We start from the raw sequence: 72089 nt of genomic DNA on the forward strand, positions 1-72089 counted from the left end.
TCCTTCAAGTACTTGCCACCCTCCTCCAGCAGATGACGGAAGCATCCATATATAGCAGAAAAAGGGAGGCGGTCATCTCTCTTCTCCTTGCCATGTCTTAACACTTCATTTTTAGAAAGAGATTGCAAGTGGAATTCTGGGAACAGCTGGATGTGTCCAGCTGGTGCTCCTTCTGTTCTTTGGACCCATCCTCCCTCACAATTGGAAACTGTCAAGCTCCCTGAGAGCAGTCTTTTGTTTTGGGGATCTCAGGTTCCCTCAGCTCAGTCTGAAGCCATCTTCTATGCTTCATGGAGGCATCTTGCACTCCCAGTGTCCTGTCTACTTTCTGCTCCAGAAAAGTCTGTGAAAAAATATTCCAGACCTCAACACCTCTTCCTTCTGCAAACCCTGCTTTATTCTCATCATTGCAGATCTCTGAAACATCCTTCCACCCAAAAATAGGAGAAAATATTTCAAAGACATGGTGAGAGAAAAAGAGAAAAGTCAGTGAAAAATTAAAAACTATGCTTTAAAGCAGGAAACTTTGCTTTCTTAGGGCAAAAAATGAGAGGTGACTTTCCAGAGAAGCCCAATAACTAGCGGCTAATGTAAGGTGATTAATTGGGCCAGAAAATATGAATTAAACTCTGAAATTTGGTACTCAGAGCTGTGTACATCTCTAGTTTATTTTTGACAAGTAGTTATAAGGTTAGCATTGCGGTGCACACACTTTGTGATCTTTCCCTCTCCTTTCTCCCTTAAAAAAAAAAAAAGAAAAAAAAGTTTCTGACGTTGGATCCTGATTTGCTGCCTTGGTCATAGGGCCATCTTTTCAGCATTTGTTTTCCAGGACATTTTTTTTCTACAACTGAAATGAGATTCCATGTCCATTCTGTCATCTCTTTCTTTACCTGCATGTTCCCTCCCAGTCCACACTACTAAAATTTTGGGACGAGCCAAATGACATGAACCCTCCCACTGCTCCCAGATGATGGAAATATGCACAGGATACAGAAGGGACAATTGAAAAGGGGAGAGAGGAAGGGAATGATTGAAAGTTCAAACCCAAAAACCAAACTTAGGCACTTCCCTGGGACTCCCTCTTCTTTTCCAGTGTGTGAATCTGAGATCATACAATGCTTACAGAACCCCAAGGACACACAGGTTCCGAGCAGAGTCAATACCCAGTCTCTTCTCATAGTTTTGAACTCTGCTCTTCCCTGCTGATTCCTACCACAGGAGATGGAGGCCAACATAATTAACATTCTGCTTCATAAGAACCACTGGGACAACTTGATCTGTGTCCTCTGCAATCTGAGGAGCAAAAGAATAAGCACTTGATTCATATCTGGACAGGCAAAAGGCAAAATGCCATGACTCTCTAGTGGTGTATGGGGAATGATTGAAATTGTCACATGAACTTTCCAGGAGCCAGTCCTAAGCTTCAGAAAGGGGACTCTGCCTGGAACACAGTGTGGAAGAGCAATTATCAGCTTGTAAGCTAGTAGGAATTTCATTCAACAATTAGGCAAGACTGTTGATATGCAAAATGTAAACCCAGCACATATAAAGAGTGCTATCCTGAGCTCACAAGGTGAGGTCTACCAGAGGTGATGTGATGATGAGCTATTCTGTGGGGTGACAGGGGTTTGTATAGGAAGATGATGGTAGTGCAGTGCTGGCCTTACTGATACCATACAAGTTTGAAAATTCTGCATTTATTTGCTGTATATGTTATTTATAAGTGATAGTGTCAAAAACCCTGAATTATAGTTAAGTATACATTGTATATCCTATTTCTTTCTTTCTTCCTTTCCTCCTCTTCCTTCCTTCCTTTCTTCCTTCTTTCCTTCCTCTTCCTTCCTTTCTTCCTTCCTTTCTCTTTCTTTCTTTCTTTTCATTTTTGTGTTTCAACTCAGGGCTTTGCATTTACCAGGAGATACTCTACCACTTGAGCCACTCTTCCAGCCCTATGTCTTATTTTTTTGGGGTCATTTAATGGATAAGAAAATCAACAAATCAAAGGACAAGAGGAAATGCATTTCTTGAGATAAGGTAGCTAAACTCTAGGAATATCATTAAACTAAAATAGGTCTCATTCCCATCCCAGGCACTCTTTATAGATGGGTTTTTACTATTGCAATAAATGATCCTTGGAGGCCTTATTAAAAGACTTAGATAGTCTGTGTACAAAACTGAAATATTTCTGGTTCTCTATCATCTTATGAATCCTTAGTCACACCATCCCATTCTCAATTATTTAAAGCATTATCTCCAACAAGTTTGTAAGTTTCTTTAGGGAAGACCTGTACCTGTCATTTTCTTCATCTTCCAGAGGGTCTTTATTTTGCATAGTCATATTAGAAAATAAATTATCACTAATTTATAATAAATTTAACAGTTCACTCTGCCCAGCCCTAGCCAATTATGTTTTAGTGATACCACATTTTGTAACATGGAATGATTAATGTTTAAATGATTTAATGCAGAGCATGATTCATAAATTTCTATAGTGTACAAAGTGCAACGATTGCCTAGTAATCTGACCTATAGTTGTTCTTAAGCTGTAAGGGTGAGACAGAGCTGGTAGGAACAAAGAAGAGAATTAAAAGTCAACCTATGTCTAATAAACACAGCAGCAGCAATACCTAACATACATTAGGGACCTTTAATTTGTCACATGATATTACTTAACACTCAACTCTGTGATGCGGATGCTGTAATTATCTTGGCAAGACTGAACATGCCGAAGCCATACAGTTCTTAAGTGAAAGAGCTGTGATGTGAGTTCCTGATGCCTAAACCCCAGACTCAACCTCCACCTCACCTAAGGCTGCCTTCTGAGTCTATCATGGCTTTTAGTGGAAAGTTATAGCCATTCCTAATATTAGCCAATTCAAGAATGAGAAAACTAAGCAAGCATGATTGTTTGGCACTGTAGAGACAGAGATGAGAAAAAACTTATGGACGCTAAGGATGAATTTCCCCCCAATCCAGAGAATCATAATATTTTCATTTCTTTCCCTAGACTGGTCTCTGAATGCAGTCATGTGGAAGGTGGATGGATGAGGCCCAGGGTGAAGCTTTACTGCTAGTCCTTGTGGAGGATCAACCCTGTTCTTCACGTCACCCACCTGTGGTTTCCTCTAAAGAGTATGAGGATTAAGAAGACAACTAAAAGATGCACACCAGACCGTGCGTGAAGATTCTCACCCTGAGACAAAGCATGCCTCTTGATTGCAAAGTAAGTGCAGTAGGACCAAGGAGCAGGCAGAAGAAATCCAGAACAGTCTGAGGTGCTTCATAGTCAATTGCCAGTCACCAGAGCCAGGGACAAGATGCTAGGATCCTCCTGCTCTGGAGTCTGGAGGTAGAAACAGAAATTTGGTTCATTTCAGTAAAAAACAAACAAACAAACAAAAAACCCCTATGCTTAGTGTATAAGTATAACTAGGAGTGGGAAAATGATGGAAATGCATTATATTCAAAATCTTGAGTTTATGAGCTGTAAGTCAGGCAAGAGGAACAAGAGAGCAAATGGTTCCTCCATTCTATTGTTCAAGCAGGGACTCCATCAGCAGAAAATCTATCATGAAACCCATAAATTGTGACATCTTTTTCAATAAACTGTTTGGTAATAGAATAAGAAAAATAGCCATAACTTAAACTTCTAAGGGCGATATCACCTATCTATATAGGTAATGAAAGGTTTTCCAATGTTTCTGAAGCTAAAATAAATGAAAAAACATTCATCTGCTTTTGGGTAAATAGGATGGATACAGATGGTTCTATATGTCTCACAAAAACGTTCCCAGAGAATGCTTTTGTGGTTGTTCTTAATTATCCTCGGAAATACCTAATGAAGGCTCAAAAAGAAAAATGGTGCCGAGAATAATTTTCTGTTCAACACCATGACAGATAATTAGGAAATGTTTCTTGGCTGGAGAGGCACGCAAGGTAACAGGTCAGCAGAAATTTGTTTAGCATAGAAAGACAAAGTAACGAGAAAGGAAAGGGGAAAATAAGCTGAGACCTTCTGACAAGTGGTCAGAGGTGGAAGCTAAGGTTCAATGGGCTGTTTTCATTCCAGGATTATTTATGTCCACTAACTGGACAGAGGTTTCCAGTACAAAATTGGTCACCTTGAAATATAGCCCCCACTTTCTAAAATCCTATTTTAATACCATGAAATTGGCCTTACAATAAAAGGGTCTTCTGACATGGGAGTCTGTTTTTTGTAGTCCTTTTTTTAGGTAGTCTTCTTGGTCATGATTTACAAAAACAAGTCAATTGCTCATCTAGGGGCAGTGTACATGATTGATCATCCAAAGGAGAAGGGAGAATGGTGGAATGACAGTTCATGAAAGGGAAGAAGATGTGATCACAAGCAGGTCAAAGATGTTTTCATCTGTAATCATTTTGATACATATTGACAAATTGTCCACCAGATAAGGAGGGAAAATTTATAACCCTATACTAATGTCTCTTTTCCAATTTATAATTTAGTACACAAAAACATCTTATTTTAATTTATAATTTTTATTTGTTTAGTATACTTTATAATTCCTCTTTTGAAAATTGCCTGGTTACATTCACCTATTTTTCTAACAGTATGTTCATTATTTCCTGTTTATTGGCAAGAATTTTTTATATATGACATTAAGATAAGAACCCATTGAAATGTGTTAGAAACATTTTTCCATTCAATATCTAGTAAATATTTACTAAGCATCTACTCTGTGCAAAGATACATACTGAATTCCATAAGTAACTTGGGGAAAAAGTCAGGTACTCTTTGAAAAACACTGCTGCTCACAAGCTCCTAAGAGGCCAAGCTGAACAGCAAGATGCAATGGATCATCTAGCATTTTTAGCAGAAAACCCGTGAGCCAGGTATTTTATATCCAACCAAAATTCATGTGTTCAGGTAAGGAGCCATTCTCAGTCACCCCAGATTCAGGAAACCGTATTTTTCATGAAAAATTAGCTGAAGATGTCTTTTAACAAATTAAAAAGTGAAACCTACTGAAGAATTTAAGGAATGCGGGAAACAGTATAAAAATACGAGGTGAGGCTGGGGTGTGGCTCAGTGGCAGAGCACTTGTCTAGCATATGCAAAGCCCTGGGATCCATCACCAGCACCCCACAAAAAATTATCACTGTCGCTGGAAGCCAGATCATCCGTAGTAAAATATTTGCTCATATACTTACAAAATTACAAAAAGTGACTGTAAATGTTCAAACCTATTTCTAAGGTGCATGTGTGTGCGTGTACACTTTAGAAATAGGTTTGAACATATATGTATATGGTGGAGTGTGGTGAGGCGCAAGAAATGTTCCCCCAACATGGCACCTGAGCATATTGAGTGTTTTAAGCTGAAAGAAAGAAAACAGCAGAGGCACTAAGGTCTCTCCAGACTTTCTTGAAGACCCTCAGGTGACAGGTATGACCAGAGGAAATGAATGTCCCACAGAGAGGCAACAAAGAATCTGAACAAATAGCCCTTACTGTTTTCCCAAGCTTTTTTTACCATTAGGTCACACCCACTTTTTGTCCAATCGTATTTCTACTATCTATTCATTCTTTGTTAACTCTAAGAATGAAAATAGTTTCCTCCCCTGGGTCTTCAAGTCTTCATTTCTGAAGGTTCCTGTGTCACATAAAACTTTAGCTAAATAATGTGCCACACTTTTCATTTGTTAACCTCTCTTTATTTTAGGGGTGTCAGTCAGTATACCTCACAATGGTTGGGAAAAGAGATCACTTTTTCTCTCCTATGTGTGTGTTTGTTTGTTATTGGGGGGGTGGTTTGACGCTGGGTCTTCAGCCTGAGTGCTCTACCACTTGAGCAAAGTCATTTTATCTTTAGATTATTTTTTCAGATAGGGTCTCACTTTAGCCTGAGGCCAGCCTCAGACCAAATCCTCCTACCACTGCCTCCCTGCATAGCTGGGATTACAGCCTGAAGTGCCATATCCACTGTCCCCTAGGTAAAAATTTTAAAACATGAATTTTAAAAATGTAATTCCTCTTAAGAACAGAAATTATTCATAGGGTGAAAAGGTGAGAAGTGAGGATAGATAAAAGTATATATGAAGCTTTCCTATGTCACAGAAGTCTAAAAATTCAATAACCACAGGGTTCAAGAACTCCAAAAATTCAAATGTAATAATGAACAAAAATAATTTAAAAGATACACATGTCCTCCAAAACACTGAAGAAGAGATGAGAATAAAGAACACATAGTCCGTGCCAAAAGGGGTCATTAAAAACAGGCTAGTGTTAAAAGTAAAGGAAAAACATGGACAAAGGTGTATTGAAGAAGAAAATGAAATAGGATGGTAATGCTATATTCATATAAAATACAATCCAGTGCAGAAAACATTGACAGGACAGGTAGGGCTCCACTACATTGTCAAGGGTACAATTCCTGCAGGCATCACTGTACCCATGGGAATTCTTCATGCAATGAATGTCATTGCATCAGTGCTAATGAAGTAAAAAATCATTAGTGTTCCCGGGACAAATTAGCAAAACATGACAAAAATCAATGTAAGCTGGGAAAAGCAAGAAAACTAATAGCACTGATGAATTAGGAAAGCATGTGAAAATGATCATCATATTTTTCATACTATAGGAGAAAGAAAGCGCTACTAAGACTAAGTCAGAGAAAAAAAATACAATGAAGACTCACAAATATGCAAAGCCATTTCCCCCCCTCAAGAGCTATGTCCCTCAGTGCGTTTGCCATTTTGTAACTAACGCACTCCAGAGTCTGAAGGCAGCCTGGAATGCAGCTGCTAAAAGGGCAGTTTCAACCCAACCTCCATTTCTGTAAATTCCTGAGACTGAACTATTTCTCAGCAGTGCTCGAGGATGGAAAATAACTACCATGAAACAATCCCTGGAACCCAAGATTCTGCTAGAGAAGAAATATGTCAGCTCTTCATTCTTGGCCCCCTGTTTTGCTGTATGCGGCTCAGAGGAAGGAGAATCTCATCTCCTTTTAAAAATCATCCCAAACTTCAAAAATAAAAGGTGTGTCTTTTTAAAACCAAAAGACTTAAAAAGAAAATTAGGAACAGCTGGAGCAGACCGCTACCCCTTTTTGAAGATTTTTTGGCTGTACTGGTGTTTGAACTCAGGGCTTTGCACTTGCTTGGCAGGAGCTCTCTTGCTTGAACCATGCTTCCAATCCTTTTTCTTCTGGTTGTTTTGGAGATAGGAGCTTCCTTTTTGCCCAGACTGGCCTGGACCACAATCTTCCCACGGTAGCTGGAATGACAGACATGCAACCATGTCCAGCTTTTTTCCATTGAGATGGGGGTCTCGTGATTTTTTTTTTTCCTGAGCTGACCTAGTACTGCGAGCCTCCCAATCTCAGGCACCCAAGTAGCTGTTTTGTTTTTATTTAACATCTCGCAATTGGCCCATTTAAAGTATAAAATTTACTGGGTTTAGAATTTTTAGAATTTTTAGAATTCTTTTATATTCACCTTCATAGGAATGTGTGCAGTACAATCCCTACAGTCAATTTCAGACATTTTTGTCACCTAAGAGGAAACACTGTACCCTTTAGCCACTACACTCCTGCCTCCCCTCGCCCCCTCCCCAGGTCTAAATGGTCTCTAATCTACTCTCTCTGTTCTGGAATTTCCTGTGCATGGAGTCATACATTTGCAGCTAGTTTTTTCACCTAGCACCATATTTTAAAAGTTTACCCATGTTGTAGCATGTACCTGTACCCCATTCCTTTTTATAGACAATATTCAGCTGTGTACGGATATACCATATTTATTTATTCATCACCCAGTGGACATTTGGGTGCTTCTACTTTGGGTTATTATGAATAGTATTGTAGAAGCATGTGTGTTTGTTTCTCTTGGGTTTATATCCCAGAGAGAAATTGCTGGATGATATGGTAAGTCTGTTTAATCCTTTGACAAACTCATGTACCGTTTACATTCCCACCAGTTGTGTAGGAGATTTCCAGTTAATATCAGACTTCCAGAGTCTAATGAGCTTACTGGGTGTGAAGTGACAACTCACATTGTACTTTGATTTGCATTTCCCTGATGACTAATGGCGTTGAGCAATTTAAGCAATTTGTATTGCTTGGACAAGTGTTTATTCAAGACTTTTGCCCATTTTTATTTGGCTTGTCTGTTTATTATTGAGTTGTACGGGTTCACTATACGTTCTAAATACAAGTCCATTATCAGATATGAACTATGCAAATGTTTTCTACTATGTGGTGGTTGTCTTTTGATGGTGTCCTTTGAAGTACAAGTTTTTAAAATCCTGATAAAATCCAATTAATTGATTTTTTTCCCTTTTTTGCTTATGCTTTGGGTATTATATCTAAGGATCCTTTGTCAGATCAAAAGTCAGTAAGATTTACCACTAAGTTTTTTTCTAAAAATTTTGTGAGTTCCATTTTAAATTAATTTTTGTATGTGGTGTTAGATAAGGCTCCAACTTCACACTTTTGCACATGAATATTCAATTGTCCAAGCATCATTTGTTGAAGGTTATATTTCCCCCATTGTATGGTCAAATCACCTATCCAGAACTCACACAGGTATGTGAGTTTCTTGTTTTGGTGCTGGACATCAAACCCAGGGCCTTGCACAATCTAGGCAAGAGTTACTGCTGAGTTATATCTCAGGCCAATTTACTTTTGAGTCAGATTTCACAACTGTGTCTTTCAAATATTACTGTTCTAGCTGTAGCCCATAAGTCTGGCGTCTTGGCCCTTCTATCATTATAAACTGTCTCTATTCGTAAATTTTTGTACTAGATTATATTTGGTCTGATATCAGTGTGGCTACTCCAGCTTTGATGTTTCAATGATAAACATCATTTATTCTTCTGGCCTTACACTTTTGATGTATTTGTCTCTTCAAATCTAAAAATGTATTTCCTATAGACAAAATCTATTTGAAGCAATTTTTTTTTTTTAAATCCAGTCTGGCAATCTCTGCCTTTTGATGGCATTATTTAGTCATTTCCATTTAATGCTATTGATGTATTTGAATTATATCTGTCATTTTACTTCTTGTTTTCTAGAAGCCTTATAGCTTTTTGTTCCTCTACTCCTCCTTTTACTGCTTTCTTTTTCCATTCAGTGAGTATTTTCTAATTACCATTTTAGTTCCTTTAATGATTTGTGTGAGAAAATATTACCTTAATTCCAGCAATACCTAGAAATGTTACCTCTTTGTAGCTCTAGTTCCTTTCCCCATTTTTTGTGGTATTATAGCTATAATTATTGCATCTATCAATGTTGCAAATACAACAATACAGTGTTATGATTACTTTCCCATCTGTAGTCATTCTCAAGAGCCCAAAGCAGCTTTGATGTCACCTACCTCCTTGTGCTCTTATTGGTAATTATTTATACATTTATTACCTTATATGGTATAGGCCAAGCCATGTATTTTATGTGTATTATTTCATATGCTGTATTTTTTAAATCAGTTAGGAGGAGAAAGAAGAAAATATGCTTTTCTACTGTCTTTTGTAATTACATAATTATCTTTACCAGTGCTCTTAGCTGTTTTGTATGGATTCAAATTATCATCTGGGGTCACCTATATTTAGCCCAAAGAACTTGGATAATATTTCTCTCAGATTTTGTTTATCTGGGAAGGTGTTTTGTCTTAACTTTTGAAAATAGCTTTGCTGCATAGAAGAGTCTTTGTTGCTTTTTTTTTTTTTTTTTTACTTTGAGCATTTTGAATATGCTACCCAGGGCCTTCTTATCCCCTACTGTTTCTTCTGGGAAGTCAGATATTTATTTCACTGGGTTCCCTTGTAATCATGGAGTCATTTTTTTCTCTTGCAGCTTTCAACATTCTCTCCTTGTTTATGACACTCAGCATTTTTACTATGATGTGTCATTTGTGAGTCTCTGTGTTTATTCTACTTGAATTTGTTAAACTTCCCATGGGTAGGATTTTGTTATTCAATAAATGAAGAACTAAGGGCTTGGCATGGTCGTGCATGCCTGTAATTGCAGCTACTTGGGAGCCAGAGATTGGGAGGATCACAGTTTGAGGCTAGCCTGAACAAAAATTCAATAAGCCAGGTGTAGTGGTACATATCTGCCAGCCTAGGTTTACAAGAGGCTTAGGAAAGAGGATTGCCCTCTAAGACCAGCTTGGCAAAAATGCAATGCCCTATCTAAAATATAACTAAAGTAAAAAAATGGCTGGGGGGATGGCTCAAATGATAGAGTGCCTGCCTAGCAAGCATGAGGCCCTGAGTTCAAACTCCAGTACTGACAGTAAAATAAAATAATAAAGAATCTTTCATAGATGATTTCTTTGAATATTCTTTCTGTCCTTTTCCCCTGGCTCCTTCTGCTACTCCTGTCATGCATACATTCATGCACTCAAAGATGTCCTATATTTCTCTGAGACTTGTTCTTATTCATTCTTTTTTTCTCTATGTTCTCCAACTTATACTAGCTCTCTCCACCTGCTTTCAAGTTCACGTATTCTTTCTTCTGTCAGTTCACATCTACAGTTCTACAGTTGGACACCTGTGATCATTTTTTATTTCCATTATAAACTCAGTTTCTGTTTGGTTCTTTTTACAATTTCTATGTCTTTATGTTCTTTACTTGATGCAACATTATCATAATACTTTCCTTTACTTCTTTAACTATGGTTTCCTTTAGTTCTCTGACCATGTCTGTGATGGCTACTTGGAAATCTATTTCTGATCAATGTAACACTTAGTCTCTTTCATAGTCAGTACAGCAGCCTCCCTTATTCACAGCATCACTTTCTGCAGTTTCAGTAATTGTAGTAAACTCAATCTGAAATTAATAAAAGGAAACTTTCAGAAAAATTCATTCATGAGTTTTAAATTAGGTACCATTCAAGTAGCATAATGAAATTTTATAGTGCTCTGCTCTCCCTGGATACGAATTATCCCTTTGTCTAGTGTATCCACCCTGTATATGTTACCCACTTAGTAGCTGTCATGGATATCACTTCAATCCTTGCAGTATCACAGGTAACCTTAGATAGTTGCATAACTCTATGTCACCATGCCTGTCATTTACACTACTTCACCTTATCATGCAAGTGTCACACATCATTACAAAAAAGGTGAATGTGGTACAATATATTTTAAGAGAAAGAGATTAAAGTCACATAACCTTTATTATAGTATAATATTATAATTCCTCTATTTTGTCATTATTGTTAATAGCATACTGCACTTCATTTATAAATTGAAATGTTATGTGCTGATGTGGGGTGTTATGGGCCAGTGTCAAGGGTTCTTGTCCTCACAGGCCAGAGAACTGGCTTGTGAGGGAGCTGAATGGTGAGCCAAAGCTGGTACACAAACTAGGATTTATTAGAGAGAAAGGAAAGACTACAGCCAGAGCAGTGCAGAGGAAACCAGTGGCTTCCTGCTCAGGTGAAGGCTGGGGTTTTTATGGGCACTTTAACTCTGGGTTTGGGTAGGGGTTAGGTGGGTTCTTTCCATTGGCTGTGGATTCATGGCCTCTCTTAAATGAGCTGGCCTCTTTACCCCTTATTGGACAGGGGGGAGGACAACCTTGAAAGCATTTTGTTTATCAGCCCCATGGCAGACTTATGAGGCCCTGTATCTCCTCCTCAGGGTGCAGGAATGCAGATTTATGAGCTCCTCAGAGTGCAGAGCTCACAGTGCTCTCCATGGGGAACGGGATACTCACTCATCTGTCCTGTAGGTTCCCAGACCCAACAAAACTTTATCATATGTATAAGAAAAAAACACATAATATACAGAAAGAAAGTTTGATAATATCTGAACTTATTCATCCACTAGAGGTCATGCATCATAATCCGTACAGATAACAAGAGACTGCTATATATGTAGTCTGCTTACTCCCCTGCCCCCCCCAGTTAATGGGCCATATTTTCCTGTTTTTTCTCATATCTCATAATTTTTTGTGGGAAACTAGATATTTTAGATGATTTATTGTAGCAACTCTGAGTATGGGTCTTCCTGATCGGGGACTCTTTTCATTATTTTCTTATTTATTTGTTTAGTGATTGGCTGGATTATTTTAGCGAGTCTATCTCTTTCCATTGCTGTGGTCCTGAGGTGAGGCAGAACATCACTGTGGCAGAAGCATGGTCTGAAGTGGTTTGGTTGGAAGTGTCACCCATGTCAAGGGCTTGGTAACTAGCTGGTTGTACTTTTGAGAAGTGATTGGATTGTAAAGGTTCTATCTGGCTGGAGGAAGTAGGCCACTGAGGCCACAGCTTTGAAGGATGTATCTTGTCCCTGACCTCTCCTTTCTGTCTCTGCTTCCTGGCTTCCATGAGGTGAGCACCTTCTTCTCCTACATGCTCCCACCACCATTATGTTTTGCCTCACCTCAGGGCCATAGCAGTGAATCCAGACAACCATGTACTGAAACCTCTGAAACTGTGAGCCAAAATAAACCTTTCCTCTTTTAGGTTGTTTATCTCAGGTATTTTCTCACGGTGACGGAAGCTAACACATCTTCTACCATGTTCAGTCTCTGATGTTCCTTAGGGAGACGCAGTTTGGGTGAGCCTCCAGTCACCCAGGATGACAATAGTTTGAGTAGGGCTCTCTTTCCATGATACCACCTAGCTGTTTAGTTCTATTCAATGCCAATTGATAGCGCTAATGTGCCCTTGGTCAGAAAGTGCTCTCCAAATGAATCCAACCAAATTCTGACTCCTTTAAAGGAATAGTTTTTATGGTCAGTGCTTCACTTGGGCTCAGACACCAGAGGCCTCCTCCTTGATATATCAAGTCTCTGTTCTCTCCCTGCAAGCTAGCAGCACACCTGGAGTTTAGCTTCCTCTCAGCTGTCTTTCACCATTACCTCCACTCTCCCCAAGAGTACCTCTAGCCTTGAATTTCTTCACTCTGTTGCAAAAAGAAGTCAGTTCCTTGGATAGCGATTGGGAGTTACGGTTATGTGACCTGTTTCTTCACCAGGTAAAAACCTGGGCCAAGGCTCTGGAGCTGTGAGTGGGAACAATGGCAAGCTTCTCTTAGACACCCTCTTTCTAGGAGTTGAGCACTTAGACAGGGGCACAAAGCTGGTCTGCTCAGATTTATCTTCCTGGTGGAAACCATTGCCTTGTGAGCAGGCCAAGAGTGATGGGAACCCCAGTATTCTCAGCACAGGGGATATCCAAGGTAGAGCTTGGGTGAGGCGTGGGTGGGAAAAAGAAGCCCCACCTCTCAACTGCACTCACCTGGGGCTCAGCCTCAGCAATAAGTAGATGGGGGAAGGCTGAGAAATGCTAATGTCCAGCTCCCCCTTGGAAGAAGGCGATCTGGCTAGGAGCTGGGGCAAGAAGGGAGGTCTCTGTTTGGCTCCAGCAGTTGAATGGAGTCTCAGCCTCACTGAACTGGGAAGCAGGAAGGAGATGCAATCTTGGTTTACATAGCACAGACTCTCACCTTTCTTAACAAAATTTCAAGAGCATTGCTGCATAATTGTTTCTACATTTGTGTTTGCATTTGTGACCATTTTCAAGGCTTCAAATTGTCTCTAAGTTTTCGCCAGTTTTACTGGGGAGTGGTGTGTTGTGCCCCTCAGGCTGCCATGCCAGAAGTCATTTGTTGGCCTCTTTCCTCTCCAAACTTTACCCAATACTGGTGAAGGAGAGAGTAGCCATGGATGGTCATGCTAGGGCCAGATCTTGCTCAGAACAAACACCGAGCACAGACTCTGTAGCTTGGTAAATGGCTAAGAAGATTAGAGAGCCTGCTGTGATTTTCATACAGTTTGAGTGTGTCCCCCAAAGGTTCATGAGCTGGAAACCATGTCCCTAGTATGGCACTTTTAAGAGGTAGCATAACCTTTAGTAGGGCCTAGTTTGAGGTGATTATTGTCATGGGGTGCCACCCACAGAAGGATTAATGCTGGTGTTAAAGGGTGAGTTAGCTCTCAAAACAGCAGATTGTTACAAAGCAAGGTTTCCCACAAACCTGGGCCCTTCTGCACCCTGCCATTTTCCTTTCTGCCTTTTCACCATGTGATGTTTTTGGGTCTGGGAAGCTAAAGGACAGATGAATAAGTATCCCATTCCCCATGGAGAGCACTGTGAGCCCTGCACCCTGAGGAGCTCATAAATCTGCATTCCTGCACCCTGAGGAGGAGATACAGGGTCTCATAAGTCTGCCACAAGGCTGATAAACAGAATGCTCTCAAGGTTGTTCTCCCCAATAAGGGGCAAACAGACCAGCTCATCTAAGACAGCCTGTGAACCCATGGCCAATGGAAAGAATCCACCTCACCCTTACCCAAACCCAGAGTTAAAGCATCCATAAAAAGCCCCAGCCTTCACCTGAGCAGGGAGCCACCGGTTTCTGGGCTCTGCTGCACTGCTCTAGCTGTAGCCTTTCCTTTCTCCCTAATAAATCCTACTTTGTGTACCAGCCTTGGCTCACAAGTCAGTCAGCTGCCTCATGGGCCAGTTCTCTGGCCTGTGAAGGTAAGGACCCTTGACACCGGCCATGACATTGTACACTGGCAACAACAATGCAGTCAAGGGGCCCTCACTAGAGGTCAAACCAATGGAGATCACCCAGTATTGGACTTTCAGCCTCCAAAACTATGAGTCAAACATTAGAAACTGTTGTCTTTATAAAGCACTTAATGATAGGTAACAAATAGACATAAGCAGTGGCTGTAAGAGGGATAAATTCCAGGGTCTGTCACAGAAAAACAAAAACATTAACCAAACTCCACAGGTGTCCAGTCTCTGTTAAGATCAAAGTAGCAGAGGCCATGGCTACCACAGGATGCTTTTAAATCCATCACTCACCTAAAGCTTACTCCTTTCTTTACTCAGGAGTAAGTGGCACAAATAACCACAGAGGTTAACGTCTTGACCATAAAACTGATCCCAGGGACTTCACTTTCTCTGTGAAGAGGTGTTACTGGTTGTTCATATTTTCCAGCTTATAAACCAAATTTGAAAAAGTCCTTTAGCTTCAACAATTTTTGGGTGATTTTCTATGGTCTATTACTATACCAGGGAGAACAGAAAAAATGCACTTGGTACATCCTCCAGAGCTACAAACTTCATTCTGAGAGAATGATGTGAACATGTTCTCTTAATCATTTGTCAACAAATGGGCAGCAATGGTTTGTACAGCAAACCAACTTTGTCGAAACCATGAGATGGAATTCTACTTAGCATCTTCTTTTTTGAAGGAAAGCAGTTATGAATTCTAAAATGCCCTACATTTATTTTGTACTCCCTATCTTTTGTCAAGTGTCTTAGTACTTTCCCTGGGATATTTTCATTCCCTTCACTTCATCCTATTCACTGAAAAGTTTTAAGTGCTAAAGACTGAACCATAAAAAGAGTAAGCTGTACCCTATGCATCAGATGGACTGGAGCTGGGGATTTCACACAGATAATATCTTTAATTTAGCAAGACAAAGATCCAGCCCTGTAAGCTTCATCCTAGGGCAGCACTAACCTTTCTGGTAACACCTAGACTCCAGTTATTTATTATAGCAACTGAAAACAGACTAAGACAAAGCCACATAATACATGATGGCATTAAATGCTCGAAATGTGGGTGTGAAGTACCTCACTGTCCAGTCCCTTTTTGAGATCCACCCTAACACAGTATGCTGTGTATTAGACACTGGGTCATACTTATAATAGACTACAGCAGATAGGTTCTCTAGGACTCCAGGAAGGGAGATTGGAAAAGATCATGTACAAGGGCATTGGTAACACATAAGCTGTTTCTACTCAGGTGTTTTTAACACTCCTTTTTCTTTTTTTGTCTTTTCTTTTTGGTGCTAGGGTTCGAACCCAGGGCCTTGTGCACGCTAGGCAAGCACTCTGCCACTGTGCTACACCCCACCCACTGTTTAAAGCTCTTTTGCTCTTGCTGGGCCCGTGGTTTATGTGAAGAAAATACATTTCAAATTTCAACTAGAGCTAGTGCAATTATTCTGGAGACTAAACTTAAAAAATCTACTAAATTTTTTAAAATATAAATTTCCTTTTTCTTAAAAACATCCTTACATGAATTTAACAATCGGACAGACCTCAAAAATTCAGCAATATTCATGTATAAGGATATCCCCATTGAAAAATGTTGGGTAATAGTAAAAAGCAGGACACAACAAAAGCCTTTTGATGGGGAGCTGGTAGATAAAAGTGTGTGCAGCCACACAGTCGAATTCTGTACAGAAATTTAAAGAATAAGGTGGAACTAGCTCATGAAAAGGAATGCAGTGCATGCTGTTATAGAATGGTCTTCTGTTTCTATCAGAAAACAAGATGGAGAACAGAGCTGTATGATCCCTTCTGTGTAAATTTTAAAAATACTTAAGTGGATGTATATGTATTGGATATTGGTTTTTTTTCTGGAAGAAATCATAAGAATCTATGTGTTAAGGTTACTTGTGGTAAGAGACTATGTGGTGAGAAAGAGGATTTCAAATTTTATTGATCCTACTAGTTTCTCTAGATATGGTTAGGGTGCTATAATCCTAGGTATATATTACTTTTTTTCCCTCTTTTTCCTCTCCACACCCTCCCTCTCCTTTTCTCTCTTTCCTCCTCCTCCTCCTCCTCTTCTTCTTCTTCTCCCTCTCCCCCAAACAACCAGGACCTTGTGCATGGTGAGCTGGCACCCTACCACTGAGCCACGCCCCAGCCCCTATATCACTTTTTCTTTAAAATGCCAACAGAGATTTGGAGGCCACTTTTAGTGTTCCTTGTTCTTGTCTGTACTAATTTTAAGTGAAATGTCATAAAAGCAAGTTTATGGAATGCAAGTGTATGTTTTCAAAGCATAGACTTATGAAGCAAAATTCAATTTCCTCATCACTTAGTGTCACATGTATCTCATGGTCCTGTGTGCCTCTGAGTGTGGGAGGAGCTCTCTGTCATGGATGTCCAGGCAGAAGAGCATCTGGTGCCTGAGGGACTGCACTCCAGTTGCCCGGGGAGCAGCGGCATCTGCATCCCCTGGGAACTCATTGGAAATGCAGAATCTCAGGTCTACAGAGTCAGAATCTGCATCATCCAGGTTTCTGGATGACTTGGGAGTGTGCTCAAGTCTGAAGAGCCCTGGACTAGTTCTGAGTTTTCATCCCTGGTTGCCCACTGGGATCATCATGGATGTGGAATACCAAACAAGTGAGGTGGGCCCTGCATGGGAGGTTCCAACGTGCCGTCAGGGCTGAAAGTCCTGGATAACAGTCAGTATTTCCTTCTTCCATGCCTTCGCATGCTCCTCTATCACTCCCATATGGGGATTTCTAGGTTCCAGTCACATGCTTTCCCCCATATCACCTGCTTTAATCCCTACAATCCCATAACCTTGTACTTGGAATACTCATTTTATGGATATGGAAATAGAACCCCTACATCTGGGAAGTGGCAGAGGACAGGCTCAAACCCAGGCTTGCCTAACTTCTGTTTTCTTAATTCTATTAGAATAGTCTTTTGCTTTCCTTGACTCTCTCACTGAAATGTGACTTGTTGAGACTTTTGTTAGAATTCTTTCTTAATCTCTGGTGCCCCATTCAATACAGGGCTCAATAAATACTGAAGATTATCGCGTGCACCACAAGCTCATCAGATGCACACGACAAGGCTGGTGAGTAAGAGTTATGAGGACATGCAGCCCAGAAACCTGGAGCTGGATGACACAGGTGGTCTTTCCTCTATCTCAGGATGGTGCTACGAGTTCGGCTGGTGCTGACTTGTGTTTTATCTGGAAGCCTGACCACACACCGCCATCATTCAGACTTTTCACCATATCATACCTCAAAGGCTACGCTTCTCATGTATATCCCCTATATATCAGAACAACTCAGGCCATGCTTCTGTGTTCTCCATACGCATCATCAGAGAAGCAAGCAACAGACTGAGGATGGAGGTAAAGAGAACCCTTGGGTTCCCTCCAGACCATTTACAGCCTCCCTTCCAGCTATGAGTTCCAGCTCTGTCCAATCAGCAGGTGTTTCACACACGCATCTGCAGGCACTGTACCTGTAAGGCAGCTATGAGCTTGATCCCCTAGTGCCATGCTGCAACCCAAATCCCCAGCTCTACCTTGCTTTCCATCAGAGCTCTTCAGCTTACCTGAACATGTACCTTGTACCCTCACCCAGGTCCCACGAAAACCCAAGAGACGTCAGTGAGTTACTCTGATGTTTATTTTAATGCATCTTAGTCCACACAGATGGTATGAAATCAGAAAAAGCAAAGCAAAAATAAACTCAGGAGTCTTAGCATCAGAAGGGCACCGTATATACATCTACAGTTGGTGGCCAATACAAATCATCGCCAGACAGTCCTTGGAGGCACAGAACACTCTAGACCCAGCCAAGCCTGGGAACTCACAGTCCCAAGGGTCTAGACACTTGTCCTGATGCTTTGACCGCAAGAAAAATACGGAGTGATGAAGGCTTTAAGATTAATTCATTACAGTAACAATAGCAGCCTAGCTAGGTACAAAAGCAGTTATAAACCATTTATATGACACAGAATTATGCAGGTCTCCATTCTACTTTAGGTCATAAAATTGTTAATTGAATTTCCAGTGAGTCGTTTAGATGATTAGTGATCATAAGGAATGGTAAATCCATAGCACCATTTCAGATTTGTTGTTTCTGATTTCTCATTTCGACGTGTGACCCAGATACTCCACCTCCAAGGGCATGTGTTCTAAAGCCACAGCCATGTTTTTGCTGAGGGCTCCAGTCAGGGTGTTTTGTCCGTGCGTGCTTAAGGCTCCGCTCGGAGAGTCAGGCAGTGAATGTTTCCATGTCAGGCTTTTGACCACTTGGGGTCTGTCCCCACACTTAGGTTTCACTATGAGGTGGAGTGGGAGGGAGGTATCTTTTTTCAGACGAATGGGAAGGGGCTGGTTGGAGTTATTTTATTTCTGGGCAAAACAAAAGATTGAAAAACAAAACAAAAATACCGAGCCCGATTATACGGTTAGGTTGTAAAAGTTCCTTAGCTACTTCTTTACGGTTCAACCCGAGGCTGATGGTCAACATAAAAAGCAAACAATACTATGTACATGTATGTAAAAAGTGTTATAAATAGGTTTTATAAACCATAGATATTATATACATCTTCAATCAACAGAGACCCCCCCCCAACTGCTTTCAGTTTGGTTTGGCTTGAGTTTGGGTGTTTTGGCTAGCTCTTGTTGTTGCTGTTTTTTGTTGGTTTCTCTCCTCTCTCCCTGCGTACGCTCAGAGCCTAAGACTGATGGTCCAAGGCACCTCATTCGCGTTTCCGTAAGATCACGTAAATGACACCGCTGAGAAGGGCCAAGGGGAAGGCCACCCAGGCCAAGATGTAGGTGAAGCCGTAGGAGTAGTCAGTGTTGAGATGCCAGCCAGAGTGCCTGACGGTGTAGATGGCAGCCCCGCTCATCACGCACAGACCTGGGGGTGGGGGAGAGTTCACAGCTTGATTATATGGCCAGCATGTAAGCTTCCTTCTTTATGGTTCAACGTGACATGAATGGCCAACATAAAAACCAAGCAATGCTAAGTACATCTCTGTAAAAAGGGCAGTCATTACATACATCTTCAGTCCACAGTGACACCCCCAAAGGCCTCTCCACAGACCCCCTCCTCCTCTCACTGACAACACTGGGCAGGGATGTTTCTAGCTCTGGAAAGAGTCTGCTTCTAGGCTCAAGACTGAGAGGAGGCAGCTGGGAAAGATGAGAACAAGGAAAACAAGCTGCCCTCCACTTCCAATCTTGGCCATGACCACAGCCTCTGAGGGTCCTCAGCACATTTTCTCCTCCATTTCTCTTTCTTTCATTGTCATTAATCTCTAGGTCACATGAGGTGGCCAGTGAGTACTCAGGCTTCAAGGTAAGCCTACCTATCCCTTTCCAAAAGTGGAAGTGTGTGGAAACCTCTGAACCATTCTATTGATGGTCAGTAGCATGATCCATAACCAACAGAGGTGAAATGAAATTGCATCATTATTGGAGACAGAGTTTGGCAAAGGCTTTAGGCTCTGTGCAGACCACCACGGCCGTTAGCAGTGTTGCACCACGAAATCCAGCAAGCAACGGATGCTACAGGCACTGCTGGTCAGACGAAGGACTGTAAGAAGGGGATAGGTGACATGAGGAGGAAATTGGGGAGTAAGAAGACAATGCAGGCGTGAAGTGAAGTTGCAGAGGAAAGACCAGATCTACTCCATTTGGGACCCCAAGGTTAGGCCTGAAGCCCAAAACAGATAAAATGGCACCACTACATAGGTAGGTCCGGCCACCCCTCCATGGCCCACCAATGCTGCCCTGTGGTGTGAGAAGTAGAAAGGCCTCTACCTCAGGCCCTGTGCAGCAGCCAAGCTCAAGTTCAACAGCCCATGCCCACATGAGCATTGGCATCCCTCTGCAGGGAGGGGTCCAGTGACATCAGAAGCACATCCTGGAGCTACACAAAGCCTGTCTGTTCCCTCCTGAAAACAGGGTCTTTGAGAAACTCTGAGAGACTCTATTATAAATCCACAGGCCGTGTGGGATTTATGTGGTTCCAGAACTCCCAATGCCGGGACCACCTACATCTAACCTCACTGCTATTTGGGCTGCTATCACCCTGGACACTGCAACTTTGTTTGACAAAGTGCAGAAGTGGGACTATGTCACACTAACCGTCCTGATAACATTGTGCTCTGCAACTCAGAAGAGAGCACTCCCACTTGCCTGGGAGTTGAGGAACTCTGTTGAGAAAGCTGCAAAATGATCTTGGAACTTCAGTGGGACGGGATCCAGGATCTGTTGCTACCTACAGAAAGTGCAGAGGGCAGCAACCACGTCTGGGTTGTAGGAAACTATGGCTGGTGTATGGCTGTTTGGATCTGCTGGGACACACTTGATCTGCCTTGAGGCCCAGGATATTCATGCTCCCTGGCTGACCCCTCCAAAGTGCTCATTCTCATCTTCAAGGAAAATTGAGGGCTGGGGTGGAGAATAGCTCAGAGGTAGTTCACTTGCCCAGCATACTCAAGGACCTGGGTTTGATTCCAGCACTAAAAAACACTAGGAAACAAGCTGGGTATGGGGTGCACACCTGCACTCTCAGCTCTCAGAAGGCAGAGGCAGGAGGATCTGAATTTGAGTTCAACCTACGCAACACAGCAAGACCCTGTCTCAAAGCAAAACAAAAAATTGAAGCTGTCTCTTGAGCTGCGTTTGACCTATCTACAAATGGCAGGGTCCTAAGGAGGAGAGCGAGTCCATGGGATACAGCACAGATGACAGAGGGCAAGAAGGACAGCCCAACCCCACATGTAGCAGGGTTTCTCCATGAGGTAGCTAACCAGCCACACTGGCATGGCAACATAAAAGTGTGGAGAATTCAGGCCACAGGAGCAGGTACCTGTCTCAGGATGGCTAGGTCTACAACATCCCCCAAACAGTCTCAAAAGCCCTTTGGAAGAGAAGGTCTCAAGGCCCTTTAAACTGACAGCAAACTCAGCTAGGTGACCTGAGCCCAGGGCCTTTAGAAGGGAGCCATCCATGAGGCCAAAGGCAGAGGAAGCAACAGAAGGAATGCTCTGTGCTTCCTTTTCATCTCCATTCCCTTGGGTTTAATAAACAAGCAATGAGTACCTACTGTATTCAGGCACTGTCCTAAATGCAGAGCGCATGAGAGAAGTGAGACAAGCCCCTACCTTTTAGGGTGTCCGTGGATACTTTGGGTGCAGTCTGATATGATATAGAGGGAGAGAAAAAAGTGCACCAGATATAATGAGAGCTCAAACAGGCACTGAGTCCACACTGGGGTGCTGGAGAATCCTCCAGCAGGAGGAGATGGTGATCCACAAGCAGGAAGGAAGGTAAACCCAGGAAGAAGGAGGGGCAGGGATGAGGCTAAGAAGACTGAAAGCACAAGGAGGAACGTATCCACGATGAGTAAGCCTAGAAAGAGCCACTCAGGGTCAGGAAAGACAGGGTCTGGGTGACATGTTGAGGAGGCTGTGATGGGAAGCCTTGGGGGACCCTGAGCACAGGAGATATGTGAGACTCTTTTTAGAAAGATCACTTCAGCAATTGTGAAGAAAAATGGATTAAGGAGCGGGGACGAAGCAGGGGGCCAGAAGGTGCCCAAGGAGACGTTTGTATAGCAGCAATGGTGTTAGTGAGCAGAGAGAAAGGAATTGACATGGTGCCCATGGAGGATGCCACACGACAGCGGCACTCAGCAGTGGCAGGGTCTGGGGTGAGGAAGAGAGGAGAGTGGGGCAGGACCACCTGATGCGTGATGCGTGAACACAGGTAGCTGGGAACACAAAGAAGTCTTGGAAGCCAAGGGAGGGAATGCGAGTTCAAGCATGGAGAGTCACCAGTATAGAAAGGAGAGAGTGATCCAGAGAATTAAAGACTTTCCAGTGTACCTTGGTGGCCCTGGCTGAAGCATTTTCATTTGAAAGGTGGCAGCAGAAGCCAGAATGAGATTGGCTAAAAGGGTCTGGCGAGAACACCAGGATGGCTGGTTGGTGGGAGATCCCCAGGGCCATGAGATAGGGCAGGAGGAAACTGGAAGACTTTTCATCCTGAGAGGCTGGGCTCTACATCTCACCTAACTGGAGGCCTCTCTGTGATCCTGTTTCCATCTCCAGGATCCAAATGACCATCACTGCCCAGAGAGCTACCAACAGCGCTACAAGGATGGCCAGGGAAACATCTAGAATGACTCATTCTTGAGCAGGGCTTCTAAATGTGATATCTGGTTTAGATCATCTTTGACTCACTCAGAACAGAGAGGATCATGGTGCTTTCCTTAACCAACCCCCAAATTCTTTCATTCTAAATGCCCTACGTCTATTAATAATCCGTCCAAAACAAAAGAAATGAAACACAGGAAAGGAGAGGCTCACAGGACTCTCCTGCCACTATCTTTTCTGTTCTCTTCAATTATAGCAACTTCACATTTGACCTGAGTTGGATTCTGCCACGGAAACATAATTACCCACTCACCCAGTGGGTGACTGTAGCCTTCTATGTGCCCTGCATGGAGCTAGCTGCTGGTTTATAAGAACCCAAACCAATCAAAACGTCTGACTCCTTCTTTCTAGGTCTGTATCTGCATGACTTTCTGGATGTTTTCCCGTCTTGTTAATCCAGCCCATCAGAGTGAAGGATGACTGCTCTCTGGGAATGACTGGGCTCCAGGTCCTAAAACTAGGAATGAGTCCAAAATCCCAGGCATAGGACCAGGATGCTCCTCCTCTAAGAAGGGGACTTAGCAGTCATGAATGGAGTTAGCCATTCTATGGAGAATGTCCTGGAAGACCTCACAGTGAGATCAGGGCAGCTTAATGGCTGCACCAACAATCCTAGGTGCCTCAGGGTCACCAGGGAGCAGCCCCACCCTGAGCTATTAAATGGAGCACCCCGGGGTGGGGCCTAAGCATGGGCTTTAAAAAAAATTTCCCCAGCTGATTGTGATGGACAGCTAAGGTTGAAAAGCAGTGAACCAGAGGGAGGTGCCTTTTGCCATCCTTTCAGGGAACTATCCACCCAATGTGTGAACAAGAAAGCCAGTGGTGTAGTATGAACTTGAGAAGTGATGATATGGCAAAAGAGGAAGACCTCTAACCACACTGAGCTGTGATGCAGAGGAAGCAGAGACAATTCTTAAACCTACAGTCACCCCTTAGAGCCCCACTTGCCTGTCACCTGCCTTTCCTGCAAGCTCACCTGGATGATGCATAAAGACCCCAGTGGGCTCTTGAAAGCAAGCTGTGCAGATGGCCCAGCCTGTGACACCTCCTGGGAAAGAAACTCAGTAGAGATTCTGGTAGCTTCCATTAAAAATGCTTCAGGTCTTTGACCAGGTATCTGCCTTGCATGGAACCAAGCTATCATTGAAGCACATGCTTAGATTTTGTACCTCATGACCATGGGGCTACTTTCTCCTTCCTTCTTCCCTCCCTCCCTTTTCCATTTCCCCTTTTCAATTCCTCTCTTTCTCGCTCCTTCCTCCCTTCCTTCTTCTTCTTCACCCTCCATCTTTCTTCACCTCCTCCTCTTTTTCCTCCTCTCCCCCATCCCCCAATTTCTTTCTCAATTATTTCAGTTTTTCTGATTTCTTCCTTGATGTTAAGTGGCTGCTTCCCAGGTTTTTCCCAATTCTCACCTCCAACCACCCTCTTCTTATTTTCTCTCTAGTTTCTACCATCTTAACAGGCTATGTGCTGGGGACCAACATGACAAGGTTAATTTAGAAATGTCCCATGCTAAAGGAATCCAGAAGTCTCTAAGTCAAGTCCCTAATTCTTACTTCTCGATTTTAGTAGGAAGACCCAACAGCAACTTCAAATGAAACTGTAGAAATCAGGTTCCCAGGAGACCACTCTTCAATCGTTCTGCCTGGGGTCAACAGCTAAACACGGAATATTCTTAGCAGTAGAAGTTACAACTGCTATTTTACATCAACATTTCTGGATCTCAATAACTTCCTGTTTAAATATGGACTGCTCAACTGACAAACTGGTAACTGAAAATGAGGTCTCGTGAGCGATAAGCAGCTAGATTTGAAGGGGGTAAAGGAGAAATGAACCACGTGCTTTTAAATTCAGAAGTATTTATGGCAGAGTTCTAAAATGTTTGCCTTGAGTTCAGAGGAGACTCAAATGGTGAAACAAATCTGAATTAGTAAACAGACTTTGAATGTTCAGAAAATCTCCATACTTAAGAGTGTGTCTTGCTGAATCAAAATTCTTTAACACACAATATAGTTACATGTGTGAACAAACAGTTCTTATATATGCACTTTTTTTATTTTTACCTAAAACGATATTGTTTTAAAAGACATTTTAAATAAGCTGGGTGTGGTAGTTTTTGCCTACAATCCCAGCTACTCAGAAGGCAGAGATAGGAAGATCATGGTCTGAAGCCAGCCTGAGCAAAAGTGAGAGAACCTATATGAAAAACAAACTAAAAACAAAGGCACTGGGGGCATAACTCAAGTAGTAGAGCACTTGCTTACCTCCTGAGCACAGAGCAGTGGTACAGCACCATGGGCCTTCTGACAACTAACAGGACAACTAACAGGACTAAACACCCTTTAGCTATACAGAGCTGGTACCAGGAACATGGCACAGTACCCAGATATATTCTGGTACATATGGAGTCTATGATCTGTGAACTTGTACTACAGAATCCACTACTCTGTCTCTTTCTTCTCTCCAATCCCTACGGACGCCACCAATGGAAGGTAAGAGTCAAGGCATCAAGATGCTGTCAGAATCTAGAGACAAAGGTTGGAAGATGCCTCCGTCTGTAACAGAAGCTTCTAGGGCTTCCCACGCTGTCTGTGAATGACCTAGTGAAGACAGTATAGAGAAGAGATGAAGGAGGCCTCTTGTGTGTTTGCATGTATTGTCCTGGTTACATATTTGGAAATGACAGCATGTTACACAAAGGGACCAAAATGAAGACACCAGAAGATACGACAGTACATCAAAGCCCAGTGGACTCTAAGGACTGGAGAAAGGAGGGTGAGAATTTATCCATGTGAGTTTGTCACTACCTAATGGGAGAAGTTACATACCCCAGGAAAAGCCTGCCAACACTCAGCAGATAGGGGCCATTTCTTCCAGAAAACACAGATGGTTTTGTGGGGCATAACTAATCTATAGGAAACAGCCCTCAATATCGGCCTGGGCCCACAGATATCTTTAGTATTTACCACGGGTGATGTCTCCAGACTGGAGCTTCATTCCAGGTGGACTGGCCTGTTGAGGACCTTCCTTCCAGTGCCCCAAGACTCTTTCATTCATACCTCATTCCATTGACAAGAGGGTAGCTTTCAAGTTCAAAGATATACGTGAGTGTACACAGACACACACAGACACAGACACACACACACAGAGAGCCTGTACTTTATGAAAAGTATCCAGTGGTAAGACTCACAAAGACCCATCATTCTAGGCCATGTCCTGTGATACATCCAACCCTCCATGTGGACTTCAGCATCCATAACTTACCAGCAAGAATTTGGAAGAATCCAGTGATGTAAAACCGGCCTCCCTTGGTGAGGGTGAAGAGCTGGCAGAAGAATGCGAACAGGGACACGACACTGAAGATGACGGACAGGATCATGGTGGCCTGGACAGACTGCAGCCATTCTGAGGGTAAAGACACTTAGTTAGTTTGTAGAAAGAAAAGGCTGAGGACAAAAGGTGTGCTTTATATGAAGAAGGAAATCCATTTGCTTGGTGGGCTCTATTTTTGGTCAATCTTAATCAGACCTTTAGCCTCAGCACAAAGCAGTTTGAGCTCAGTTAAGATTATGGCTTATACACCCTCAACTTGGTTGAATCCCCAACCTTCCATCAAATCTCCAAGCTTCCAACTGAAATTCAGGCCAGGAAGAGTGTTCCCATTTGCTGAGAACTAAAATTTCAGGAGAAGTGGGAGAGAAGGTAACAGCCTGAGTTCAGCACAACAGGGTGTTCCCAGGGTGTCCACCTAACTGGGCTGTACTTGGCCTTGACACCCTGGGCAGGCACTGGCAGACCCCACTCTTGCTGAGGACGAACAACTAGAGGAGAAGGGATTGTATCTTTTCAGCTCAGTAACTGGCTGGTGTGCAAGCCTTCAAATGCACAAATCAGCTGGGAGGTGGTTCACACCTATAATCTCAGCACTGGGAGGCAGAAGCAGGAGGAGGAGGATCACAAGTTCAAGGCCAGCCTGTGCTACATACTGAGACTTGTCTCAAAAAAGAAACAAACAAACAAAAAATGATCGTATCAATGCTTAGCACAACATTAAAAATCTGGATGGTTTATAGACGCTAAGCATCCCTAACCCTAAAGTCCAATGTGCAAAATGCTCAAAATCTGAAATTTTTGAAAGAATATGATGCAATAGAAAGCTTCCCACCACAGAAAATTGCTTCATGCATTTTATAAAATTACCCTCAGGTCATATGTATAAGGTATATATAAACTATAAATGACTTCAACTTGGGTCTCATCCCCAAGATATTTCATTATGCATAGGCAAATGCTCCAAAATCTGAAAAAGAAAATCCTAAATCTGAAATGTTTCTGGCCTCAAGCATTTCTGACAAGGGACACTCAACTTGCAATTAATAATTAATTAAGATAAACCTGTTTGGGGTTGCAAGTGGCTCAGGGTGGAATTTTCAGGATTTTAGGTTAATGGTGATTAGAGTTTCACCTAAGATTTTTTTCCACACTCAAAACTGGAAGCATTTCGGAGTTGGAAGAAACCTGAGAGATCAACAATCCAGCTCCTTTGTACTGAAGAGAAATTTCCAGACACATTCTGATGAGCCAGATCTGGGAGGCGTGGTCTAGTGCTCTTTCCACTATCACAACATGTGACAATTACAGAAGGAAATGACATCAATGGGTGGCATTAAATGTTTCTCTTTACCCAGCATTGGGTTCCTCTAGAGGCACCCTCTGCAGTTAAGCTAATGTTGCCATGATATAATTTAAAAAATATTATCTAGCTCTCTGGCAGATACAGCTGAAAACACAAAGAAATCTGAGCTCCGATCTGAAATTACAATAGAGTGATTCATTCAGGCTGGGTGTGTCCTTCAGTGTGCACTGTCACAAGGCAAAGCTGGTGCAGACAAGATCCTGGATGTCTCTCCTATTCTAAGACATTCGTCTTCATCACTGTCTCCACTATCATTATGTCATAAACTACTTGCTGGATCTAACATACAGAGAAAGCTTAAGATCTTTGAATGTTAAATTTATTCAAATAGGAAAAGTACCTTATCGCTAACCTAAATTCTTCTTGAAATTTCTTTCACCAAGACAACTAGACTCATGCCACTACAACTGAGAGAGCTTTCCCCAAGTCATTTCTTAAATCAGACCAGAATTGGGGATCAAGGAAGTTTTTATTCAATGAACATTTGTTGAATGCCTACTGTCTTAAGCCAAGTCCTCTGGTGGGCTCTGGGGATACAAAGATGAAGAAGGTGATTTTCAAACAGAAACACAAAAAGTAAAATATATGAATTAAAGTTAAAATAGTAAGTTCAGTTATGTCATCAATTATATTATATGTGAAATGGGCTCAAGTTACCCACTATAACATATGGACTATTACCTTGCATTAAATTATTCTAGCTATATTCTGACAAAAGAGCTATACCTAAATAAATAGCAGTCGAAAATGAAACCATTTCAAACAGAAGCCTCAGGCAAATATTGACAAAAAGAAAGCAGGTAAGGTAATAATAGCATCTAATAAAAACAGAATTTAAAATGAAAAAACAAAAGGAGCCAAAAGGAACTCTTTTGTAGAGGAAAGATTCAGTTTACTCAAAGACTGTATAAACAACTGTCATAAAGCTCTCTGCATATAACCACAGTCCCAGAAAAAAAGCATAAAGCAAAACAAAATCAAAGTATGAGAAGAAATTGGTAGAGCCACAATTGAAGTGGAAGACTTTAGCGTCATACTTCAGAACAGGTAAACCAGAAATCAAAACTAAGGATCTATATTATTCATACAACAGGGTTAGCAAATTCAACCCATATAGAAAATTTGGGGCCAAATGACAAACCCATATGGGACAGTCTTACAAACTGACTGTGTTATTAGGCAACAAAACATCTCAGGTCTCAAAGAAAGCAGAAATGATACAGACACAATGCAAAATTAAAAGCAATCAGATATTAGAGACTAAAAACAAACTACCTGGGCATGGTGGTTCACACCTGTAAGCCCAGCTTCTGGGGGGGCAGAGACAAGAGGATTGCAGTCCGAGGCCAGTCCAGGCAGAGACCCTATCTAAAAACAAAAACTGAAAGCAAAGAGGGCTGGCAACCACTAGCTTGAGTGATAGAGCACTTGCCCAGCAAGTGTGAGGCTCTCAGTTCAAACCCCAATACCACCAAAAATTTTAAATAGCCAAAATAAATTTGGAAATTCAAAGTGTTCCAGATAATCCTTTGGAAAAAGAAATCAAGATGAAAATACAAAGTCCTTTAGAAAGGAGTGATACTGAGAGTACTCTACGTTGGCTGTGGCCAACGCGGTTCTCAGAGGAGGATATGTGCCCTTATACACACGGACCACAGAATGACAGAGGAAGAATAAACTGAATTTTCAACACAAAAAGCTAGAAAAAGAATAAGGAAATCACCCCCAAATTAACTGACTTAATACAAATGGAAATAATATGACAACATACCTTTAATTTAAAATATCTGGTTCTATGGGAGGGAAAGCAACACCAATGGCGCAAGCCTGCATTCCTAGCTACTCAGGAGGCAGAGATCAGGAAGATTATGGTTTGAGGTCAGCCTGGGCAAAAAGTTTGTGAGACTGCATCCCAAGCAAAGCACAAACAGGAAGATCGTGATCCACGTTGGCCCAGGCAATAAACACGAGACTCTATCTCAAAAATATCCAGTGCCAAAAAGAGCGAGGGTATGGTTGAATCAGCAGCAAGCTCAATACCCTGAGTTCAAACCCTACTACTGCAAAAAAAAAAACCCCAAAAACTAGGTAGACAATTTTTATTAAAGATCATAGAAAAAATGCGAAAGGAGGAGAAGCATACTATGCTCCTGGATAGAAACAAAATTGTAAAGATGCCAATTTCATCAAAAAATGTACAAATTTAATCTTATTCTAATTAATACCCCAATTGGAACTTGAAAAAGTCGTTCAGAAATTCCTCTAAAAGAAAATGAGCAATGATAGCCAAGAATTTTGAACCAAACACAATAACAGCAAAGAAAAACCCAACAGCAACAATAAAAACCAAATGAAAGAAAAACAAGCAAAACTGATAAGGCAGCACATCACCTACCAGATAGCAAACCTATATCTATGTTGTGTCATATCATATGCTAATATCGCTATAATATATAATTATTAGGGGAATCAAAATATTTTATTTGTAGATATACAGAGCTTATATTATAAAGTTTCAGCAATTTGAACAATGTGGTATTAACTGTGAAAAACATAAAAGTGAGACAGAATCAAGACTTTGAAGAGATACATAGAAATTTAGTACATAATGAAGACAGCCTATGAATCGATAAAGAAAAACACCACAGATAATAAGTGGTGTCAGCTATCCAATTGGTAGAATATAAAGTTAGATCTCAAGCTCCAACATGAAATTCCAGAGGAAGCAAAGTGCTAAATGTAAAGTTAAAAATCCGTGTAGATATATGATGCACAAAGGAAAACTATGAAAAGCCAGGAAACATTAAAAGGTGCTCAACCTCGTTCTTAACCAGGGAAGTGCCTGTGAAAGGAATGAAGAATGGGACACCAATTTTCACCCATCAAATTGTCAAGACTCAAAAAACTGGTAATATTAGCAGAGTTCCCACAGATACTGTTCATAGGAATAATAATAACACTATAAGCCTTCTGTAACTAGAACATCTTTGAATTTTTAAATACTTATAACCCAATAAGTGCAAGAATGCAATCACTGTATCGTGGACTACACACGTGAACAGACGCTCAAAATGAAACAAGCAGGATGTGATGTTCACTGCAGTGTCATTCCCATCAGGGAAAATAAATCGGGGTATATCTCGACAGTGGAGTATTTTGCAGCCCTTAAAAAAATCATGCATTAGAAAATTAGTAGGTTTTGAAGGATCTCAAGGCAACAAAAAGAGTAAGGTGTACACAGCATGATGTCATTAGGTAAACACTCCAAAAAAACCCCAATACAGGTGTGAGCATATAGCTGCATGCATATGTTAATACAGAAAAGAAACTAAGACATGTCAAACTGACAGCCATGGAGACTCCCAAAGAACTGGGGTTGAAATGAAAGACAGTTTGGTCAAGAAAGCCTTTTACTTGCTCTATGTCCTTTGATTTATTTTTAATAAAGAGAATACACTGAACCGTCCATGTGGCTGTGGGCTTCACATCCATGAATTCAACTAAACACAGATTGAAAATATTTGGGCAAGAAATGGTGTCTATATTGAACATGTACATACTATTTTTGGTCATTATTCCTGAAACTATAAGAGTATAAGAACTATTTAGTAGTATTTACATTGTATCAGACATTATAAGTAATCTTGAGAGTATTTCAAGTACACAGGAGGACATGTATATGCTGTATGCAATTGCTATGTATTCATATTTTAAGTAAGGGACTTGAGCATCTGAGGCTTTTAGCATGGAGGGACAGAAATCAATTCCTCCACATACACACAAGGGACAACTGAACTATTTGAAGACTTGAAGTCAGTTTAAAAGATTACAAGGCAAAAGAAAACATGGTGGACAATATTAATAAGAGTTAGACTTGTAAAACTCAAAGAACTGCAGGACTCCTGAGCAGAGTTGGACTCCACATGAGCATAGAAAAGTGACCTCTATTTTCATCAAATGGTGTCCATCAGAAGCCACATCCGGGCAGTGAGGGCAAAACAAAACCCATGAGGAAGCAGCCTCCATTCCAGCCCCAAGCTCCATTCCAGGCTTGCTGAAGATTCAACAGCCCTTGTTGCACAAAGAGAAGCCTGAAGTACCCTAAGGCAATCACTGAGCTCATATGACATTGCTCCCCAGCCAGCAGGGCTCATCAGAATTGGAACAGAAAGGTGACCAGGACAGCCATAACAGAGAGTAGTTACCACAGACGCTGGGAAGAACAGGTGCAGGATTTTGTATGAGAACGGGCTCTCAGACAAGGATGTGCAAAGCTTCACTCTGCCCCCCAGCAGCCAAGAGGCTGCTCAGTTACAACAGCCTGGTTCTAACAGCTCTATGGCCCAGTTCTGCTGACCACCTGCTTAATTTCCCACTTTCCTCTTTAGGGCCTTGAACTCCTCTTCTCTACCTTGAGGCAGTGACATATCTCATAGGGTTGTAACAATCAAACAAGAGTTGCTATAAAAGCTACCTAGCATGCATGAGAAACCTGGGGTAGGTCCTCACATTGCCAAAAAAAAAAAAAAAAAACTGCAAATAACCTCACTTACACAAGGCTGATGTGAGGGACAGAGGAAACAAACATTTACATTTACAGACTGTTTGGTGGTTCTGTTTCTGGGGATCTCTATCCAGGTCACTGTTATAATGGGGACCACAGTGTTCACATAGACCAGATTATTTGTGCTCTCACCAGAGTTCCAAAAAGCATTTTGTAACAAGTATGATATCAATTCAGATCTACTATCCTACACAGGGATATGCTGAAGAGTCAAGAGTGAATATCTGTAGAGAATGCAAACACTCTGTAAGGATTGAGGTGGCAAATATCCAATAAAACCTTATTTACAAAATCAAGTGGTAGGCTACATTTGATCCACAGGCTAGAATGTGCCAACCTTTGCAAGTCAGATGTACAGAAAATAATTTTTAGAGTGGAGAGAACCAGGGGGCAAGGGAGAAGGCTGAGGATTTACAAATCTGTGTTATACACACCGAGCACAGTGCAGGGCCCATATGTATTCCAAGTGGTCACCCTGTGGACTTCTACCCAAGCACAAGTGGCATGATACTCTGCTCCCCACAAATCACAGAGTCCGTGTTGAGCAGCTCCTCTCATGTTCCAGGTCTCACTCAGTGCCTGGCACAGGGCAGATGCATGACAAGTATTTGTGGCATTCCCAGTGACAGTGTCCTAAGCCAATCCCTAACCAGTGCTGGGCACTGGAATAGAAAACCCCCAAAGCTCACTGCAGACCTGCTGTTCTAAGGAGACTGTCAGCTCCTGGGGCTGCTGTCAGCTCCTTGGGCCTGCTTTCCCAAGTGGGCTGTGGCAAGCAGGCCCAGGCTCCCCGCCGGCAGAAAAGGAGAAGTCAGAGCTGCAGAATGACTTAAAGTCCCTTCAAGGTCAGATTCCTGCCCAGGGGCAACTGAGCAGTGAAGGAAATACATCTGCCCCCTCAGCTGTATTCTTAGCCCAAGGCCTACAGTCCAGTGGGTTAAGGGCTCAGAAAGCACAAACAGTTCATCTGCATCTTTCTTACCAGCATGGAGTCAACCTTCCTCTCTGTTCTGACCTCTAGTCTCCGCTGGGCAATTTGTAAGTTTTCGTGACTCAAGGAAACAGGTTGAATTAAAAATGAAAGGAAGGATGGTTACGAGATAAAACATAAATTGGGGAGGCCATGAGGAAGAAGGGCATCAGAGGGGTGCAAAGTCAACAGCTAACACCTCCCATTTGCAAAGTGCCATGCTGTCTGCAAAACTGCATGACCTCCTCACCAAGACCAGGACTCCCACCCCCAAACCTTTCAGCCCACTGCCATCACACAAAATCGCCATTTTCCTTATTTCTTTTTGGTATGAATGTCATTCCAGAAATAGCTGAATTTCTGAAAGGCCTCCACCCTGAACAATGAGGCCTTTGCTCACAGGCTTCGCCCACCAGCTAAGCATACCCGGAGTGGGTGTGGGTCCTGCCCCAGGACTTCCACTTCTTCCCTAAGCAAGTCAGATAGTAGTTTTGAAATGGGGTTCAGGTCTCAAGCTAATTTTGCCTATGACCCATGTAGAAAGCAAATCAGATGGAAAAGCTGGCTGTGATCAGAAAGCTCACCAGGACGTGAAGACCACGTGGGAGGCTCTGTCAACAGGTCATCATGGGGGTATTTTAGCTACAGCAAGCCTACGGCTGGGGACCAATGAATACACACTGCTTAGTGGAGGGAGAAAACCTTCCTGTCAGGCATTCCAGCTAAACTAATATAAGTGAAGCATCCCTAATCCAAAAGTCCAAATTCTGTAACACTCCAAAATCTGAAACCTTTTGAGCATCAATATGATAACCCAAGTAGAAAATTCTATACTTGACCAAAATGCAGGTGCACTAAAAATACTGTATAAAACGACCACAGGGTATGTAATAAGGTTCATATGAAATATAAGATTATCTCATTATGTATATGCAAACATTCCACAACCCAAAAAATCCCAGACCTGAAGCACTTCTGGTTCCAAGCATTTTGGATAAAAGATACTCAGTCTGTACCATCATTCAGTTAATCCACATTCCTCTTCTGCTCACCAGTTCTTGAACTTGCCAAGGAAGTACCATGCCACCGCTGAAGTATGTGAGGTTATCTGAAAATAAGAAGCTGTCTGTCTTTTATACCCTTATTGTAAAACTGTAGAAACAGGAGGACCCAGGCAGACTGTGCTTCTCAAAGAATAGCTCTTGGAAGACTTACTGAGTTGACAGAAGAAAAGGGGGGCCTGGGCTGCATAACTGTGCTAAATTCTCTCCTTGGACTTTCGCAATGTACAATGATTAATAAAGACTATGGGAAGTCTTGCCATTAGAAAAAAAAGTTTCTTAACTTCTAAAGTTCAGTGTTTATCAAACTGATTTACCAGGGAACTATTTTCTTAAGAACAGCCTACTTCAAAGTGCTGAATTTGGCTGTAGAAATTGACAATCTGGCAGTTTCTGAGCAGCACAAATGAGAATGGAAAGGAGATAACTGAGTTAGCTTCAAGGAAGGATTTTCAACATGAGGAACCTCAGAGACCTCTTCCTCTCTTCCCCCAATGTAATAAAAAAAAAAAATCATAGAAGTCAAGAGCTAGAAATAGCACAGAGCCCACCCCCACCAGTCATAGGGTCTTTCTCTGCCCCTCCCCCCCACACCTGGCCTACTAGAACTCTACATAATTTCAAGGCCCATATCAAAGGCTACCTCCTTGTTGGATCCTCCTATGCCATATGACACCCCGAAAGCTCACAGAGGCCCTGACACCAGTGCAATAATCGTCATCAATATCATCTCATTGTCATCCTCATTCTTAGCCTGGACCACCAGAGCCCCCAATCTCCATTCTTACCTGTCCCCAAAATTCATTTTCAACAAAACAACAAGGATGGTCTTTCAAGACACAAATCAAATTCCACCCTCTTGCTAAGAACACATCACCAGTGTTCCAGTTGAGATTCAGCTCCATCCTCTCTGCTGCCTTCCCTTACCCCTTTCTTCCAGCTGGTGCCCCATCAAACTCCACCTCAGGGTTTTGCTCTTTCTGTTACCCCCTGGAACTTTCTTCCCATGGTTCTCCACATGAGTGGGCCCTCCCCATCTTTTAAGTCTCAATCCACATCACTATGGAAGGAAGAGGCCTTTCATGACCAGCTCCTTCCTTCCCATGGATGACTTTCTGTTTCATTCTGCAGAGTGCTGTCCAATCTCTGGGAACATATATTGATCCTGTATTGCCTTTACCTTCCAACTAACTGTGAGCCCCACAGGACAAGGATCTGGTCTTTCTTGATCAGCTCTGAGTGCCTAATCTCTGGAACAGAGCCAAGGACATCAGATGCACTCAATATATTTGGAGAATCAACGCATGGCTCTCATTGGTACCTACTCAGAAATGAAGAGAGGGGCTCTTCTGGAACGTGAAGGATGAACACAAGGTAAGCGTATTGCCAAGGGCTCTACAGCCTGATAGACTGGGGCATAGATAACTCCCAGGTCCCTGCAATGGCAGTCATCATGTATCTTTAACTCACCCATAAGGCTTTTTCTCACACAGCCTTCTCTGGCACCAAAAATCAATATCCACCACCTCTAACTCTTTCTGGCTTGTATCTCCCTGCTCCTAAGGCACAGGGAAGTTTTCTTGGTTCTATTTTGTGAAATTCTGAAGATGCAATTGAAGACTTCCTGTTTTGTTTTGAGATGAGGTCACTATATTGCCCAGGTTGGTCTCACACTCCTGGGCTCAAGTGACCCTCCTGCCTCAGCATCATAACTGACATTTTTTAAAAGCAAAAACTATGAGCTTCAAAGGTCAAATGGTTCAGACAGAGGTCTGAACCAGCATTCTGTTTTAACCTCTGGATGTTGGTATCTGAAGACAACATTAAGGGTTAAAATATCAGCATGTGACACCAGATCCCATCCCCACCATTTCCCTTGCCTACCAAGGCCTTGGCATCCCATGAGGTTCAATAAAATCAAAGCCATTACTTGAGTAGAAATTATGGGTTTGCCCAGGGAGCCACAAAGATTTTAAATTGCAAAACATGAAGCCATAAATGCGGAGAGCCTCCAATATTTGCTAAAATCTGACCCAAAGCTAAGCCACAGATGAGGAAATGGTCTGGAATTCCCACCAAGATGACACCACCAGATGGAATAGCCTGGTGAAACCTGGCATCGTTGTGAAGATGGAAGCAGAGGAACCTACCAAGGGCTTCATGGTGGGGGCTGCCGAGAACAGCAAGATTCATTGTTCTATTTTTCAATCCAAAGCATTGCTCTCATGCCACCCACAACCTATCCAATGTCACACATTTGGTACTGTCATTTAGAATGAAAAGGAAAACCAAGGAGCGGTCACCTTCCCAGCATCTGGTCTGGACCCCAGTCCACCCTGTGGCTGAGCAGGCTGCATTCAGTTGTGGGCAACAAGAGTCAAAGCAAGCTTTGGGGACAGAACAGAGGGCCCCATTATTCCCTTCATGCTTTGGGGTTAAGCACAGGCCTTCGTTCTAAAAGTGGAAATGATGCAAGTATGTACACATTTTGTATGCCTAACTGCTCAGTATGAAAAGTTTATTGCCCCCTTGTCTTCTGAGACAGGAGAGGGCTGCTTTGAAAGCAGGAATGGGCACAAGGGCCAGATTCCAATAAAGACAAGCTCTACCTGGGTCCTGCTTCAGTTTGGTTCTCTGAAGCTGATGAAAACTAGGCCAAGGGGCAGGCAAGGAGCAAGGACAGGGCTGCACCCATCCACCTCTCAGATACCCATGTAGCCTGTGGCCTGACTGCGTTAACTGGACCTATTCTGCTACTACACATGAGGTGCACAGAGGTGCACAGAGGTGAAATCAAGAGCTGAAGCATGTTGCTGTGAACTTGGAAATGGTGTTCAGATAAACAGGAGAATGCACAGCAAAAGCACTCGTTCACTTAGTAGTAAGACCAATGTTTTTCCCGGACCCTATAGGTCAGTAGATTCGAAACTCACCTACAGGGAGCTAGGGAGGAGGCTCGAGTCCCCCAACCCCAGAATCTGAGCTTCCAGATATTATCAGCTTGAAAACCAAGGCTCCAGGGATTGGCCTTGCTCATCTCTGCTCCAGTGAGCTGGTGTGGACGCTGTTCTGGGCGTCCTGTCTGCTGCACCCTGAGGCTCCACTTTAGTCAAGCCAGGGAAAAACTTCTTGCTACTGAATACTAATTTTCCTTACAAAAAAATCTTGTTTGTAGCTATTTTTTGATTGTGAAAATGGAAGTTCTCCATGGGGAATATATGCAAGACAGCCAAGGTAAACAAAAACTTATGAGCATCCTATCAGCCAGGATCACCATGTCTTCTGCTTTACAAGGTTTGATGTTTTCTGCCTTATGAATGCTTTGGACTGTTGTTACTCCAGCTTGAAATTAAAAAGATCGCTGATATTGAGAATTCAGAGTAAGTCCACATGAAATCAAGACAGTTAGAAAGGCATCCATAGGCATCAAATTCTTAGTAGGACCTGGAGGGATCCTTAACACAACCTGTAACAGACACCACTTACTCTACACCCACCACTGCTCTCTGCTCACCTAGGCCAAATCCTCCCACTGCCCAGCCATCTTGTTCTTGAAGGCTCCCCTGCCTGGGCCTTCACAGCTGACTATGAGTCATTCTTCAAAGAGTTCCCCTTCCACTGCAGCCCTTTTCATTCCATTACTGTTTTACTCTCTTCATCACTCTGAGCACTGCTCCCAAATTGCCCATGTTTATTGACTAGTTGGCCCAGTATCTTGTAAGCTCTTGTTCGCTCTATATTCTCAGTGCCTACAGTAACCTGTGGCACATGGCAGATGTTCAAGGAATAGTTCTGAATTGAAAGCAGAAGGAAGGGAAGGAGAGGAGGCGAGAGAAAAGGAGAGAATCCTGACATGGTAAGCTCATGTTTAAGGACCTAAGGGAATGCTGGGATTCCCAGATGAAGGGGAAGAGAGATGGAAGAAGGCAGCAGTCCTTTGGGTAGGTATACCTGAAGATGAAGACCAGTGAGGGGCCTCTGAAAGAGTCTAAAACCAGGAATGATATGATTAGGTTTATATTCTTACAAACATCACTCTGGATTCAATATGAAAACTGAAGCACAATGGAGCATAAAAGGGCACAAGCCAGCTAGTCAGAAGCTGCCACAGAGGATCTGACAAATGAGGAGACGGTCATAGACATGAAAATCATGGGATGACTGGTGGAGCCCATGCTGATTCTGAGAAGGGAAAGAGAAGAGAACACATCAAAACAGACTCTAGGCGTTGGGCTTGCTGGCTGGTGGAGCCGTGTTTACTAAGACACTAGGAAATGGTCAAGGGGTGGATTTAGGGGAGGAGGATGTGGACTGACTTGGGAGACAGTGGCTCCTGGAGGGGCCTCTTAGATATCCCAGGGAAATTGTCTAGTAGGCAGCTGGAAATACAGGTCTGGAGTTCAGAGGAAAAGTCTGGACTAGAAGAAAACAAACAGTCAAGAGACATCATTAAATAACAACAATACGTCACCCATAACAGGGACAGCAAAAGAGAAATCAAGAGAGAAGCTGAAGAAGATTCTGCAATACTAGTCAGCACAGATTTGGCAGTGTTGCTGACACAGCCTGGGATGTAGTGGACACTGACTACTTAGATAAGTTTAAAATAATTGGGTCCTGCTTTGTGGAAGTTCCAACTGAGCTACTGTAAGAGTATGAATGGCTATGGTGGAGCCTCACCACATATATTTCAAGACAGGCCAACAGGAAGGTGCTGGCTTTTAAATTTATACAAATTACCCATGATGCTGTATGCCTCCCAGTTTAGTTGTAGCCATGTGACTAAGTTCCAATAAAAGACAGAAACAAATGTGTATGGTTTGTCTTGGGGCATTCCATTAAAAGGAAAAGGATACATTCTCTCTTTCCTCCCTTCTCCACACCTACTGCTTAGTGCATTTATGAGATGGCTGGAGCTGGAGCAGATTTTTGGTCCATGAGGATGAGAACTAAATCCAAAAGTTGGCAAAGAAATTAGCTAGAAAGAACCTGGGTTTCAGGCTTCTTTCAAAAGAGAGAAAAATAAGCTCATCTAAGCTACTGTCATTTGAAGATATTCTGTCCCATGCAGTCAATCCTAATCCTCACCACAACACTAGCCAACTGGTCTACCACATCCCATGTATCGCATTCCTCTTGCCTTAGGTATGTCATCACCCAGACAGGGGGTATCCTCCCCCTTGCCTGCATTTACTTAAATCCTGCCCATCCTTTGGAGGACAGATCATTTTCCACCTCCCACTGGAGATTTCCCTTCCACTTCCTCCCTGAACTCTAGCGCAGTCTGCCTATCCCCACTCCCTGGTCATCTGACCCATGCCTTCACAGCAAGTAATTCATCCCTCTGTACTTATCCCATGACTCCTCAGTGAAGCTGTTTTGGTCAAGGGCAGAGCCCATGGTTGCCAACTGCATGAGGCTTGAAAAAAGCACGTGTCCTGATGATGCCCCCATGTGATCTTCTTACCTCTGCCTATAGCTGGGACCAGGCAGGGGCCAGAAAGTAGGCAAATACATTTAGAAAAACCGATGGCTATTTGGAAAAAATCTAATCCACTTCCAACATCAAGAGATAGCTTGGGGGAGTAGCTGATATATCACATTCAAAATCTATAGCATAGATGTCAGACATCTCAAAGCCCACCAGCAGGTGCCCTGCCCATAGAAAACACCGCACAGGCCCTCCCACCCCCCCATAGAGAGGTGCAGCACATAGAAAATTGACCCTTTAGTAAAACAAAGCAGGTCATGGCAGGTGTAGGTGGCACACTGTTGTCTTAGCTACCCTGGCAGCTCAGACAGGAAGACTCCTTGAACCCAGGAGTTTGAGGCCAGCCTGGGCATCAGTGAGACTCCATCATTAAAAGCAAAACCAAACCAAACCAGACAAAAACCTACTTAGCAATTAACATCAATGAAGAACTACTCTTGATTACTTAAAACAAAATATGTTTCCAAGATCCTAAGAGCAACCAGGAAGAAGACAAATGATTTGTATCTAATATGGGTCATTCATAAAAGCAGTGAAATGCTTTAACAATTCTGCTTTCATCTCATTGTCTGCCAAGTGATTGTTAAATCCCGTGGAAAAGGCAGAGGAGGTTCCGAGGACTTGACACTCTGACACATCAGGACGACATCAGCAGAGCTAATTACTACTGGGGAAGTTTTGATGGAAACTTCTAATTTAGAATTAAGCCTTAGTGGAAACAAGCCCAGCTTGTTTAGGGGCCCATCAGAGTTCCTCAAAATGCCCTTCTTGTGTGAGAATATGGGGAAGAGCAGGCATTCTGAGGTCTCCACTGAGAGCAGCCAGATTCACAACCCACAACGCCAAGTTCAAAGTCAGTTTAAGTGACTCCAGGAAGATGAGCATGGAGGAGTGGGGAGATCGGAAGTTTGCCCTTTAAAATAACACTGGTGCCTCTTGAGATCTGCGGGTAGCAGTAAGGCACAGCTATTTACAATCTCGGAAAGCTCAGCGTGTAGACCAGTGAAGGGCCACAAGGCGCTGTCACTCTCCTTTCTGCAGGTGGTTTGCATACAATTTAGTAATTCCTCTCTGCCTCCTCGCTTCTACTGAAACTCAGCCAGGTTTTAGCATGACTGCCAAAACTGCCCCCTTCCGGGCCTAACAGGCCAGGATTCCATGCCAACCCCACGTGGTCAGATGCTACTTAGAGACAGCGCCTGAGGACACAGAAACCAGGACCTCAGAGAAAGGGGCTCTTTTCAGGCTGAGCTGCCACTTGTAACCACCAGGTGTCAGTAGCGAGCAGGGAGGCTCCCATCCTGGGTCTGCAGTAAATTTCTGCCAGGCTAGGAAGGGGGAGAAACCTGATGCTGTGGCTTTGGGGACACATGCAGCACTACCAGCAGTACTCTCAGGCACTTATGAGTACTTCATTTACTTGATTGCCAACTCACCACACAACCTCTAGGATGGATTTAACTTGATGTACTTCACACACTCAGAGAAAAGATCAAGTACTGTTCGCTTTGATAGGACTGGAGGCTTTTGCCCTATCCCCTACCCCAGGAAGGTGGGGATACTCCTTGCCTGTCCTCCCTATATAAGTTACCAAAGGACTATGGTAGAGGCTTCTATATCTATCTGAAGTTCAAGGCATTTGGCTTGCAAGGTTGGCTATTACTGGGTTCAGAGCCCATAGGGAGGAAAGTCCAACTGAGGAACTGGACTGTAAAAAGCCATAGCCAAGAGCTATTTCACTGCCTGCCATATGGAGCTGGTTTCTCTCACCAAGCGTGGCATCTTCAACAGAAATATCGGACATAAGCAGGTGAGCAACACTGTAGGCTATCCTTCATTGGCCTTACAAGCCTAGGAGACCAGTGAGCTCTGCCTTAGCTACAGTTTCTTCCTGCTCAGACCAGGATGCATCATTTGGAACACAGACCATGTGGAGGCAGGCCCTTTGGAGTCTCTACCCCAATTGCTCTGGCCTGAACAACACCAAAATAATACATCTTATTCTGTTCTTTGCATCTAAAGACAACAGGCCACCTGCTGAGCACTCTTTTTTTTTTTTTTTCCCCCTCTGGGTATTTGTGGGATCTAGTAGGTACTTTCACTGACACCTGTCCCCTTTTAGCCTGTTTCCAAGATCTCACAGGCAAAAATGCTGAGGACAATCTACTGGATGAAAGGCCCAGACTCAGCTTAGGGTTTTGCAGATAGCCTCATGTCCCCACCTCACAACAAGGAAACACTCAAAGCTTTAGCTGTTCAGTGACATCCCTGAGGCCCAAGACCAGGAAAGGCAATCTGATCATTAGAGGACTCAAGACCATCTCAGGACAGTCCCACTGTCACTGCAGCACTGGTGCCTAGATAGAGACAGTCATAAAACCAAAGTTGCCCATTAGATCTCATGTCACAATGGGACCAGCATCAGGTTTAGCCACATTTTTGCTTACCGGTGCCCACTTTTCTTTGCTCACAAAAGGCATTATATAAAATGACGGAGAGGGAGCTGAGGACATTTCTGAGGCGGAGAGAATCACTGCAGAGCTTACCTTCCCTCATGAGGCGCCTGCCCCTTTCCTTTCATCTTAGATTCCTGGTTCTGTGTCACTCCACCCCACTCCAGCAATAGCTAGAAAAACCAATGTCTTTCAAGAATAGGTGTTCCCAGGCCTGGACTGAGAAGCTGTCCAATCCGAAGGACTGGACACCTGTGGACACACTACGGAGGGAAAATCCAATCTTACCACTTGATGACGAAGAGAAGCAGTGCTGGACCGAGCCTGAGGAGGACGTGCTGCAGTTCTGCCACAGGTCTGTTGCATGTCCGTTACCCACCAGCCATTGCTAGAAAGAACCAGACAACCCAGATCAGTGCAGGCAGGGAGGGAGGAAGGAGTGGGCCAAGGACCGTTGAAAAGCAGTCTCATCCACCTGGCTGCCTGCCCCTCCCTCCCGTCCAGCATTGCCCACCAGAGGCCACTCCCTGGTAAAGTTCATAGCCACCACCCAGAAACAACAAGAGAGTTGGCTGTCTGGTACAGACATCCTGTGAAGGTGGATGTCAACATTTTTTAGTGAAAAGCATTTTGTAAATGGAAAAGTAGCATACACACACACACACACACACACACACACACACACACACTCACAGAACTGTGGAATCACCCAGGACAACCAGCATCACCCATCTCTTGTCCCCTGACTTTTGGCTTTCATTCCCAAGTCTCCACTTCTCTAAGACCTACTAATCATTTTTGTCTGACAAGATTCACATCACACATAATTAAGATCTTGTGAGGATGCTTGTAAATGATAACTCAATTCACAAATCCCTAACATAATTATTTCTCAAACAGAGCAGAAAATCACACCTACAACCTGCCGTCCATTAAGCCATTCATGCCACAAGCACATATCTGCCTGAGTCATTGCTTATCTTCATAGGTACGAAACTAAGTTTAAAATTGAGGGGTAGTTTTGTAGACCCTCAAGTTCAAGTTTAATGAGGCGCTGTGGCCGCATTTTAAAACGGACCTTCCAAGGACTTGCAAACTACTTTCAGAAAAGACAATTTTAGTTTTAATTTCCAAGTCTTAGTGGGTGTTTTATAACTAAGCTACTCATGTGATCTACAATTTAAAGAAAAACACATTTTCATAAATACGTAACTTTGTCACTTAACTTTCTCGAAAAACAAAACAAAACAAAAACGCTAAACGATCTTGTCAAATGCAGGTTGGGAAACCTTAGATGGGCCCTGAAATTATTTGGCTTAAATAGAGGCCTGAGCAGCTGATTTATTCCAGCGCTTGTTTGCTTCCTACCCCTGAAACTGCTCTGGATTAAAAAAAAAAAAAAAAGGCGGCAGATAGAAAGAATATTAAAGGAAAAAAAAAAAAACCGCCTGGGACATCTGAGACTTCATGTTGCCTGCAGTAACATCCCAGTCCAGACCCGGGGAAGCCCGCCCGGGCTGTTTACCCGGAGGAAGGGTCGCCTGCTGCCCCGGGGAACTTCCCCCTGCCCTCGTGACACTCACGCTGACGATCGTGGAGACAAACAGCAGCACTAGCACGGCGACGTGGAGGACGATGATCCCCAGCAGGAGGAGCAGCATTCTGGCGGCAAGTTGTGCTCAACGGAGTTCCTGCCTGCGCGGAGAGAAAGCGAGGATGTATGTGAGGCCGCGCGCTATGGCCAGCGAGCTGCTCGGGCCGGCGGGGCGAGCGAGCGAGCGAGTGAGGGAGCGAGGGAGGAGCGCGCAGTGGGAGGGTCCGGCCCGGCGCTAGCGGAATGCGGAGCCTGGCACTGCGCGCTGTGCCCGCCCGCCCACGCCGGCCTGCGCGCCCTCCGGCTGCCCCTCCGCCAAGAGGGGGCGGCAGCCGACTGCAGGATCCCCGCCCGGCGGCCGGCTAGGCCGGCCTGCAGAGGAACGTCTCTTGCTTTTGGAACAAAACAAGCGGTGTGCACGTCTAAGTCACCCTGGGAGGAGAGGACTTTCCAGAATGACGAGCCACAGTACGCCACCGCCCGTCCCGGGAGCCTCCTGGGAATTTGGGGAGGGAGAGAGGCCACGCTCTCCCCACCCGGGTTCAGATGGCCAATTCCCGTATGGGGTGGACGCACGGGGTGCGGGAGGTGGGTCCCCCAGGATTTCGGCCGGAGGCCTGGAGTCACAGCTGCCTGCTGGGATGGGAGCGCGCAGGGAAGCTGGTTTCCCAGACCCCAGTGCATTCCGTTAGTTAGCCTCCAAGTTTCCACCCAGTTTTGCCAGCGTAAGGGAGCCGTCCTGTCCCCAGCTTAGCCTGGCGCAGACACTGGAGGCTCGGGAGATGGCGCAGAGCCGGGGGGAGTGTCCAAAGCAGAGAACGGCTAGGGAGCTTTGCCTGGACCCTGAGCTTTCCCCGGCAGCCCCTGGGGGCGGGGGACATTCCGCTTCGGGCGGAGCCACGTGTGTTCGCTTGGGGGTCTTGTCTGCGCCCCAGGCACACAGAGCCCCCACGGGGACCCGACCCAGCATGGGATCCAGTCTGGGCGCGCCAGGACCCGAGCCCAGGAGCATGGTCCGAGGGGTGCAGATGTCTGGCGGGAAGAGAGACAGACGGAGGGGAAAGGGTTGATTTGATTCTGAGGACTATTCCAGCTGGTCAGAGTCTACTTCTTGCTGATGTCGTGAGGTCCAGAACCTTCACTTAATAGACTTTGGGAAAACTGAAGGTTGGGATAACCTGTTCCCCAGTTTCGGAAGACTAGCTGCGTGTGTGAGGACCAGTTAAGAACAGGGCCTTAAGCCAAGGAGACGTTTCAGTTAAATTTTTGAAATACCCAATTCCAGACGCCTCCATTTTCCTCCACAAGCAACACATTCAAAGAATGTAAAAAAAAAAAAAAAGTAAGCAAAATTTTCTGATGTCATCCAGAGGATTTCAATTAAATCCGATGGTGCCTAGTGGCCAGGAGCAAGAGGAGGGCGATTGGGCATGTGGCTAGGATCTGGGGATCACATGGGTCCAGAATCCGGGGAATATCCACCAGAAGGGTTGTTTTACCAATGCGTCCCCAATTGGAAGTGTCTTTAGCTGTCCCGCCCTCAGCTACCCTCTGTCCAGACACCCCGACCACCACTTTGGCCCTGTAACATTTACAGATCATAAAGGCACTCATCACTGTATCCTTTTGGATAGGAAGGAAACAGGCAGGGATCCCCGGGCTAATGACAGAAGGCTCAGGGACTTGGCCAGAGCCCGCGCCTTCCCCTCTCTTTCTGGCACACCATCGACGGAAGATGCCCACGTTTCTCCTCCATCTCCTCCACTTTCCCCACCAAGTTACTTACAGCCCAAAGGAGTAGCTGTCCCCGATCGGAGTGACCTCAGGCACAAACGCGGGTACGATGGCTAAGTAGTGGCGTCCCCAAAGATAGCTGTGCTGCGGGGATGCGCGCGCGCGAAGCAAGGGGGCAGTGGGAGGCTCCTGGCGTTCCCCTTTAACAGGAACAACGCCCTGTTTGCGTCGCTGCAGTGGGGTGTGTCCCTGGGTCAGCGTGTGCGGGAGGGCGGGACTCAGGAGAGGGGGCCGGAGGAAGGGAGGGCGGGCGACAGTTACTTGGCCTTAAGTGTGCCTGGGAGGAAAAAAAGTCAATCTCTGCAAAACCTCGGCGACTTTTACTAGAAACTGGAGGCTCCTGAACTTTCTCGCCCCAACCCTTTACCCCCTACCCCCAGCTCCGACGTGCTCGGGGAAACAAAGTGTTGACAGATGAGCTGATCTATAGGCTTCCTCAGCCCACGTGGGAAAAGTCTGTCAGATGTTGCCCCGCGGGTGCGCAGCGCTGGGTTTGGGGGCGCAGTGATGCAGTCGCCGGCGCCTACGCGGGAGCCGAGGCTGAATCCCTCTCCAGTAGCCGGGAAGCGGCGCCTAAATGGTGGACGGCCCTCCTCTTCTCTTGGGTCCTGGCACACCTGGCCTGCCCTGGCGTCTTCTCAGGACACGCCCGCATCACGCTCGTTCCCTCTATCAGAGTCTGTACCTAGGAAGTGTGCTGGCTTCCTGGGATTCCTGGGGAATGATCTAGCAGTCCCTGCTTGGATGAGAATTAGGGGCGGCTAACTAAGGGACTCCTCCTAGCCTAGGCAAAACCAGACTTCAACCGAATAAGCTCCAGGCGAAGTTTGCCTGAAACGGTCTGGCTTAGCTCCCAGCCTTGGCTGGGGTCCTGGCTAGGGGGGTAGAGGGTGAGGAAAGTGGCCATTTGAGGTGGGGGGAAGAGCAGCCAGGGAAATCAGCTGATACACAGCTGTCTGAGTGTGGTCCGCCCAGCGTTTGAGAAACAGAGGCTAGCTAGCCTTTCTTGCCTTGGCTCAGATGCGCCCAAGCAGAGCAGGGGAACCAGAATGGCTTTTAAAAGTCATTGTGGTGTTAAACACCTCTGCCCACTAATGGAACAGTACACACACACACACACACACACACACACACACACACACACACACTACCTGCTAGTGTTCTGTATCATATAACCTCATAATCCTAAGTGATTTAAATAATTCCATAATACCTTATGATTTGAAAGTACCTGCTATTTTACCTTGTGAAATTTTTATTCAATGTCCAGTCTATGCCAGCATACACTTGACACCCAGGGACTTGACACACAACTGGGGAGAGGCAGTGTGGTGCAATGGTTAGGTGTTCTGGCTCTGCACTCAGATCTACCTGATCCCTTGCTTATTCCTGCTGTGAATTTGAGCAATTTCTGAAGTTCACTGAGCTTTGGTCTTGTCATCTGCAAAGAGGGCCAATACTGCCCACTTCAAAGGCTTAAGGCAATACTTAAAGAAGGCAACTATGTGCAAAGCAACTAGTATAGTATCTGAAACAAAATAAGGGCCCACAGGCATGGTAGTGCACACCTGTAATCCCAGGTACTTGAGAAGCAGAGATAAGAAGAGTGTGGTTCAAGACCAGCCCCAAGCAAAAGCACTAGGCCCTACTTGAAAAACAAGCTAAAAGCTGCAAGCAAAAGGACTAGGGGCATAGAGTGCTTGCCAAACTCAAGGCCCTGAGTTCAATCCCCAATATTGCCTAAGAAAACAAACAAACAAACAAACAATGGCCCAGTCCCCAAACTTTCACCACTAGTATTAAACTATCACATTCAACCCTCACATCAACCCTTCAAAATAGACCTGACCGCCTCTGCACTAATGCCCAGGGTTATAGAGCTATCTAAGAGTGCCTATGCCAAGAAAATGACTAAAAGAAGGAAGGACTTTCCCCTACCCTGTGGGTCCTTTTACAGGCCAAACGTGTCCTAGAAATCATTACCTAGATTCTAACTTGTATTTATGTAGTCAATATTTATGTATTCTCTCCCTCTCCATCACCATTCTAAGCACTTTTTCCAAATATTAGCATATTTAACTCTGGATTTTCTTTCCTTTCTGTTTCTCAAGTAAAGTTTTTAATGAAGTGTAATATATGCCTAGAAAAGTGCACCCAGAGCTCCCTGCTTTCTTTCTTGTGCACCCAATATTTTAAGCAAATAACCGCCCAGTTCTTGGCCTCACCATAGGCTCTCAGACAGGTGAGCCCATCCCTACCTCCCTGCCTGTTTGCTTCCTGCCTGGCTCCCAGTGATAGAGAGGAAATGCCACTGAGCACAGGGCTAGATCAGGCTCAGCCACACCCAGGCCACACCCAGGCCACAGGTGGACTCATCTCCCTAACCTGCTTCCCAGGATCTCCTGCCAGCTGTGTGCACACCGCTAAACCCCTTTCTCCCTTCCAATCCGGGTGTGTTAGGACTTTCTAGATGCTCTCAGATGACTCTCTTGCTTCCCCAGCCAACATATACATCCATCTCATAAGATGTGCAAACTCCTCCAGCTCTTTCAAAGCATGAACTATCTCTGCTATAGCCCTTTCCATTCGCAGTTTAGAGGGGCTGGGGAACTGGGCTTTTCTCTATAAACCACACACCACCCAGAGGCACCATTTGCCAGTACAACTCACCAGGCCAAACAACGTAACCCCTTCCTCCACGCAGATTTCTTTGCAGTCAAGTGCAAAGGATGGCAGTATAGGCCTCCCCACAGGGCAGCCAGAGACCCACAGCAGGCAGAGTCTAAACCCTTCTGCTTCCAACCAGGCTCCCCCGAGATGAAATGTTCCCTGGTGGTGCTCCCTGTAACTGAGGCCAAACCAGGCTTCTTTCCAGTTTATTCAGGGGCTGGTCCAATGCTGGGATATGTCATGGTGGCCTGAGAGGCTCTCAGCCTGTACTGTTTAAAGAGACAGCGTCCAGCTTTGTGCCCTTTCCATAATGGAATGATCCCAAGAGACCCTGCAGGGAAGGGAGAGTCTGGGATTAACTGGTAGAAAAGCTTTGGATGTGGCTGAAACTTGGGAGAACAGGGTTGTTCCCTAAGTGCCAACCTGTGTACCAGCAAAGGGGTTGAGCCCATTCTCAGGACCGTCCCTTGAACCCAGTGAATTCTGAAGGAAGGAAATCTACTGTGACAAGGGTCCTTGTGCATATGGGCACAGATCAATTTCATTTTAAATGAACAGTATGCTTTTACAGAGCTTTAACGCTGCACAGGTGACCTTTCAGAGCAACACACCAGAACCAAATGTCTCAAAGTGACCAAATCCAGTCCACTTCTCTCTGATGCCCGTGGCAAGGGTCTCTTCTACCTGCCCTGTCTGCCTCAACCACTCCTCCCCAGCATACCGTACTGATAGCCTATTAGACAAGGAAATGGGTCTCCCAGCTCTGTCTTCCTTATGCCCTTCACCAAGTCATTATTAAATGTTGACCTTCATGAGATAATTCAGTTCAAGTAAACAAACCTCTACCAAAAGCATTCTAACCTGTCAGGCAGGATAGGCTGGGTGAGCAATTGGAACACTGTGAAGAGGTTGGTGAGTGATGATCTTCAGGTCCTCAAAATAGGGTCCCATCTCTAGCCACTGCTCCTAGATGTCATGCTAAGACAGGGGGATAGAGTTTCATTGAATATATTTCCTGGAATCCTGGCAATTTTCCCACATCTTGCACCTAGGATCTGCCACTGGAAGGATGCACAGAACTTGGGAAAATCCTTGTCTGTCTTCTTGGTCTCTCTACTCTCTCAAGAGCAGTTCTCAATGGCCTCCTCCAATTATTCTGCTCACAGCCAGCACCTTTCCAGTCCAAATGGAGTGCTTTCACCTTTCTCCCTTTGCTTCATCATTTTTAAAATTTTTTTTCAGCAGTGGTTCTCAGCCCTGACTGTTCATTAGAACCACTGAAGAACTTTGCCAATGACCTAGCCTGGGCCTGAGCCCAACAATGCAATGACCTAGTCTGGGCCCAGGCCCAGCAAATGCTGACGTTGATGATCAGGACTGGGGCTCTGGTATGGGTAATTTGGAATGTGTTCCTTCCCCAGGATGTCTCGTGGTCCAGCCAGGTTGTCTGGAATTAGTGCATCCTTGTTTTCCTTCCAACTCCCTTCAGTGATGGAATGCAAATAAGGTTTGGCTCAATGAGGACTGCAGTATTATACAGGATGTGACTTAGTCTTGCTAGGTGAAATAGGGGCTATGTGTGAGAGAGGAAGGAGTCCTGGTCAGTCCTCTTTTGACAGGGTCTGTGGTGCAGGGCAGCTGGGAGGCAGTGAGCATGGTTTTCCTGACCTCTCCAGATTGTCCCTTTCCCCTTCATGGGTGCCCTGGTGAGATTCTGAAAGTTGTATGGCACAGACTGCTGCAGCTCAGGCTAGAACAACATGAGCACACCTGAGATTATTTCTGAAGCAAGAATTCAAAATTTGGAGAAAAAGGGGTGGAGTGGGTGGAGTTGAGGGCATGAATTTTGCTTCTGGCTGTATAGGGTTAGTCTGATCAGCCAGCCTGCCCTCCTTCCATCCCAGACCTGCTCTCCTAACCTGTCTCTCTTTTGGACCCTCTGTCCCCAGCAACAAAGCCCTGGAGGGCTCGCTGGCCATTGGCAACAGAGCTGGTCTCTACTGTGTTTACACTAGCTCCATTCACTAGGTACCAACACACTTGTCACCACTCATCTGGGCCAGGGTCTGTGCCTTCCCATGTAGGCAACCCAGGAAAATACCTTTCTGGTCCTCTCTGTCCCACTTCATACAGTAGCCTTCTCCCCAGCCATATGGGGCTCCTATCCCAAGCATCTGTGTTAATCTATGGAGAATATCATACAGGGCCATAGAAATGTCACCCAATCACATTCATCATTAGTATTTGCCCATTTTATGCCTGGGGAAAGTGAACATTGTGAAACCACTGAAAAAACACAGTTAAATCCAACAGACTGGCACTAAATTCCAATAAGTCATTCATAAGCCACTAATTTAAATAATAGTGATGATAATAGCTCACACTTACCCCAGCATCATCCTAAACATCTCATATGAATCAAATCACTTAATCCTTGCTACAACTCTATGAAATAGGCACCACTATCAAACGCTTCTCTGAGGGGAAACTGAGGCACAGGAAGACATCCAGTGGCTTTCTCAAGACACTCTACTATGGAGCCCACACTTGTACTTGGCCTATCTGGCATCCTGCCTCACTCTTGACTGTGTCCAGTATATTCCTAACAAATCTATGCTAGGAATCTCTTCACTGTGCCGCTACACATCCTGTAGTTTCATTGCCTCATTTCATGAAAGATCCTGACACATTATGCATATTTGGGCATTTCTTTTTTCATTAAAACACAGAAAAAATATCCTAAGACATTCACCAACTGCCACAATCATATTGGTGCTCTTCCAGCAGCCCCAATGCCTCATTCTGCCAGCAACACCATGTGCTCCTGTGGGAAGGGAGACCCATGTCACACACATCTGCCTGGCACCAGGAGGAGGGCAACACCTTGCCCAGAGGTGACAGTTCATTCCACACAACTGTCACTGTCACTTGGGTAGAACCCAAGCTGACTCTGTAGAAGGAGGAAGTACTTTCTGCACTTTGTAGCTAATAAAATGCCTGTAGCATCTTATGTGACAAAGAATCATTGTGACCATTTTCTACGTGACAAAATTAAGGCTTGAAGAATTTACCATGTTTCCTTCAGGGACCAGCTAGTGAAGGACAGAGATGGAACTTGAAGCCAACTCCTCTGAGGGCCTAATTTGGGATTTTTGCATTTTGCATACTCTCTGAAGAACAAATGAAAGCAAGTCTGAATTCAGCTGTGTTCACGTGCTGACGTGGTCACTGAAGCATTTAGCCCACCAGGCACTCTACTGCTGTCTGGCCAGCATTCACAGGACAAATGAAGCTTTTCCTGCCTCACTGCAGGTGGCAGTCCTTGTGGGAGGTCTGGTGTGGTTTGGATGCATCTGGTCTGAAAGAGTCCTCAAAAGTCAGGTCACTGCTTCACTTTGGGTGGGTCTAGACCATTCTGACCTTAGGTGAGAGGAGCTTATTAGAAGAACAAGCAAATGGGTAGAAGGAAGACAGAGAAGAGAATAGGGAGGGAAAGAAAGGCTGGAGAGAAAGAAAGGAGGAAGGGAGGAGGAGGGAGGGAGAGAGGAACAGAAGCTAGTTTGACTTCCATGACAGACCTCTCTCTAAACAGGTGAGTTGGAAATCATGTCACATACAGATTCCTGGGAGATGTTCACAACTTTATCTTGGGACAAATTGCCTCCCCTGTTCCTTTACCTGTGGGAGAGAAAAAGCACAGAATAATTATGTCGTGAAAGTGAAAAAGTACAAAGTACAAAGGACTCTTTGTTGCCACAAGCATTGTTGCTTAGGGAAGCCAGATTCCAGAGATGCAAGCGGAGGGGAGAGAGCTACTTTTTCTGCCATCTCATGAGCTAGCAGAGAATGGATTCTGGAGCACTTTGAGCAAGCTCTGACAGTTTTCTATTCTCCCTAAGGGTCCCTTCTGCTCAGCAGAGGTGATGAGGCCAAGTGGTTCTGCCACATAGGAATGGATGGAATAGCAGAGGAATGAATGGGTCTTCTAGGCTCCCAAAGACCAGCTGTAATCCTGCACAAGGCAGCCCTTACTGGGGTGGAGGGGGACAGGAAAGGCCACTGCAACCCAAGGGAATGCTTGATTCAGGCACACCAAGAAATGGAGCATTCGTCTCCAGCAAGAGGAGCAAAATGAACACAAACCAAGCTGGATGGAAATCTGGGGGAGGGACAACAAACACATCGTTGTCCCCTACGATGTGTCATTTGTGTGAGCCTCTGAGCTTGAAGAACAGTAGTTGTTCTTAAGATGAACTTGAGGGCAGATGTTTTCTTCATCTCCAAGTCCTGACCACTTCTCAAGTGTGAAACCTCAGCTAAACCAGGGAAGGTCACAGGCAGAGGTCAAGTCTTTTGGGGAAGTTCAAAGGAACACTCGGCAGAGTTTCAAGCATGTTCCCTCCTCATTGTTAAAGACTAGGAAATATCTAATCCAGAAGACTTTGGTGGTGAAAATGGGCCTCATGTGAAAAAAAATTTTTTAATTAGGGCTTAGAAATTAAAATTTCACAAATTTACCTTGAAATAATCATGAGTATGCAAAAATTTGGCTGTAAAGGTATTAAGTATGACACTTTTTATGATAAAAATGTTAATGCCCTACATCTCAAACAATAGAAGAGCAATTGGGCAAATTTTGGTGCAGCTATAAAATGAAATATTATGGAAATCTTAAAAATAATGCCAAGGAAAAATATTTAATGAAATGAGGAGACATTCGTGATGCACATACAATATTGCATGTATAATTTACTGAGCACTTCTTATGTGCCAGGTACTGGGCTAAGCCTCTCATTTAATACCTGCAACAACCCCAGGAGTGGAGAACGGCTCTGACGCCTAAGACACTCACTCACACAGCTGGTGAATGATGGAGCCCAAATGTAAACTGTGACCAACCGAAGCTAAGACCTTATGTTCTTAACCACTTGACTCTATCAAACATATAGTTTTAGAGTTCCATTGTTACAAGGAAAGCAAAATCTGCAAGACTGCAAAGCTGGGAGAATGCAATACAATAGAATGTATGTTTTTGCCCTGTGTATTGTGGTTTGGATCTTAAATGTCCCCCCAAAGAACCATGTGCCAAAGGCTTGGTTGCCAGTGTGTAACACTATTGGGAGGTTGTGCCTAGTGGAACGAAATTGAGTCATTGAGGCCATGCCCTTAAAGGGGATGATATTGGGACTCTAATCTCTTCCTCTCTTTTTTCTCTACCATGTGCTCCTACCATGATGTTCTGCCTTGTCACAGGTCCAAAAGCAGTGGAGCTAATCCATAATGGACTGAAACTTCTAAAACCAGCCAAAATAAACCTTTCCTCCTGAAAAGTTGTTTATTTCAGGTATTTTGTCATAGCAACAGAAGGCTGACTAACACGCTGTGTTTCCAAGTTCTAACGTAAAATGGGAAAAATAACTTTGCATGGAGCTGAACACATAACAAGGCTAATTGTGATGAGTCATTATACATCTCAGTCTTGGAGTCTGTCAAAATGAATCTGTGACTTTTCTGGCTTTTGCTGGGCCTACCCCAGGAAGGGGCTGTAAGGGCCATGGACCAGGCCTTGCTTCATCTTTTGCACTGTCTCAAATGGAGTCTCACATCCAACCAGAGGCTGGGCAACAGTATTGAACTAAGTGTGCATCTCACAATGTTGATGGTAAAATGCTAGCAGTTATATAGACTATGAATCTGATAACCTTATTTAGTTCAATTTTAAAATGCATTAGAGGACTCAGAATAAAGGAAGTGGCCTGAATCTCTATCTGTGGGACTTTGTGCTCAAAGTTTAGAACGTGATTTTGAACATGGGAATTCCTATAACCACAGCAAAAGTGTGGTTGGACATGTGATTCAGATGACTAAAAGCACACTGAAAGTCATGGTTAATCTGACCAAGGGGAAGCTCAGTGTGGTTGCCCTGGTCCACACCTACTACCTACTTTCTCAGAACTGTCTCAGAATCTCTCTCTCTCTCTCTCTCTCTCTCTCTCTCTCTCTCTCTCTCTCTCTCCTCCCTCTCTCCTCTTTTCCCTTCCCTCCCTCTTCTCCCTCTCCTTCTCTCTCTCTTTTATTCCAGAATACACCCATAGTGAAATTTAAATAATGCTAATTAATATCTGAACTCTACTACTTTGTAAGCTTCTCAACTACTTGGAGACCTCAGAACCTTGTTGAATTTTCCATGTCAGCAAGGTATTTTCATGCGTCTTCCCCAGGGCTCTACACAGGGCATCCTCTTGTACCTTACCCTATGTCATCGTAGATCATTCCTCCCTGAGAGGAGACAGGATTACAAAGCATTTCCTAAACATATTGAGCTATAGTATTTTTGTTCCCAAATTATCTCCAAGATTTAAGTCCCATGAACCTCACCATTGGAAACACCAACCTACACTATCCTCTCAGCACCAACATTCCAGCTTTCATCAATGGAGGAAATGGACTGTAGTCATCTCAGGAAGTGAAAAAGTCGATGGCTAAGATCTCCCAGTCATAACTTTCCCCAGTCAGGGAACAGAAAACATTAGTAGTGGTCAACATTGAAGAGAAATCCCAAAGAGGCTTGTTGTTGTGATGCTGACAGAGGAATTGGAAGGATGTGGTCCAAGGTGACATGGTGCTTTAAGATAAAGTCACATTGTTCTTAGGTTCACTGTCATGTTTATTCTCTTTGGGGGGAGGAACACAGTGTTTCAATCTTGTCATGATCTTTGGAAGGGTTCCCCAAGACCCAGTTAAAGTGGTACATGAACAAGCCAAAAATGGCACCTGCAAGTTGAGTTGTTTATTTCTCACTGCAGGCTGAGATATGTTAGCTCAAAATCTGCTGGTTTCAAATTCAAAGTCTTACACATCCATTTATTATTAGCCAGATGAATCCTCTGTGTATCCATCCCATGAAGCCTCAATCTACAGATACTTATGGGTTACATAGAGCCTCATGGTTATATGATGCCAGGCTGCTATGGCCCTTCAGAATTCTCTAACCCACAGAACTGTTGAGTGATGTTGACATTACTTAGGCATGTATGCCCCCTCTCAAATGTCCCCTTCCCCAGGAGTTCCTTTTTCCTCATCCCCTTCCTTTTGAGTAATAGCCCTTGGGCCATATCCCCTGAAAGACCCCACGCCATGAAGAGCTTCCCTCCTCCCATTGCCGATTCTGCCAACAAAGCTTGTGATGTTCTGTCTCTCATTGTCTTAGGTTTTTCCTTGACCAGTCCATAAAGTCTCTTACTTGAACCTCCACATAGGGACAAGGACAAATGGGACATAGAGGAACATTGGAGCTGGGTCACAGAAGCACAGTGATGTCCTTAAGTATTCACGCATGCAGAGAGGGACAGGAAATCCTCCAGAGAACTGAAGTGTCAGGCCACCCCAGCTTCCTCATCCAGCTGAAGATGAGTCAGAGTGAAAGTGCTTCACATGGATTGCCGGTGTTAGGCTCTCAACTGGAAAGCCTTCAAAAGAAGACCTTGCACCCCATCAAGCTAAGGGAGGTATCGAAACCTATGAGGAGGCTGAATGCTTGGACTCTCCAGCTATGGAGCTAGGAAAAAATAACCTGGCACACACACACCTGTGCATAAGTCTGGTGGCGGCCATGACAGTGTTGCATGAAGACAGCACACCCCGGATATGCTCCCACTTCCTGGATGGAGGTAACCATTTTCATTCTACAATTTCATTACACCTGCATTCAGTTCCATACATTTTATGTGTGAATAGCTGAGTAGAGTCAAAACAGGCTGGTCATTTCTTAGCAATTTCACACTGAAGCATCAGTTTCCTGCTTCACCAGTACTTTCTACCACCAAGAAAACAAAAAACACACAGCTTCCCTTACTAAGGTCCCTGGACTTCTCTGACTTTTCCCAGAATGAGAGTGTAAACAAAGAATGACTAAGTGTATTTGACATCCAAAGCCGTCCGCAGGCAGGACCAGGCTCAGGGACAAGTGTATTTTGAATCTCAACCTCAACTCTGTGAGAAGAACGAATGCTGAAAGCCACTTAAAACAATATTCATTTAACAGCTATTTATTGAGAGGTGACAGTGGCTATGAGCAAACAATATCGCTCAGTCTCTTTAATCTTCATTAGAATATAAAAAGAGACACCAATGGTTCCAAGTCCTTTATTTGTGTCCCATGCAATGTAGCTTTTTCTGTTCCATCAAGAGGTGGAATCCATTCCTCCTGATCCTGGCCATCCTTTGGCAAGTGTGCCATTAACAGTGTATCTATCGCAAGCAGAAGCTATGAAAGGACTGGCTCTTTGGGGCTTGCTCACCTCCAAGCCCAGGCAAGCTGCTGGAAATTGAGAGGTAACACTGAAAGAAATCCCAACTTACCCAGTCATCCCAACTAAGGTCCTAGACATGTGAACCATCCAAGGAGAGAACATCAGAGTCTGGTCTGGATTAGAAGGGAAGCCAAAGAAATCCCAGACATAGCTTAGAATTGTGAGATCCAATAATTTGCTGTTTTAAATTAATAAGTTTTGGATGGTTTGTTACACAGCACAAGCTAGCTGACACATTAAGAATCCTAGAACTGGGGTTAGATGCCAACAGTGTTACATTTACAAATAGGACTGTAAATTATCTGGGGCAGAGACAATGTCTCCTGCAGTAGCAAATTGACTTCCACTTGCTGCTGGGTCTCTGGGGCCTGGAAAATTGATTTCAATTGTTGACTCAGCTGCATTTCCAAAGGAAGAGCATGTTAAGACCCAAGAGACTGAGAAGATTCCAGAGGTTCTGCAGGAATTGGTTGAGTCTATGAAGATACTCAGGCATTTTCTGAGAATCTTGTTCTGTGGAGAATCCTGTGAATCTCGAGAGTCCTGTTGATCTCTGGCAAGCTCTGAGGCGCAGTATAGAGCAGGACTGACTGCGGGAAACCTCCATGTGTGATCTTTATTTCTGACTCATCACAGTCGGTTATTCAACTACAGGACATGGGAGACAGACAGGCTCACGGATTGTGCATGAAATTGCCGTCCAAGTGTGTAAATTGTTCTCTCCGGGTCTGTACCTCCCTCACGGCATGAACCAGCTCCAGCCTCACGCTTTGGGTAGCTTTGCTTGAGGGTGAGCTGAGAGTGGCTTGAAAGTACCCAGCCCTAGAATTAGACCCACGAACCTCACCTAGAGCACACATTTGACTGTTCACTTTTTTCTTTGAACACAGAACTAACCAAGCAACATTTCTTCAATCCATGGAGCAAGGCCTGTGGAAAATCAAATAACAGGAAAATCTTTATGAAGCACAGAACCCTTACTTAGGAAGGGCACTGAACAATGACAGTAAGAACTCTCAACTTTTAGCACCTCCATGGCTGGAAAAAGTACTTGGAGCAGGAAGCATTGTTCCAGTTCACATGTTCTTATAATAAACTTCCTGTTTCTTCCTCTGTTTTTGTTTGTTATAACCACAATGCAATCAGACACATCTAGATTTGGAACACTTCTCTGAGCTATGCTGTAGAGTCATTCTTTTAGGTGAGGAAAGTTCAAACAGGCATGTTCCAGTGTTCTCAGAGGTTTCCCAGTGGTGGCAGGTGAAAGCAGCTACCTGGAGGAGGAGGCCAGGTAGGGGTTAGGGACAGGATATGGAGGGAGATGCTGGAAGGAGACATCACCCATGGACAGTGCAGGCTGGGTCACTCTGGCAGTCAAAGAGAGCAGGAGACAGTGGTTTTTGGACAAAGTGTAACCAGAGCATGTGTGAGGGAGATACTTGTGAATAGCAGTGTGCCAGGCTTATAGGCCCGTCCACTATTTCTTATACTCTTCACGTAGCCTTGTGATCCAGAGTTGACAGAAGCCCAGAGAAAATCATTGAGATACACCAAATCATGTAGTTATTACATGCTTATAAAGAACTATAATTACGACTACATTAGTCCCCAACAAAATCACTTTTCACACACTAATCTGGTTTTAGGAATGCTCTATTTTTTCCCTCAAATATTTTTAATGCCAAATGTAGACAGTGGGGGTGCCCCACACAAATACTGTCAAATCCTATTTTATCATGACTATGTACCTGCTCCCGACCTGCCCCCATTACTGGGCTTCCAATGGCCGGCCCCTGAGGTCTTGTTTGAATGGTTGCCTTGGGACTTCTAGTGCCATTTACCTTCCAGTCCGGAAGCTTACTTGCCTATCTGCCATTCTCACCTTAGCCATTGACCAGGTTAGATAATGAATTTACAGATCCCTGGCTTTGGGCTAGGGCAACCCTGTAATTTAACTTCCCCTCCAGTGTTCCCTATGGGATCAGCACAGAGCTACCTTCTGCAGAATTTTGCCTGACCTGGGGGCCTTGCTTGGCTTCTCCTTGCCTGCTCTGCTTCTTCCTGTGGGCACTCAATTAATCACTCACTCATGAATCCTCTTCTCACTGTCTCCTTCTGAGGAGCCTGATCCAGGGCAAGACCTCAAATCCTTTCTCGAAGGTGTTACCTGAGGAAAGGAACAGGGAGAGAAGACAGAAAGAAGGGAAACTACTTTCTCTTGGGATTACCTTTCAGCAGCTATAGTTTCATAACGCATTAGCTTAATGTTTCCTAGACATTTCTTTCCACACTACTGTTTCACAAAATGGTGCCATTATGACTAAAATTACAAGGGTAATATGGCATTTATTGTTCACAAAATACTTAAATAGACTGCAGAAATCTCAGGTTAGAAGTTAGCAGCCCATAAGCTAAACTCAGCTCACCAAAATGTGACTCACTATTGGGCCACAGTATTTTAAAACTGACTTCATTGCCAACCTGTTAAACCAAGCATTACATGAAAATTCCTATTTCTGGCTTCTTTTGAAAAATTGGAGTGTTTGATTTGCAATTGCCAAGTTTACATTAATGTCTGGCACTAATTACTCGGAGCTGAGTAAGGACTCACAGTGAAATAATTTATTAGTGAAGCTAGAATGGACTCTGCTGAAGCAGCAAATAAGATCTCAAATCTTAGTGGCTTCATCCAATGACCGATTATTTCTCACTCAAAGTCCGGGGAGTGTTGGTAAAGGTTATATTCCAGGCAGTGACTCAGAGATTCAGGAATTCTCTTTGTGATTCATTTATGTACCAGTGAGTAGAGCCCAAGGTCACTGTGGGAAGAGAGGTTGCCACTTAATCACCTGGACCATCATATATCTTCAGAGTCCATGGGCCAAACCAATTGAATGGACCCAAGCCAACTGAACAGAGACAGGGAAATATGGTATCTGGTGAGCAATATCTCTATCTTATATGGATGTGTCTTCACTGTTTTGGCCACTATCCACAGACCCTGTTGCCCCCTGACATTGTCATTTATCATCTTATGCAACCCTGATAGTCTGGATTAGAGGACTGGGTATGAAATTGGGGAGTCCTGGCTCACCAGGAGCACTCTTCTCCCTCTTCAGAACTGGCCCTGTTTGAAGCAGCCAGCAGCCTTGGCAGGCCTCTGCAGGGAGAGAAAAGCCCTTCTAGTCCTTAGGCAAGCCCTCCTCCCACTGACCCCAAGATGCTCCTACATCAAGTTGTTCCCAGAAGCCAGACCCATCTCAGCCATCTGTTTCCATGTCAATAGACACAAGGTCACTAGGGAAAGAACAAACACTGTTTCTTCTCTCGCATGCCACCCAACATCTCACCCAGGAAAACAACATGGAAACTGGCGACTGAGTCCTCAGTCTGGCCACAAACCCACTAAACACAAAAAGTACTTGAAATGTCCCCACATGACTGAGACAAGCTCTTGTGGACTAGCTAGGAATGACACTATTGCTCAAAACCAGTGCTGTGGAAAATGACAGGGCAAGGATAAAGCAGCAGGCATGTGAAGTTACCTTGCAATCATTGCTGGAAATCATCTGTACTGAGCAAGTATGTGTGTTTATATTAAAGTTAAATTTAAAACTCCTTTTGCCCTCAGAGTAGAAGAGGCCTATGGTAACCATCAAATACCAACCAAAAGATTCAAAAACTCATTTTCTGTCTCTACAACTGCAAAATCCACTTCTTAAACACTGTCTAATAGAAATATAACCTGGGGCATGTATGCAACTTAAAAACTTCTAAAATCACATCATAAAAAAATTTAAAAAGTGCTACAGTTTAGATCTTGAATGTTCCCCAAAGGCCCATGTGCTGAAAGCTTGGTCCCCAAGGAGGTCACCTGTATAGGACTAGAGCCTAGGGAGAGCTCTTTAGGTCATTACAGGTGTTCCCTCAAAGGAGACTGTGGACCCCTGGTGCTATCGTCACTCTGTCCTTGCTACCTGGCCATGAGGTGAGGGATTTTTGCTCTGCCATACATTCTAGCCATGATGTACTGCCTTGACAAAGTCCCAAGAGCAAAGAAGCCAACCAATCATAGGCTGGAACCTCTAAAACTCTGAGCCAAAATAAATCTTTTATCTTCGTAAGCTGATTATCTTGGGTATTTTGTTATAGTAACAGAAAACTGACTAACACACAAATAACATTAATTTAAATAATAAAATTTATTTCACCAAAGTAATTTTGACATGCAATTAATATAGAGGTATCAAAATATTTTATTCTCTCTTGCACTAAGTCTTTAAATTCCATATATATTTTGATCTAGCTGTATATCTTGGTATGGACTAGTCACACTTCAAAAGCATAGTACTCTACATAGCTAGTGACAACTGTATTGGACAGTACAGATTTAGATGTCAAATCAGAGGGCTTGGGATAAAGTTACAACACAAATCACCTACCTATTAAAAAGAATCAGGGATCGAAAGAAAGCCATAATTGGATGTGATTTATTAAGATGGGGATTATGTGGAGATTAGCAGCCGAGGGCTGATTAAATCAGAAGAGAAAGGGAAGCTATGCAGAAGACTGCACTAGAACTTGGTCCAGAAGGAGGGTATCCTGCTTTGGATTCCTCCAAAAACTGACCTGGAGGCCAAGAATTGATTCAGGCTGCCTATAAGGGAGATGGTTACAGGAATCAAAGGGAATTAGGAAGTAAGATAAGGAGGGAGAAAAAGGCCAAGCTGGGTTTATCTTAAGAGATGGTTACCACTGTGGGTACCCGAGGCTTAGTCCTGCTAGAAACACTTTAGAGACTCAAGTGTGGAAAGACATACCTCAGAATGTCTTCCTGACATTTTAAATTAAGCAAAAGGATCCAACTTTAGCTTTCTTGTTGAAAAACATGGAGAGACAGTCTGAGCCTTCTTTGCCTCATTTTCAGCCACTGATTCCTGTACCTGTACCTTGCTGGAGGCAGAGAAACTGTCACCAGGTACAGGAACCTCACCAAATGCTACAGGTAAACGCAGAGGAAGGCTCAAGGGTACAGCATCAGTCCACAAGCCTAAAATGGGCTTTGTCAGTTTTTCCTTTTTGTAAGACAGTTTAAACAAGGTATAGTTAACATAGACTAAAACACAGAAATTTGAGGTATACAGGTAGGTACGTTTTTATTCTACCTTTGTTTTCAAAAAGATATGTTTTCCTATGGGTTCCAATGGGTTGCAGATTTGTTTTTCTTTCAGTCTTTTAAAGCTTTTGTTCCACTGTCTTCTTGTTGCACTGTTTCAGAAAGAAACAATATGCTGACATGGACGACCAGCTACCTTATTTATGAGGCCCAGTGAACACACAGAGCTCTTCAGATATTATTAAAAAATTCAAGATGGCAACTGCAGGTACTGAGACCAAGCACCGGGCCTTCCAAGGGTGGTGTGTTGTGCACAGGTCACCTGTACAGGGAGCTGGCCCTGTTGTCATCCTCTTTCTACCTCTGTATATGACTTGTTTTTCTTGTCTGTTTATAAAATTTTCTCTCTTTCATTTGTTTTGGGCAATTTGAATATGATATGCATTGATGTCACTTTCTTCATTTGTGTGTGTGTGTATCCATTTCATTACGCTTCTTGGATCTCTGGTTTATTGTTTTCATCAAATTTGAAAGCTCTTGGCCATTATTTCTCCAAATATCTTTGTGCTCCCTCCCTTCACTTGTTTCTCGTTTCCTTTAGAGTCTGCAAAAGAATGTATATTATGCAACTTGAAGTTATCCCATGGCACAGTGGTGCTTTTTTAAAGTTTTAAAAATTATTTTAGCCTGGGTGTTTTATCTGCCCTATTTTCCATTGCTATATGTTCTAGTTCACCAATCTGTTCTTTTGCCAAGTCTAATCTGTCATTAATTTCATCCCATGTATTTCTCACCTCAGATGTTGCAGCTTTCATTCCTATAAGTTTGATTATTTTTTCTCATAAATTGCCCCTCAGTATCCATGGATGATTTGTTCTCAGACTCTATGGATACTAAAAACCCAAGGATGACCAAGTCCTTCACATAAAATGATGTAGTATTTGTATAAATACTACATGATGTAGTATTTGTATAAATATATATGTATATTTGTTTAAATATAAACTTTAAATCATATTTAGATTACCTACAATTCCTGTACAATGCAAATGCTGTGTAAATAGTTCTTCTGCAGTGGCAAGAGGATAATGACAAGGGAAACATTAGATGCAACTTGTAAAATATTCTCAGTCCACAGTTGGGCGAATCGGGTGAACCCATGTACACAGACTGTTCATCATCTATGCTTCTACTTAACTTTTTCAACATAGCTAATATAGTTATAATAACTGTTTTAATGTCTAATGACTACTAATTCTAACATCTGTGTCATTTCTGGACTAGCTTCAATTGTTTTATTTTCTTTACTCTGGGTCATTTTCACTATTTCTTTGGATACCTTATAAAATTGATTGGATTCCAGACAGGGTGAATTTTACCTTGTTGAGTGCTCAACATTTCCTTTGTATTCTTATAATATTGTTAGATCTTACTCTATGACACAGTTCAGTAACTTGGAAACAGTTTCTTTCTGCTTCTCTTTTTAAGGTTTTGTAGTCAAGCCAGAACCATATTCAGTCAACAGCTAAATATTGCCCACTGCTGAGGCAAGACCCTTCAGACTACCCAACGATGAACTGACTTCCAGTTTGAAGGGTAGACACAAGCATTGTTCCCAGTCCTGGGTGAGCACTGAGTGCTGTCCCCTCTGATCCTTTTGGATGGTTCTTTCCCTTAGTCTGGTCTCAAGTTGTTTTGGTTTTTTTCACATGTTTGCTGATCAGTACTCTACTGAGTCCACAGTCTTTCTCTCTTCCTTTCCCTCTCCCTTTCTCTCCATTTTGCCCTTTTCTTTTGGCAGAACTGAGGTTTGAACTCAGGGCCTAGGAAGGTGCTCTACCACTTGAGCCATACACTCATCTTTGTTTTGCATTAGTTATTTTTCATGTCTCACATTTTTGCCTAGGTCCTGTCTCAGACCCATCCTCCTATCTATGACCTCCCTAGTATCTGAAATGACAGGTGTGCACTACCATGTCCAGCTTATCGTTTGAGATGGAATGTCGAAAACTTTTTGCCCGTGCTGACCTGCAACTACAATCCTCCCAAACTCTGCTTCCTGAGTAGCTGGGATTACCGGTGTGAGCCATGGTACCTTGCTCTTCCCTCTACTCTCTCTTACTTTGGTCCTATAAAATCTGGCTACCTTAGTCTCCCCAGACTCTGCTCTATCTCCTCAACTCAGGGAGTTCTCTTGGCTCTTCCTGGATTCCTCCTTCTTGCATAATGGTCTGGAGACTCAGCATTGCAAGCTGGGCTATCATAGGTTCCATTCACCTTGTTGCTTTCTTGTTTCTCAAAGATCACTGTTCTCAGTAGTCAAATGTTCAGTGTCCTAAAAACTGTTTTCTAAACAGTTTGTCTGGTGTTTGTTTGTTTGTTGTTATTTCTAGTATGAAAGCAAATCTTGTTCCTAGTACTCCATGTTGGCCAGAAACAGAAGTCCCGTTGGGTTTCTAACCTGTGTTTTGTACACAGGCTAGTTTCTTTCTCAACACTTGACCTTGGTCACAGGCTTAGCATATGACTCATCCTCCGAGCATGGGATCCAAGACCCCTTCCTTGTGAACCTTCTGACATCAGCCACCCAGTTCTACACACTGTAGAACAGATCCATCTGACTCCTGAAGGACACCTCAGAGCACACGGTGGTTTCCCACACTGGTGTCCACCATTGCAGTGTATTCTCAAAATGTTTGTTTTCTGGGTAAGAATAATTGCTCCCTCAGAAGATCTTAATTTCTCCCCATTTCGACCAGGATTGATTGCTGCTGGCTTTTGTCTACAGGCAGTTTTTCACAACAACATGGAGACAGTATCCTTGCATGAAGGTGACCGTGTTGGGGCGAGGATGATAGGAAGTAAGGTGCTCTAAAGCACGCAGCCCCTTGTCCTGCTTTTGACCCTCAAGCCCCTGCATTTCACCTCGTACTCCACCAGTTCATATTGTGCCTCAGCAAGACTAAAATCACTGCATGTCACAGATCTGTGAGACTACTCATAGATTTCTGTCTGCACAAATAACAAGTCCAGTTGTGATGGGCTTAATTATGCTGTATGGCATTTGTTTCTTCATTTATTTCTTCTTTAGACTCTTCCTTCTAAGCTATAGGCCTGTGGATGACTAGAACTTGTCTTAGTATTTTTGGATAAGCCTAACTATGATGTGTGGCATAAAACAGGCATTTTGTTGAGTGAATAAATGAATGAAAGCACAATTAGAAAAACATACAACTCTCCAAGCTCCCACGCATTATTAGGACACCCTGCACTGTGTTTGTAAGTGCCACACTTTGGCTGTAAAACATTGCTTTGAGTTGCTTGACAACTCATTTATTTAAATTATTTCAAACATTCTGTCACTTAAACTTCAAGACTGGATTAAAAAAAAAAAAGAATGTAGTACCCAGTAGCATGGAGTGACTTGAGGATGTGATAAATACCTTTTGCTAGAGTTCTTTATCATTACTCCTGGTTTAGACTTAGGAAAATGAGGATCTGAGTAGAGAGAAACTCCCCAAGTCTAATAATAACTCTGACTGGAATTGGACCCTCGTACAGGGCACAGTGCATCTCTGCCAGCTCAATCTACAACATTCACTTTCTTACCAGCTCACTTTTATCTCAGAAGGATAAACTTCATGGTGTTTGGTTACCCAAATGGTAGATCTAACACTTGATCAGCCGCCGCCTGGAACAGGATCAAGATTTCCAGTGAACTATTTGAAGGCCTCTGATGAATCTCTGTGCAGGATGAATGTTTAGTCATGTTGAAACCATCTGAGGGACTGCACCATGTTTATCCAGACCTGGCAATTCCTGCCCTCAAAACTGTTTTCCTGGAGCACATTGGAGGAGCTAGCATCTGCCAGCAATTGTCTCTACTCAGAGGGAAGGCCCTGCACAGCTCTGTATTGCAGGTGGTGAGAGGGAAGCTGCTTGGCCTGCAGCTCGCAGGCAGGGTCACAAGGATGCTGGAAGTCCGGCTTTCATCCAAATGCTTTCAAACATCTCATTCACTGCACAGCTCTCTTAGCATGTGCAGGGGGCTCTGTGACCATATGGATTCCCTGGACGTCTAGTCTGGTGTCTGGGCAAGCCTGTGGCTGTGACATCTGGCTCTTACTATTTCTTCCTTGGCCACAAATCTCAGCCACAGGCTGCTTGTGGTTCTGTGTCCTCACCCTGATCTCAGCACAGGGATCCATGACAAAATGACAGTGGCTACAGTGTAGAGCTCCCTCTCTGAAGAGGCAAGAGATGATGGGAGAATAATGGCTGTCTCTAATTGTTTACAAAAGTTTACCTTAAATGTCTTCTCAAAACCCTTCTATAAGAAATAAAAGAAGGGTTGTTTTCAACATGTCCTATATGAGTTTGGTCAGGCAGCCACAACAAAGTATCACAGACTGCTCAAACAGAAATTCGTTTTCTTGGTATTCTAGAGTCTAGAGTCCAAAATCAAGTTGTCAGCAGGTTGCTTTTTTCTTGGCTTGCTGATAACTGTCTTCTCCCTGTATCCTCATGACTTTCCTCTGTGTTTGTGTCCTAAGTCCTCTTCTTCTATGGGCACCATTCAGATTGGATTAAAGTCCACCCTCAGGACCTCATTATGGATTACTTTTAAGGATTTCTTTTAAGGCTCTGTCTCCAAACGCAGCCACAAGGTGACACGCTTGACCTATGGCACACCCCTACATAGGACAGGGCAGTGCAGCCTTGACAATTCATGAGGGATCCCCAAGAGAAGACAAATTTGGGAGAAAAATGGCAGCTTCAAATGTGGCCTCCTCTACCCAAAAGAAGTTTCTTCTTCCAAAGCAGCCTTGGAGTTTCTGGTCTCCTCTTTGGGGCTCATAAGAATTCTGTTCCCTTGCAATTGCTCTTAACCAAACCCACTTTCTGCCAGCATAACCCCACTTACCACTAACTCTATTGGCCCCATCCCTCCCTCCTCCCATAGACCCCCCACACGGCAGCATCTTCCTGAAGTTCAACTCCATCCCTTAATGTCTCCTCATGGACTAGTTCATAAGGCTCAGATGACTCCACCATGTGGCCCCAATATTTTTTCCAGTCATTTGCTCTACCCTTTATCCCAGGCAACTGGAAAACTCAACAGGAAGTCCAAGGCTACCATGCAAAAGAATCTTTTTTGGTGAAGGGGAGCCCAGACTTGAAGCTGACATTTTCTTCTCCCAGATTTTCTTTCCCTTGGGATCCCTCATTAATTGTCTGTGTAGAGATGTGTGATGGACGGAATTGTATTGTCCCAAAAGTCATATGTGGAAGTCCTGACTCCGAGTGCCTCCCTTTTTATATTTTGCTCAGGCGATTCCCTCTATCCTTTCTCATTGCTGTTATTCTTCTGTGTCCCACCTCCCAAACTAAGTTTTATCTACTCGGACTTTGACCTGTGTTTGCTCGTGCCTTCTCCCCGCTTCCTCTTGACCACATTTATTTCACCTTTCTTGAATGGCACTTATCCTACTTGGTCTTCCATGATATCCTTCCCATGAGCACAAGGCCAGTGTTATTTCCTCTTCACACAGCTATCAAGTGCCTACTATGTTACCTGCCCTTTATGTATCTGATGCACATTTAATTGAATGTGGTTGGTGCTCCTTCTTCTTATTAATTACCTCATTCATTTTAATTGTGCTGAAATACAGGGCACAAAATTTACCATCTTAACCATTGTTAGAGTACATTTCATTCAAATTGTATGTAACCACCACCACTACCCATCCCCCATTCTTTTCTTCACATAAAACTGAAACTATATACACATTGAACAATAGCTCTCCATTCCCCCCTCTCCTCAGCCCCTGCAACCACCATTCTACTTTCTGTCCCTATCAATTGACTGTTCTAGGTCCCTCATGTAAGTAGAATCACACAGTATTTATCTTTTTGTAACTAGTTTCCTTCACTAAACATAAGGTCCTCAAGATTCATCCCTGCTTAGGTATGTCAGAACTGCCTTCCTTTTTAAGGCTGAATACTATTCTATTGTATGGATATACTATTTTTTGGCTTATCTATTTGTGTATCAATGGACACATGGATTGTTTCCATGTTTGAGCTATCATGAAAACATTGCTATGATAATGAGTATACAAGTATCTCTTCAAGTCCCTGCTTTCAATTCTTTATGACCTATATCCAAAAGTGGAATTGCTAGATCATACGGTAATTCTCTTTTTGGTTTTGTAAGAAGCTATGACAATGCTTTCCATGGCAACTTCACCATTTTACTTCTCACTAAAGTGCATAAGGAACACAATTTCTCCATTTTTTCACCACCACTTGTTATTGTCTTCCTTTTTTGATAGTAGCCATCCTATTACGGTTGAAGTGGTATCTCATTATGGTTTTGTCCTATATTTTCCCATTATTAGGGGGAAATGCCAAGAATCTTTTCATGTGTTTATTGGCACTTGTATAGCCTTGGAGCCATGTCTATTCTAGTCTCTTGACCATATTTAATTGGGTTATTTGTGGGTTCTTACTGCTATTGGTGAATTGTAGTAGTTCTCCATATACTTTAGATATTAATTCCTTATCAGATGCAAGTATTCCCTCCCATCCAGGGGTTGCCTTTTCACTCAATGTTATCCTTTGATATCAAATGGTCCTAATTTTTAGGAAGTCCAATTTGTCTTTTACTGCCTGTGAAGTTACTGCTTCTTCTATGTCAACTTTTCATTTCTACCAATATCTTCTGAGTCAATTAACACCAGTATCTAATAGAAAGAATATTTGTTCTCTACTTTTTTCATAATTTGGCCTATAGAAGAGTGGATTTTGCTTCCTCCCTCCCAGGGGAGTATTGAGAACATATTCAGGCTTTTTCTCACTCTATTGCTTCCGGGGTCTTACCTTAGGGTAGAACAGGTGCCATCTGACTCAATAAAATTTGAAATACATGTGTCTGATGCTAGATAGTGTCACTGGGTTAAAGGCAGTGTGAATATGGTACTTTCTCTTTCTGGTGTTTCAATGGCTTTCTAAAGCTGGTAAGTTACCCTCCATCCTGGGGGAGAGTCAGTCATGTAGTCAGGGGAACTTTTGAGGCCCAATCTCTCTCCCTATCTTGTTGGCACCTGATACATGGGTCACTGAACTTCAAATCTAGGATTGGGATCAGGAAAGAAGACACCCCAACTTGCTCTAATCCTAAGAACCTTTCTGAAATCCAGGTATTACCTGAGATTTGCATGGCTGTATCAGGGATCTTAATCACTCTACCCAATAATTCACTGGAAAGGAAACATGAGCATGAAACTGTTTCTCTGTTGCTTAAAGAGATTTGTGCATACACTTCAGCAGGAGCTGAAGAGAAACCTGTCTTGGTGTTGTAGAAATTGGTCAGAAAGGGAAGAAAAGATCAATTAAATAATTGGGACAGCTTTCACATAAAGAGGGAGAAAAAACCTAGTTGAGTGTATCGAGAGGAACATTGTCTGATAGCATGGAGGAAAGATCTCAGGAGATTCCAAGTTTTCACTTTTTCAGATGGTGCCTCATTTTCTGAGAATTGAAGAGATAAGGTCCTATGCATTATCTTCCTCTAGGGACGATAGAGTTCTACCTATATTGTTTTCACAAGTCACCCAAATGCAGGATCTTCAGGGTACATGGGCTATCCCCCATTTAAATAGTTTACTGAGATACTGTAAACTTAATTTCCTGGCAAATTACCTTCCTGATCCACAGTATTAGTTCTATCCCTTGAGAGAACAGGGTAGGAAAGACTTATTTTGGCTCATGGTTTCAGAGGTGTCAGTCCAGTCCATGGTTGGTTGGCCCCATGCTCTTGGGAACAGCACCATGGCAGCTGAGCTTGTGGCACAGGAGCTTCTTCACCTCATTGGGGACAGGAAGTAGAGAGAAGGAATCCAGGAAGGGGTCAGGGCAAGATATAGCCCCAATGACACCTCCCCAGTGACCTGCTTCCTTCAATGAGGCCTACCTCTTATTCTTCCCCACTTCCCAATGACAGCATTATATTATGAACCATCAAGAAATTAATTTATTGATTAGCTCAGAGTCCTCAGAATCAATCACTTCCCGATCAAAGCCAATCAACCAGCAACCAAGCCCCCGATATATGAGGTTATGGGGACATTCCATATTCATATCATACTACCATTCTTTACACTGAAATTACCTTAATTCATTTAGCATTCAGGTTTGTTTTCTTTGAAGAGTATTTTTTTGCACTTTTAATTTTTTTCTTCCTATTTTGTTGTTACTATTCTGTTGGTAAATTCTCAGTTCACAAAAAGAATCAATGACTCCAAATTGGTTTGTTACACAATAGGAGTGTAATGAAAATAGTAATGTAAACATCACAGCTCAAAATAACATCATAAATGTAAATAGAAAAGAGGACTCCAGTCTAGTTCAAAAGTTCAAATATAGCCTATGAAACAGAATGTACTAGAATAGTGATTAATAACTAAGTGTATTTCCTACAAATGACCCCAACTGAAGAGTTCAATGGGAACTTCAACAATGAATTTTTTTTTCAATACTGGGTTTGAACTCAGGCCTCACATTTGCTAGGCAGGTGCTCTGCCACTTGAGCCACTCCACCAGCCCTCAACAATGAATTTTTAAATTGAATTTCCCTATACCAAAGCACTCGCTTCCACGCTGTACTGGCTTGTCTGTTCAGAAGCTTTATTAGATAAGGATGTGAAGTCGCTGCCTCATTTTCTAACAGTGATCTTTTAAATAAACTCATTGAGGATTTTTTTTAAATCCTAGAAAAAAACACAAGATACTGCTTTTCCAGTTATTTTTATCTAAGTAGTCTAAAACACATAGCCAACATTCAAAGCCTTAAACAGGTTTGGGCCAAAATATTCCCCCAAAATTTATAAAACCACTTTTATAATTTGTGATATTTATTCTTAAAAAAGAAACAGAAGAAGCATGTGGAAGTCATTCATACTATTCACTACCTAGTTCCAGCTCTTCACCTTCCAGGTGTATGATAAGATTGTATCTATCTGCTACCTGTGATGTTAGGTGTGGCTATATGGCCTGCTTCTGTTAGGAAACCAGCGTGGAAGAGCCAGTGGCCATTCACTGTGCTCTCCCTGCTGCCATGACAACTAACTTGGCACTGTTCTAATAATGGCTCTTCCACCAGCCAGGGTCTCAGTGTGAGGAACGCACCTAGCAGAGCTTTCAGTTCATCTGGACATGAAATTTGCTGAATAAGATTTGGGGGTTGACCACATGCCTGTAATTCCAGCTACTCAAGAGCTAGAGGCAGGAAGATTACAAGTTCAAGGCCAACCTGAGCAAAGCTAGTTAAATCCTGTCTTGAAAACAAAGTAAAAACAAAAGAATTACCAACATAGCTCAAGTGATAGACCATTTGCCTAACAAGTGCAAGGACCTGGGTTCAATTCCCAGTACCAGAAAAAAGTAAACAAGACTTGGGCAGCATAACTTAGCCCATCCTGAGTGATACACAATAACTGATAGAATTCTTTAATCATGGATATGTATAAACTGATACAGAGTATCAATAGCACATAAAGTGCATACACGTGAATATCATATAATAAGCAACATCATGTGGGGGGGGTAGTCGTACAGCTTGTGTTTGATTTTGGTTTGTGCTTGTACTAAACCACTCTCTCAGTCCATTTGTCCTGCTGTAACAGAATACCACAAATTGGGAAATTTATAATAAACTGAAGTCTTTGTGGTTTATGATTTTGTAGGCTAGAATGTCTTATAGGGTGGTACCAGCATCTAGGGAGGGCCTTCTTGCCACATCATCCCATGGCAGAAGGCAGAAGGGCAAAAGAGAGGACAAGCAAGAGTGAGACTTGCCTTTATAACAAACCCAATTCTGTCATGGCATTAATCCATTCATGGGGGCAAAGCCCTCATGACCTAATCACCTCTTGAAGGCGCTGCCTCTCAACATTATTGGAGATTAATTTTCCAACACATCAAGCCATAGCAACCACTATGTACCAACTTTTGAATTTATTCTCAGATTAAGTACAGCATGTATTCTAGGAAAAAGTGGCTGGTGGCATTTTTCTTGGTAACATGTTACAGGGTTCATTTCAGTTAACAATTACTGTGTGAGTTATGGAGAGGACTGGAAAACTGTTGGCATCAGGGTACATGGAAACTAGCTAAGTAAGCATTGAAGGACAATGCCATGGAAACACAAGAAGTTGCTTGTCAATGTCACTCTTGCACTACTTGGTGTTCACTATTATACATACTGATTATGAGGCATTAATGAAGGAAACACAAACTGGAAATTAAAATCAAAGGCTATCCATTTGGTATATGTCTTTCAGCATGAGCTAAGAAGGTATTGGAGGGAGTATAAGACTTTATTTTCCACTGAAGACAATAGTGGATAAAAAGTCACTTAAGTGAGTATTTGAAATTAGTTATTTATTTTTTTTGATTTGGTTTTTAATCATTAGTGCATGGCACTGACAACATCATTTATGGTCAAGTAAATAATGTCAGATGATTTGTTCTGTAGCATGTGGATTATCTCAGCCAAAAGCTTGGTAGTTTTGAAGATTCTTAAAGATGGACACTGGATACAAATTAATTGCTAAAAATTTGACTTCTTCTTAAGA

General features: G+C 43.4%; 1 protein-coding gene across 2 annotated transcripts; it reads right to left on the bottom strand.

Annotated features, from left to right (window-relative positions):
- Positions 1-18158: 18158 nt before the first annotated feature.
- Pmp22 (peripheral myelin protein 22) lies at positions 18159-48186 on the bottom strand. Of its 2 annotated transcripts, none has more exons than XM_020186614.2 (5): positions 48025-48186; positions 43550-43661; positions 42255-42354; positions 25996-26136; positions 18159-19421 (listed from the first exon to the last, which is right to left on the bottom strand). In XM_020186614.2, exons 2-5 carry the CDS (start codon positions 43625-43627, stop codon positions 19258-19260), a joined length of 483 nt encoding a protein of 160 aa, XP_020042203.1. In that variant the 5' UTR covers positions 43628-43661; positions 48025-48186; the 3' UTR covers positions 18159-19257. The 2 variants fall into 2 exon arrangements, with proteins under 2 accessions (XP_020042203.1, XP_020042202.1); XM_020186613.2 differs by lacking the exon at positions 48025-48186 and adding an exon at positions 45347-45507.
- Positions 48187-72089: the final 23903 nt, after the last annotated feature.

Source organism: Castor canadensis, chromosome 11 (assembly GCF_047511655.1).
Source record: "Castor canadensis chromosome 11, mCasCan1.hap1v2, whole genome shotgun sequence".
In the NCBI taxonomy this organism is placed as follows: domain Eukaryota; kingdom Metazoa; phylum Chordata; class Mammalia; order Rodentia; family Castoridae; genus Castor; species Castor canadensis.

Bases quoted from the DNA above. Each gene is read 5' to 3' on its own strand.
- Pmp22 (XM_020186614.2), bottom strand. From the start codon at position 43,627: ATGCTGCTCCTCCTGCTGGGGATCATCGTCCTCCACGTCGCCGTGCTA. The intron at 42,355-43,549 runs GTGAGTGTCACG...GGTTCTTTCTAG, and splicing joins TTGTCTCCACGATCGTCAGC to CAATGGCTGGTGGGTAACGG. The intron at 26,137-42,254 runs GTAAGATTGGAT...CTTTACCCTCAG, and splicing joins CTTCTCTTCGTCATCAAGTG to AATGGCTGCAGTCTGTCCAG.